At 27.9% G+C, this 72,089-nt stretch overlaps 5 protein-coding genes and 1 pseudogene across 7 annotated transcripts; 2 read left to right on the forward strand and 4 right to left on the reverse strand.

The window, feature by feature from the left end:
* The first annotated feature begins 18,354 nt into the window (after positions 1-18,354).
* On the forward strand, positions 18,355-19,861 carry LOC114176528 (caffeoyl-CoA O-methyltransferase 5-like). Its single transcript, XM_028061598.1, has 5 exons — positions 18,355-18,552; positions 18,633-18,712; positions 18,835-18,979; positions 19,092-19,223; positions 19,361-19,861. Exons 1-5 carry the CDS (start codon positions 18,463-18,465, stop codon positions 19,652-19,654), a joined length of 741 nt encoding a protein of 246 aa, XP_027917399.1. The 5' UTR covers positions 18,355-18,462; the 3' UTR covers positions 19,655-19,861.
* A 4,934-nt stretch (positions 19,862-24,795) lies between these two features.
* Positions 24,796-26,741, forward strand: LOC114179485 (caffeoyl-CoA O-methyltransferase 5-like). The gene is made up of 5 exons (XM_028065840.2): positions 24,796-24,911; positions 25,009-25,088; positions 25,593-25,737; positions 25,844-25,975; positions 26,184-26,741. Exons 1-5 carry the CDS (start codon positions 24,825-24,827, stop codon positions 26,475-26,477), a joined length of 738 nt encoding a protein of 245 aa, XP_027921641.1. The 5' UTR covers positions 24,796-24,824; the 3' UTR covers positions 26,478-26,741.
* Positions 26,742-29,724: 2,983 nt separating this feature from the next.
* Positions 29,725-35,628, reverse strand: LOC114174906 (PI-PLC X domain-containing protein At5g67130-like). The gene is made up of 9 exons (XM_028059642.2): positions 35,430-35,628; positions 35,228-35,350; positions 35,013-35,150; positions 34,805-34,903; positions 34,234-34,537; positions 33,921-34,144; positions 33,727-33,813; positions 31,999-32,419; positions 29,725-29,995 (listed from the first exon to the last, which is right to left on the reverse strand). The coding sequence occupies exons 1-8, from the start codon at positions 35,529-35,531 to the stop codon at positions 32,219-32,221; spliced, it is 1,278 nt and encodes a 425-aa protein (XP_027915443.1). The 5' UTR covers positions 35,532-35,628; the 3' UTR covers positions 29,725-29,995; positions 31,999-32,218.
* A 1,525-nt stretch (positions 35,629-37,153) lies between these two features.
* Positions 37,154-40,383, reverse strand: LOC114175486 (putative acetyltransferase At3g50280; annotated as a pseudogene). Its single transcript, XR_014993313.1, has 3 exons — positions 40,364-40,383; positions 39,281-40,277; positions 37,154-38,491 (listed from the first exon to the last, which is right to left on the reverse strand). The product of XR_014993313.1 is annotated as a putative acetyltransferase At3g50280 (transcript).
* A 3,732-nt stretch (positions 40,384-44,115) lies between these two features.
* LOC114176017 (putative acetyltransferase At3g50280) lies at positions 44,116-45,656 on the reverse strand. Its single transcript, XM_028060910.2, has one exon. It carries the CDS (start codon positions 45,575-45,577, stop codon positions 44,255-44,257), a length of 1,323 nt encoding a protein of 440 aa, XP_027916711.2. The 5' UTR covers positions 45,578-45,656; the 3' UTR covers positions 44,116-44,254.
* Positions 45,657-47,376: 1,720 nt separating this feature from the next.
* On the reverse strand, positions 47,377-54,198 carry LOC114178220 (filament-like plant protein 7). Of its 2 annotated transcripts, none has more exons than XM_028064003.2 (6): positions 53,802-54,198; positions 53,027-53,150; positions 51,355-51,499; positions 48,652-51,214; positions 48,490-48,547; positions 47,377-48,175 (listed from the first exon to the last, which is right to left on the reverse strand). In XM_028064003.2, the coding sequence occupies exons 2-6, from the start codon at positions 53,120-53,122 to the stop codon at positions 47,681-47,683; spliced, it is 3,357 nt and encodes a 1,118-aa protein (XP_027919804.2). In that variant the 5' UTR covers positions 53,123-53,150; positions 53,802-54,198; the 3' UTR covers positions 47,377-47,680. The 2 variants fall into 2 exon arrangements, with proteins under 2 accessions (XP_027919804.2, XP_027919805.2); XM_028064004.2 differs by having other exon boundaries at positions 53,027-53,218.
* Positions 54,199-72,089: the final 17,891 nt, after the last annotated feature.

Genomic DNA, 72,089 nt, shown 5'->3' on the forward strand with positions numbered 1-72,089 from the left:
GAGTTCAATTTACTCTAACCAAATCCAAATAATTTTTGTTAATATAGTTCAACTATCCTTACTTAAAATAGTTGCTCTAACCAAGAGAAAACTAAAAACTCTCAAAACTTCCTTAAACTCTTAGCTATAACTCCTAAATAACAATTCAATGATCAAGAACTAGACCAACTCACGGGACTATTCTCACTATAATTAAATTTTTGAAACCCTGGAATGATCATAAATAGAACCAAAGAGAAATGGTAGGAAAGAATTCGAGTAAGCAAAAACTTACTCCAAAGCATATTCTAATTGCATAAAATTGGTATAAATAAAGCAACCTGCTAGTTGGTGCAATTTGATTGAACAATGATAAAAATAGACTTTAGAAACGTAGAGAGGGTAAAAAGAAGAAAAACAAATTTAGTTAAGATAGTGAGTTTTGAAAATGAATAAATAAATAGTTAAACATTTTAATTTATATACTTAAAAGTATTTCCCCTCATTTCCTAATCTCTTTATTGCCTTTTGTCATCCCATGTTTTCAGTTGGATTTTTCTTTATTACTTCTTGTTTTCTCTCTATTCTTGAACTTGAAACTTGAATTGGTTAATTTAATTTAAGCGAATTTAAATACTACTAGACCCACATCATCAATAGAGAGACTCTTGTATTTCTACCACAAAAAATTTCATACGATACGATTTCATACCAATATTAAAATGATAATTATTGTTATATATAAATTTCACCAAAAGTAGAATTTCATCAACTGATCTAAAACACATTTTCAACAAATTTTAATAATAAAATTGTTCTCTTTTGTTATCTTCAAGGATGGGTCTATTTAATTTTCAACATAAAAGAAGTTAATGTAATGCTCACATCACTTTAAAAGATTATATGTAATTTACTTTAGAAGAAGTTTAATATTCTAAGGATAATGATATTTTAATCCATTTTTTTTAACCAATTTTTAACTCATCACTCTTATCACCATTAGATCATCACATCACATCACTACAAAAAATTAAAATAGATTATTTAAACGATAACAAATGAGGAAATAACAATATAATACTCAATACTCACTAGGAAAGAAGATTATAGTGTGATGAAAAACTAAACATGCTTTACGGATAAAATATGGAATAGATATTATTTCGATAAGTATTTATGGATAAAATCTAGAATAGATATTGAATAGATATTTTGAATGAATACATGCAGATAATAAGTATAAATAGTTTAGTTATTTTATTGTTGACGGGGCATTTACTCTAATCATGGTATCTAACTAACATATATGCTTTTTTCATTAATCATTGTTAGTAAATTTTATTCAGATATTTATAAAAAATCAAGTGATTACAGTAAAATTAATGGTAAAAAGAATAATTATTAAATAATTGTTTATAATTTCAATTTATACATTTTTTTTATTTTTTTAAATTAAACCCATAAAAGTAAAGTTATTTTAAATAAATTATTTTTTTAAAACTTATACTTTGTAGTCTAATTCATTTAAAAAAAACAAATTTATTTACACTACTATTTTATGGCACAATTTTATTTAAACTATAATTTAAACTTAATTTTTATCTAAATTTTATATTTATTTTATATTTTAAAGTATTTAAAATTACAAGATATTCATATGTATAAAAAAACACAAATATTTTCTTTAAGAAAGTATACCCCTACCCTATCCGTTACATGCAAGGCGATGTTGGATTTTAGATGGATAGATCAGTTTTTGTGTGAATATAAAATATGTGCTTGCTGGGTCTTGGTTTGACTTGGTAATTGCGGGCTTATGATAACTCGGCGGTTAGAATTGGGCTGCTTATGTGGGTTGGGCGCCTTTTTACACTAGGCCTAATGAATATCGGAATAAGAAAAAAAACTAGACACTTTGGCAAAATTTGAAAGAGAATGGCATTTTTATGGATATTGCTACCAGTCGTGCTTTGATTATTTTAAGGGGGTTTTTCCCAGTTAGTGCCTCCAAAGAGTTCTACTGCACCCCCAAATATTAATTGTGCAGTCCATTTTACCCCTCTGACTTACCTCTGTCTTAAGTAGGTAAAAGTAATTAAAATAGTTGTTGCGTTAGGTGAACTAAGAGTTGAAAGTTGAGAGTTCTATTTGGTTCTTATGCTGCACCCCTCCCCCTCGAAATCCGGATTTAGAAATCCGGTTCAAAAATTAAACGGATTTAGAAATCTGGTTCAAAAATTAATTGGATTTTGACATCCGGTTTTCCAGAAAATGAATTTAGACAGAAAGGATACACCGGCTTTCGACGTTCGATTGTGTCCAAAAACGAATTTAGAAATCTGCTTCACAAATTAAACAAATTTCCACATCCGATTCTCATGAAAACAGATCTTTTCAATTGTTAAATTTTTAAGTTGTTTATATTTTTTGTGATTCATTATATATTTATTTAATTTTTTTTTTTCAAACTTTTAAAAATTAAATATTTTGTTAAATCTTTAATTCTTCATTTTGAAGTTGTTTTTAATACAAATCAGCTTTCAGTATAATGATAACCACGTATTTATTTTACACAAACCGAAAATCGAAATCCGATTTTTATTATACTTTACTTATTTTTTGATTTTTTTTGAATTTTGAAATGCTTTTTAATTATTTCGAATATTTTGTTAGTATTACTGTATTTGTTTTATATATTTTTTTAATTTTATTAATTGGTTGAAAATTTAATTTCTTTTTAATTTAATGTTAAATAGTTTTTTAATATAAGAATAACATAAAATTAAAAATAATAATAACTAAAAAAATATATATAACTTAAAAATAAACAAATAAAAACGCATTCATCAAATACATAAAACTTTAAAAAGTGTAGAAAATAATTAATACAAAAAATTGAAAATTACAAAAATTATAAAACAATAAATAATAAAATGAATAAAAAATTAAAACAAAAATAATAAAAATAAATACATAAAAGTTCAAGTTCAGAATTAAAAAAATAATAAATATTAATAAAATATATTTTAAAAACAATTAAACAGCAACTTAATAATATTAATCAAATTGAAATTAAATTTATATATAAAATAAATAAAAAAATTAAAGTAACGGAATTGGAATGTGGATATACAAATATCAACGTTAAATAAAAAATCTGTTTATCAAGCGGACTTCCATTGTATATAACTTTATTTAATATAATTATATATAATATAAATAATCTAAAATTAAATAATTAATATATAAATATAAAAAATTTAAATTAAATCTCATAAATAAATAAAAATATTAAAAGCTAACAAATAATAAATAAGTAAAAATAACTTTAAAATAATTAAATATAATTAATCTAAACATTATAAAGACAAATATTTTAAATAAAAATTTATCGTTATTAATTAAAAATTAAAAAAGTAAAAATAACTATAAAATATATAATTAAAAAAATATGAGAAATAAAATTAAAAATAAAGTAATAAAATGAATAAAAAAATAACAAATTAAAACAAAAATAATAAAAATAAATACATAAAAACTCAAGTTCAGAATTAAAAAAATAATAAATATTAATAAAATATATTCTAAAAACAATTAAACATTAATTTAATAATATTAATCAACTTAAAATTAAATTTTAAATGTAAAATAAATAAAAAAATTAAACTAACGGAAAGCCGATATACAAATATCAATTTTAAATAAAAAATAGTTTACCAAACAGATTTCAATTGCCGATATATAATTTTATTTAATGTAGAATCTAAAATTAAATAATTAATATATCAATATAAAAAATTGAAATTAAATCTTATAAATAAAATTAAATAAATAAATAAAAATATTAAAACTAACAAATAATAAATAAGTAAAAATAACTCAAAAATAATTAAATATAATTAATCTAGATATTATAAAGGAAAATATTTTAAATAAAAAATTATTATTATTAATTAAAAATTAACAAAGTAAAAATAACTACAAAACTTAAAATAATAAAATTTTATTTAATGTACTTATATAAAATATAAATAATCAAAAATTAAATAATTAATACATAAATTATAAAATAATTGAAATTAAATCTTATAAACAAATCAAATAATAAAATAATAAAATTGAAATCATCAATCGGATTACCAATCTTGGTTAAAGAAAAGAAGCTAATTTTGAATTTCGTAACCGAGTTTCGAATGCCGGTAAACAATTCATCCGGACTTCAAATGACGGAATTTGAATTCTGTTAAATTACTTTATCGGATTTCAAATGACGGTTCATAATTTCAAATCTGTTCATCGGGTTTCTCAGAGCAGAGGCGAAGATTTGTTTTTTTTTTTTTTTAACTTTTTACCGCTGAATAGTCAAAGGTTCAGAGGGATGCTATTGGAAATTTGAAATTTTTGAGGGTGCAGTAGAACTCTTTGGAGGTGTAGGGAGAAACCCCCTTATTTTAAAAGCAGTACAGAGTTTGCTTGCTGATCTATGTTGATAATAGTCCCACACAATCATTATTTATTAACTGTATAAATAATGATATTTTAACACTCTTTTTGACCAACTTTTAACCAACCACTCTCATTATCCTTAGATTATCACATCATATCACACAGTGGCGGATCTTGATCAAAATTTATGGGGGAGCCAAAATAATATACTTAAAATTTATATATTTAATATTACTGCTACTAATTCAATAAAATGAATATATAATTTAGTATAACTATAACTATAAAAGAAATTTCACATATCTAAAGATTATCCATCATTTTTTCATATTCTAGAACTTATCAAATAATTCAATTATAAGTATATTTTTCAGCTATTTTTTTTCCAATATAAATAACCATATTATCTACAAAATATTCATTTTTCCTTTTACTAATATGCACGTATCGATTCAAAAGTCATCACAAGCATTCCATTTCATTGTTATGCAATGAGTAACGATATTGTCCTGTTTTGATCTTCACTTTTCTTTTATCAATTTAAAAAAATGAATTTATTCTTTTATTTTTCATCAATATACATATTTTAAAAACAAATTTAATATTAACTTCTTCTTTATCATAATCTAATCAAACATTAAGAGACATAACTACTACAAAAAATTATGATAATCAAATTCACTTAAAAATTGTCTAGAAAAAATCACATAATACATTACTTACTTTTCTATATTCATAAAAAATAAATAATATACAAAATGTCATAAGATAAAAATTAATACTAAATATTAAACAGGTATTTCATTACCAAGTTAGACAAGATAAAGTTATCTTCTTTTTTTTTTAAAGATGGAAGAAAAGATTAAAAAATGAGGATAAAAATAATGAGTTTTTGTTTAACTTATTTTTTTTTCTTCGGTAACAAAAAGTTAGATAAAAATGAGAGATAAGTACAACATATAAAAAACTTAGTAAACAATGAAAAGAGAAAATGAAAATTATCTTAATAATTTTTATTATTATATTTGATTTTATATTTTACTATTTATTAACATTAAATATTATACTTTAAAAAAAATATCTAACTTAACTTTTATTAATTTTTTAATATATTATTACCTAATTTAAAAATATAGACATAATTTAAAAAATTTAATAATATACATAATTTTAAAAAAATTAAACAAATAATTTTAAAAAATTGAAAAAAAATTGGGGGGGCCGTGGCCCCCGCCAGCTCCTAAAGAGCTCCGCCACTGATATCACATCACTAAAAAAAAATCAAAATAGATAATTTAAGGGTGATGAGAGTGGTAGGTTAAAAGTGAGTCAAAAAAGTGGGTTAAAATATTGTAATTAATTTTATTTAATATTTATTTGCAATAAACAATAAAACTAATATGTTTAATTTTTGTTGAGATATTGTTCATTCTTGATAATACAATGTTGATTAATTTATCATTTTCTAATCCTATAATTTCTTTTAAGATATTTAATTATCAAAGTAAATTCAATCCATCTAGATCTAACAAATTATCATGTTTAGAGAATTTTGCAAGGTTCAAGCCTTTTTTCTTTCAATACTATACAATCTAGCGACTTCAATTTCTTAATACTAAATCAAAAATCAAAAATATCTTCAGATATTTTAAATTGTTCAAATCTATTTTGAAGAGTGGTAATTGTTTTATCTACAATGTACAAAAAATAGTCAATTTTATATGATTATGGAAGAGACTATACAATTTCATTCTTAACATTCTCATCAAATTGTTTATTTCTAAAACTAATACGTTTTTTTCACAAAACTTAGACTATATAACCATTTCAAACCCAATTTTCTTGGTATAAATCAACCCATTTTCAAATTTATTTTCTATGTACTTTTTTAAAAATGAATGAAGATATTTTAATTGTTCAATAGCTTCAATAATGCATATATACTTTTCTAATTCTTTAGTAAGTGCTTAAATTTAATTTGCAAATTTTAACTTTTTCATCAACTTTCGTAGTTTATTTTGAGATTAATCATTAAAAAACAATTAAAAAATGTTATTTTGTAGATCAATATATATATATATAGCTTATTTATACAATAAAAACTATCATTATAATAAATTTAAAATTATTGAATGAACACTTTTTAAATAGAAAAGACAATTATAATTTGATAAAGGAACCTACAACTAAAGTTGACTTAAGGCCCAAGCAGCTAAAGTAAGTAAATAAAGGTACAACAAGTTTTAATTTTTGAATTTTAGCCTTTTAGTTGATACAATATTATCGTACTGAAAATGAAGAAATATCAATTAGTTCATTCTACAACTTGAAATAGAGATAATGAGATACATGCACAACATATAAGGAATGCGAGTCAACTAATAGATATTGACTAATGTGTCAAAGTGAATTAAGAAGCAATGTTCAAGAAGAGAGCAAGGAGCCAATGAGTCAAGGAGTAGAACCAATAAATGAGAAGTCATAGAGAGGGAAAATAAGATAAAAATCAAAATTTATTAGAATGAGTAGTTAAAACCAAGATTATGAGAAGTTTGGATTTTCTACTGATTTTTTGGTTTTTTATTGTTGTTCTTCTGCTATATCTTTAAAATACATTGATGGCCATTAATTTTAAAATTAAAATTTTAAAATGTATTAAAATTCTCTTTAAAGTACCAAAATAGTGTGTTTTTAAAGCTTAGTAGAGGACAATACAAAAAAACTCAGCAAAGAACCCAGATTCGATTATGAGTAAGATTGTAATGGCTTCATATATTCAAAAATTTCACATTTTATAATATATATATATATATATATATATATATATATATATATATATATATATATATAATTATTCGATTTTATAAGAAATAGAAATTAATCCAATTTTATCTTTTGAAATTTTAAATAACATATATAAAAATAAATAATGTAATAAAATATAAAAAAAATATGAAAAGAATTAAAAATAAAATAATAGAGAGAAAATAAATAAAAACAAGAATTTTTTATCGGTCTTCATAAATAACATGAATATAATTTTTTTATACAAGAAATAATAAACAGTAACGTTATAATTAATAAATACAAGAAGTAATAAATACTAATGTCATAATTAATAAATATTAAACACTACTAATGTTATAATTAATAAATATTAAACACTACTAATGTTATAATTAATAAATATTAAACACTACTAACATTATAATTAATAAATACTAAACAAATACTAACGTTATAATTAATAAATACTAAACATTATTATCCTTTGAGTCTATACAAAATTGTGAGTGCAAAATTGAAAAATTATAATTCTATTAAATTTTAATTAAAAAGTGTTATGGTGTATTGCAACTGAATTTTAATTGTATTAATTTTTTATTAAGAAATTAATTTTAATTGTATTAATATTTAATTTAATTGGGTAAAAAGTAGTTATGTGACTGAGAAGACATATAACGATGTAAATTTAATTATCGTCAAATAATATGAACAGGTAGTCCAACAAAAAATTTAAAGAAAAAAAAGATGATTTACATAACTCTACAATTTTGTTTGACAATCTTGCCACTATGTATCTAACTCGTAAATACTATAATCTAACATGTTACTATTTTATGATTTAAATCTTGATTTTGACAAACTTAAGAAAGAAAATATAAATATCTAATCAATCTATTCTTCCAAGACAAAATTATATTTTATTGGAAAGAATTATTCGTTCATCAAATATCACTTTAATACCCACAAAATTAACTATCATTCATAATATTTTAATTAAATTTTATTTAGAAACATAATTTTATAATTAATTTAATAGAGAATTAATATTAAATTTTTTGTTTGAATATTTTTTAAGAAACAAAAAACATGAGCTTTACCCGTTTGGACGTTGAACCTCTAAGAAGTTCATGATATTCATCTTTTATATGATTTTTTCTTCGTCAAAGTTGAAGTGACAATTCATTCAAAGTGTGCTAGACGAGTTTCATTCAACACTTATTATTAGCAATATCATTTTACTCTTCAATGACATCTTAACGATAACATTTGCAATGGAAAAATACTATGACCGAACACAACATGGTTTGATTTTAATAAAAATATTTTGGTTGGCATCAAATTATTGTACTTATAGATTTTAAAATGCGGAAATGAAGTAAAAGATATTCATGTTGCCGGCGGATCTTGACAAAAATATACCGGAGGAATCAAAATAATATAATTTTGAGATTATTAAATTCGATAATTAGTATAATATTTTAAGAAATGAATTCTCTAACTGAATCGATAATTAGTCTAATGTTTTGAAATATGTGAAGAAATAGAATTTATCTTCTTTTCATCAATAGTTTCTTTTTATCACTTTTAAAAAATAAATTTATTCTTTTATTCTTTATCAATATAATCTTCTTTTGTAAATAACATTAAAAAATAATTTATTATAGTATTTTTTTTTATAATTGAGACACATAATTATTAAAAGAAAAATATATTATAATCAAGTCATGATTAAAAATTGGTTATGAAAAAACACATAATACATTATTTATTTTTCTTCTATATTCATAAAAAAATGAATATACAAAAAAGCTCATGAGATAAAACATAATGTTTTTCATTATTGAGACAAGAGACAAAAAATGATGCGATAAATGAAAAATGAGAGCAAAAATAATGAGTTTGTTTCTAACTATATTTTTTCTTCAAGAACAGAAAGAAAATATATGAAAGTAAGAAATGATTACAAGATTAGAGTGAGAAATTATTACAATTTGTGAATAACTAAAAAGATAATGAGAAAAAAAAAGTTATCTTAAAAAATATTTGGTTTAATTACTCTTTTATTCATGTTTTGGTTTAAAAATGTTAAATTGGTCTTATAGTCTTTTTAGTTTCAATTTGATCTCAATTATTGAAAAATTTATACAATTTAATCTTTTACAATAAATTTTGTTAAAATTTTTAAAACAGATCAATGACTTTTTTTATTAAAATTGAAACTCTTAATATGGATGGTTTGCTTTGTTTGTGTAATTAACATTATTGTAAGATCAATTTTTAACAAAAAGAGAGATAAAAAAATTAAACCTAAATAATTTTATTCTTTATTATATTTAATTTTATGTTTTATTATCTATTAACACTGAATATTGTGTTTTATAAAAAAAATGGAAAATTACACAATTTAATTTTCATCAATTTCTAAAATATACTACCTACAATTAATAAATTTTAAATATATATATATATATATATATATATTATAAATTTAAAAATAAAATAAAATTTTGGGAGGCCAGTCCCTCCCTACCTCCATTAAAATCTACTGCTGCATGTTGCAAAGTACTTACATAGGTAAGGATTAAAATGTGAAAACTTTGAATAGGAGAATCAAAAGAAGGAATATCATCAAATATTATAGGAGTAAAAACATATTTAAGACTTTAATAATTTTTTTTTTAAATTATGTCACTAAATTAAATTCTTGTAACAAATGTTAAATGTACTTTAAAACTTCTGATTTAATTTTTTTTTATTACTTCAACACTTAAAAGTAAGCAAAGTAATATTGTAAACAAAATTTAAATACTAAATATTAAACAAAATATGAAAAAAAAATCAAATTAAATGGAATTATTGAAAAAAATGTCATAAAAAGGAAAATAGGTAAAAAGAAAAAAGAAAAGTGAGGAATATATATAGATGTATTTATCATATTACATAAAATAGTAATATTTATGATAATTAAAATTGTAAATTAATTTTAACAGTTAAACACTGTCGCAGACCATGAGAATAAACTGTGATGTTCTGAATTTTCGTTTTTGTGATTTTTCCTTGTCTCTTTATATAAGATTATATTGGACTTATATTTAATTTGTCCCTTGTTGAAATGTTTTATTTTTATGTAATATCTTTCAAATAATTAATACTTTTTATTAATTTTAAAAGTATTTGACAGATATTTTTATTGATATTTTAAAATATAATTAAATTAATTATTTAAAATATCTTATAAATAATCATTTTTAACCAATTTTTCCAATCCGATCCCATGCTTGTTTGACCATTTAACATTGATGCTTTGGCTGTCCAATGGGAGACTGCCATGTGGCAGCTCCTCTTCCGTCTCATAATTAAGGTTTCCTTGTTCTACACTTTAGGGTTGTCGTCGCGGCAAGGACTGCAATGTCAGGAGAGTTTCGCGTGGCGGCGTCGACCTGACCTGTTGGTGATCGAGGCACGGACCTGGTGCGTTGGAGATGTGCGCTGCGGTTTCTCGTTTAAGCGCGGCGATAATGGTTACTGCGTTTTGGCTTGATTCGCGATGGTTTAACGTTCCGATCTGCTTCACGAATTTTGTGGTGTGCGATTTAGGTTCAAAGTGCAGGTGGCTTCGTTCTGCTCCAATGGTTCCGATTTGCTTCGCATCTTCGTGTGCCTGGTGGCAGCGTGATGGAGACGTGAAGACGCGGGTGGACGCAGATGCTGGCAGCGTTGAGGGTTTGGGATTGATGAGATGGTCATGGCAGCGTGATTGCAAGTGGTTGACGTGAGAGGAGCATGCTGCACCGTCATGATGTGGTGGCCGACGGTGGTGTTCGTCAATGGTGCAGGTGCTGCCTAAAGTTTCTGGTTTGAGGGAAAAGGATGGAAGGTTGAAGGTTAAAAAAAGATGATGTGACAGCATAAGATAAGATTGTGAATTAGGTGTTGTGACGTGTTAACCTATGATTGGATATATTTGAAGATGGTGGATTATCACATACATGATGACATGATGTGTTTAACTTGAAATACTGAGCAGCAGGAGAGGTGAAAATAAAAGATATAATTATTTAGTTTTTTTTTTTGTTCATTTTGAATATTCTATTATTTTTTATTTGGTTCATTTTGATTTTTTTATTATTTTTTATTTAAAAATTTTGATTTTTAAAATTTATTGTTTTTAAAAATTATATAAACAATCACGGATCAAAAGTCATTGTTGTATTACGTGTCAGTGTCACGTGGTTGGTTATTGTAGTTACAGCGGTAGTGATTGTTTTCAATTTGGTTTTATCTAAATTTTTGATTCAATACAAACAATCCAAATTTGTCCTACCCAATTTGAAATCAAATTAGTAAATTAATTTAATTACAATTTATATATGCATGTTAAAATAATTTTTTAGAATTTATACATCAAATCGCTACAACTAAATATTCAAAAATTTTCTTTATAAGTGTAAAAAATTTCAAATATAAAAAATTACAAGTGTAAGAATGTAAAAAATAAAATAATTTAAGTATTTAGGTAAAGTGATTTGATGTATAAATTTTAAAAAATTATTTTGACATGTATACATAGCTTATAATTAAACTTAATTATTGATCTCAAATATGAGAAGACAAAATTGTATCGTTTTACATAATAGACGGACTAAATTGAATAAAAAATTTAAATAAAAGACTAAATTGAAAACAACCACTATTACTACTACCACGTGGCAACCTAACATGTGACCGTTTATATATTTAACGAGAAAGACCAACTTGAACCTTTATAAATAATTGAAAGATTCAATTAAAGCAACAAAAAAATATTAAGGGATCAAAATGAACGAAACCAAAAAATTAGAGAACTAAATCAATAATTATACCAAAATAAAAAATATTATGGGTGCATATAATAGGTTATTGGATGACCCATTTTGAAAAGGGGAGTGTATTAATAAATTAGGGGGTGTAAAACATAAGTTTCCAGAACTTGTTGATTTTGGCCTTATTTGAAGGCGTTATGTAACTTTGATCAATTTATTTTTATATCTTAAATGAACTTAATCTTAACTTCAACTGCATGAACAAATATTAGAATATTTAAAAATAATTTATGTAATTAAAAAGTACTTTTTAAGACTTTTTCATCTCACAAGCTCAAAAAACTTAATTATAAAAAATCACTATTAAATTAATGTTTTAATAAATAAATTCAAAATTAAACATTAAATGAGGACAAAAATATGCATTCATCAGCTGTGGTGATGACATATGCAAAAAAAGTGAAGTTGTGTCCCATAGTCACACGTTCTTCAATGAAGTTGTGGGCATTGGACATAATTTCATTTTTTTTACATCATAAGAAGTTGTGTTGTGATTTATACTATAAAAAAATGATTTGTACTATAAAAAGATGTTAAAAAAGTGTGGGTGTTTTATAATGTTTTATACTATTAGTTATGATGAAATCATGAGAACTGGATAATTAACTTTAGTATTTAGATCATTTCTTTTTATTATTTTTATTTTAAAAAATAATTAAAGATAAATAGAAATACATATGTTAAAAAATAATTTATTGAAATAGTGTGATGATTTAAAAAATTGTTTTAAGATTGTTTTATAAATAATACTAAAATATTTTATTATTAAAAATTTTAAATATAAATAGAGTTAGTATTATACGGGTTCATTTTATAAAAATGACCATCTCTCTATAATTATTTTCTCTAAATCTCTCTCTGTCATTTCTAAGAGTTTATAACCTTATCTTCATCTCTTTGAAGATTTAAACTCATCATAGGACTCCTAGTGTTGAAAGTAACATTTTATCCGGTCAGATTTGTGATTAGAATAAGTTTTCTTTCTGCTCTTTTTCTTGAGTTTATGTTACGATAGGTTGAATGTGGACATTGTGAGGATGCATGTGGCATTAGGTAGCTCAATTTGAATCTCTACTCTCTCTTTTTTGTCATAAGAGTGTGTCAGATTATTGATATGTGTTTTATTTATGTAGTTAGAGTTACTTGTGAGTGTTGAGTTGAATGACATCAAACAATTGTGGTGTGTGAAATTTGTTTTTGAAGTAAGGGAAGTTAGAAAATTATTATTGTATGAATTTGTGATTATTGTTTCGATGAGAATAGATTAGCTATAATGTTCATTTTGGGATAGATCAAGTTGGACAAAAAAAATGCTTCTAGTTTCTTAATTCATTGAAATGTGATATATGAATTGAATGGATGACGAGGGTATGACTTCTAAGGAAGGGAGTATTATACTAAGTTGTGTTTAAGGTGTATTGAATTGTGATTTGTTGAGATTATCCTATCTCTACTAGTATCCAATTCACATAGAGAAAAATATCTAGTTGTGAGAGTTAGAAAATGTTCATAGAATTTGGTGCTTCGATATGAAACAAGGTTGAATAACAAAGGTATAAGAAATTCACTTGTTCATACTTGAGGGAGACATTACTCTTAGTTTATTGTTGTGTGAGATCATGTTCCTTGGAGAGTGAGATAGTATTATATGTGCACAATTTATGGGTCTATTTAATATACATGTCTTCCAAAAGTAGAGTAAAGTGCTTAAGTCTTGTGAGCTATGAGAGTTGTGCACAACAAAAAACACTTTAGACAACGACATAAAATTGTGATTTAAATTATAAAAACCGTGGTCTAAAAATTAGACTACAATTTTTTAGGCGTGTTATAAGTGAGTGTAGCTATAGGTAAAAGACAATGTTTTTAGTATGAAAATACTTTTAAAACCGTTGCTTAAAATCTTCACAATAGACAATCATTTTTCAAGTTGATTTTAGACTTCACATATATTTTTAGACCACATTTTTTCTAGTTTTGTCCACATAGTTTAAAGCAACAATTATATAATCACGGATTTTCATGATATTTATACAACATTTATAAAAATGTTGTTTATTATATGTTTATGTCACATTTATTTAGTTGTTGTCTAATTTAGTGTGAAATAAACTACAAAATGTTGTAATGGTGATTATATTTTGTTATGCGATGATAATTGCATTACAAATGATACCATCTTATCTAATTTTTTATTGGTTTTTGTGTTTTATCCACCTACTATAATTGTATTATACATGAATAAATGATCGTGCAAGTAGAATTAGCGGTAAATAATGAGTTGCTAATGTGATTTGTGTCTAACTCTATTTGTATGGTTATATTTTGTATAATCCTCCGGTTGTTGGATTAGTTTTATATTTTGAAAAGTAGTTCATTATATATTTTGAAAAACTTAGATGATTGTAAATATAAACTATATTAATGCTTAATACTCAAATCTATAATAGTCTAATTAGTAATGTAATCATGTTAATTCGATGTTACACATAATATTTTAGGAGTTCAATAATAATATGTAAAATATAAACATTTACGATGTATACTAAAAATATCAAATACTAGTTATCAATATGTAAAAAAAAAGTCCAGAAAGCATAAACTTTTTAGTAATTTTTTTTTTACTTTCGTGATTTAAAAGCATGTTTTAATATTGATAAAGTTGGTGTCTAAAATATTAAAACATATTTATCTTTTAATTATTATTTAACAAAGTTTGCATACATTACTCAATTATAAATATATTTAAAAAAGTGGGACAAAATGTTTAATGATAAGGTGAATGCACTAGAATAGAACCTTCCTTGATTAGTGGTGGAGATTCCCACGAGATAATTGATAAGAAAATGTGAGGTGGACGCAAAGATTTTAGAACAAAAAAAGTAGAAAAGCGGAAGACCCACTACTTTTATGTCGTCTGACATAATTTATTTATTGGTTGGTTGATATAACTTTCTAATCATAGAGAAAAGATTCCATAAGTTGTATCCAATAATCAAGATCTCAATAAATTTCACAAAAATAATTTTGTATGCATATATTGATATCTTTATTTCCACTCTGAGCATACTCTTAGCCCTTACATTAAATATTCTGTTAATCTTTATGAAATATTAGAATACATGAAAATGTCTATTTTTGTTTGTACACATGCCATCATCAATTAATTATTAATTTTATATTTTACAACATATAATTGGTTAATTGTTTAAAGTTTTGTATATTAACATGTTTCTCAAGTTTCATTTATTTGGGCTATTAAATTTGAATTTATCATCATTATCTATATTTGAACTAATTTTAATTATTTAAATTAATTATGCAATTTTTTTATACTCAACATATAATGTACTATATATTTAATAGATTGAAATTAAAATAGACATAATTTAACAAAAATAATGTTTTTTTTGCTGATAAGAATGATATGTTTTAGAAAGTTTCACATCGTCTAGGATAAGTTAGAAAGTGAGTCTTAATGATTATATAATGACTTTAAGTCCATGGTATTTCTTATTCCAGTCAAAAATATTTTAGGTTTGTATTTGACTTCTCTTATACTTTTGTAATAGAGTATTGTGAAGTTTATGTTAAATTTTTGCTTTTAAAGTATGAGTGTACTTTGATCAAAGGGCAGGAAAGGATAATTTATGTGTTGTACAAATTTTTACGTAGTATTTTTTTTTTGTCACTAAACCACGATCAGTTTTGGGGTTTCATATATTTTTGTATTTCTTGTTTTTTTTTTTTATCTTATTATCTTATTTCTTTATTAATAGGGTGAGTCTTAGGAGTAAAGATGATAATATTCTTAATTGATTATGCGTTTTTTTTTTCAATACTTTTGAATAATCAATTAATATTATTCTATAATTCATTTTCTTAATCAATTTTTAATTTTATTTTCCCCGTGTTTTTCATTTTTTAATATACCACTCATAAAATATAATTCTTCCTTTCTCTTGTGCTATTTTGTTTTAGTTTTGTAAATAATTTTTATCTTTTTAGATACATGATATTTTAAAATTGTTTTCTTTTTAATCTCTACTGTTGAATTTATTGTCTGTAAATAATAGAACACCAACATCAATTTATAATTAAATTCATAGTGTTTAGGTAACTTCTTCTTGTACCATCCATCATGTGTACTTGCTCAGACTTTTTTGTGGAACCATATGTGTTCATTCCCTATTTATATGCAAAATGTTTAATGGTTATTGAATTTGTGGGTTTGAGTCTGGGTGTGGGACTAATTGCTAGTTTTATAGTTGTTCAATAAATTTTAATTTTGTAGGGATGCGTTTCATAATATTTTTTGCCATAATAAACTCAAATGAATATATAAAGAGGGTGAATTTGATATAAAGTACATGAAAGAAGAATTCTTCATATGGAGATAATTCATGATAAAAAAAAACTATTGCATTGTGTTTATCTCAAAAAAAAAAAACTATATTAAAAAACATCTAGAGAAATTTGAAATGAACAATGCAAAACCAATTAGTACACTTTTTGCAACCCATTTCAAGTATTTGCAAATTGTCACTTCAATGAAATGAAAGAGGAAGAAGAATTTTTCTCTGAGTACCTTCAATGAAGATGAAAATGATTTATACTAAATTAGATACTACACATATAACGAGTATTGTTATATGACTAATCCCAAAAAGGCTTGTTCACAATCTATAAAGTGAATTATTAAATACTAGAAAAACTAAAGTAATATTAGATTGATATTTAGGAGAGGAACTAACAAAGTTATTGAATATCAAACAAATGTATTTTATAGATATTTATGGGTAAATGAATATAAGTATTTTAATCACTCATGAAATAATAGACTAATATGAATAGTATTATATTTAAGTCATAAATATTCATTCATGTGATAATAGACTAATTTATGTTTTTCTATTTATAGGTAGAAAATTAATTTTATTTTTAAGGAATTTAATTTTATTCAAACTTATATCACTACAATTTATTTAAATTCATTTCTTCTGATATAATATTCTATTATAATATATTTTAAAGTCAAATTTTTGTTCAAATTTATATTTTAAATAATCTTATTTTTCAATAAAAATTATAAATATGCATATATAACGTAAGTATAAAAAAGTTTCAGATATTTTTTATTTCAAACTAGTGTAAACACAGGCGCTATCGTGCCTGTGTGTACGTATTTTTTGAATTATATTAATAATTGATGATATTGTAATGTGATTAAGTTAATAAACAAAATAAAAATATATTTATAAAAAATAAAGTAAAATGTATGGAGAAAATATGAGAAAAATAACTGTTGATGAATAGTAAGAGAAAAAAAGAAAAAGGAGATAAGTAAATAATTTTATAAAAACTTGTAAAAGTAACCGTTAATTTTTTAAAATTTAATAAATAATTAAATTATAAAGGGTAAAGTTGGAATTATGAAATGTGGACACAAAAGAGGAAATCCCCTTTATATATAGTTATATTTTATATATAGTTATAGATAAATATTCATTCATGTGATAATAGACTAATTTATGTTTTTCTATTTATAGGTAGAAAATTAATTTTATTTTTAAGGAATTTCATTTTATTCAAACTTATATCACTACAACTTATTTAAATTCATTTCTTAGAAAGACTGATATAATATTTTATTATAATATATTTTAAAGTCAAATTTTTGTTCGAATTTATATTTTAAATAATCTTATTTTTCAATAAAAATTATAAATATGCATATATAACAACGTAAGTATAAAAAGTTTCAGACATTTTTATTTCAAATAAGAAAAAAAATACTTTGACGTTTGATTTGACGGACTTTTTACCTAAAGGTCCCGATCATAGGCAGAGCGGGAGAGTGACAAGATTAATGAATAATATGAATTATAAATAAACATGAAAATAAAATGCGAACCACATCAGTGTCAAATAAATTCCGTCCATGGGAGACATTATTGGTTGTCCCCCAGTAGCCCGTCTGAGGACAAAAAATATAAGGACAATCATATTTTTTTTATTATTAAATTTTGATAATTTTTTTTTATAAAATAAAATGTTATTTTTTAAGTAGTTTTTGAATATTAAAAATAAATAAAAAAAAAGAAAAAATAGAAAATCATTTAAGAAATGACAACTAATATTAGAAAAGGAAGTTGTGAAAGTAGTGAAAGAATCATTTTCTAAAATATAAATACCATAATAATTAATAAAAACAAAGACAAAGGTGATTTGAAATAAAATATTTTTTTTCTTGATTTGCTAAAACGTGCAGAACATGGGTAGGTATAGTAGTATACTACCACTTGTCCAAAGAGAAGAAACTTTCCTACTAATAAGAACAACGGTGAAGGAAGCTTGAGCTTGAGCTAGCAAGAGATTCAGCACAGACATGGCTAATGACGATGAACCCAAAAGTCATCTCTTCGGCATCAAAAATCTCTCTCATAAGACACTCCTTCAGAGCGATGCACTCTATCAGGTCAATTCAGCAACTCTTTCATTCTCTCTTTCAAATCGTAACCATATTTTCGCTCGAAACCAACATATTTACTATTGCAGTACATACTTGAAACCAGTGTTTATCCAAGAGAGCACGAGTGCTTGAAGGAGCTCCGCGAGATGACAGAAAAACACCCTCGGTAAAATCATTCTCATTTTGTATTTCCTAATAAAAGATATGCACTGTCTAAAACAAACTATGCTTGTTCCAAATTCTTGGGATAAACTTCTTCAATAGTTTACTGATGATATTTAAAACCAGGAACATCATGGCTACACCACCAGACGAAGGCCAACTTCTGAGCATGCTTATTAAGCTCATTAATGCCAAGAACACCTTGGAAATTGGTGTATACACTGGTTATTCTCTTCTCTCCAGTGCCCTCGCTCTTCCCTCTGATGGAAAGGTTCTCTCTTTCTGCATGATTCAACTTTAGTTTATACCCATCATCAACAAAGTAGTGAGTTTTATTTCACATAATATATAATTTCGAGCTTATGTTCTTTTATTTGTGTTAGATCTTGGCTTTGGACGTGAACCGCGAATACTATGAATTGGGTTTGCCCATCATTGAAAAAGCTGGTGTGGCTCACAAGATCGACTTCAGAGAGGGACCTGCTCTTCCTTTTCTTGACGAGCTGCTTAAAGATGTGCGTGCACTGTTTCACACCATCTCAATTTGTATATTAATTTAGAAAAAGAAAAAAAAAAGAAAGAAGAAGGAACTGTTTTGGTTTCATGAATTAGTCTATCCTTGATAGTTAAATCAACCGTGTCAATTATGCAGGAGAATAAGAAGGGAACGTTCGATTTCGTTTTCGTTGATGCTGATAAGAACAATTACTTGAACTATCACAAGAGAGTAATTGATCTGGTGAAAGTGGGAGGTCTGATCGGATACGACAACACCCTATGGGCTGGATCTGTGGCCGCGCCTCCTGATGCACCGTTGATGGATTACGTTAAGCCTCTTCGCATCTATGTGTTGGAGCTGAACAAGTACCTGGCACAAGATTCAAGGATCGAGATTTGCCAGCTCTCCGTGGGTGATGGGATTACCCTGTGCCGCCGCATCATCTGATCATTTATTTTTTCTCTGCCCATTCATTACTTAAATAAGTAGCGTGAAGATTACAGAATCCGGATTAGGTTGTTTGGGTGTGTCTATGCTTGTTTCTTGTCATCTGCGGAAACGACACAAATAGATCGAGCAACATGGAACATGAACATGTAAGTTTGGAACAGTTGTGCAATAAAGATTTTAATAATGGGCTACATTTTTAAGTTATATGATTGCTTTTTTTTTTTTTAATATTTAATAATTTTTTAAGATCAAATATGTAATAAGTTATACGTTTTTGGTTTAAGATAGTAAAAAAATATTTATTTATATTTTATTTTCAATATTATATTATTTTTTAAGTAATTTTAGCATATTTTAATTTTTTTACTTTATTTTATTATAACTTGCTTTTTATTATAATAAATAATATATTTTTCACCTCACAGTGTTATGGTATTACTGCAAAAATAAAGTAAGAACTTTAACATATATATCATTTTGTAATTTTTCAAATATTGTGATGCGTATTTTAAATTTTCGAATATGTAGAAGTAGAACTAATGAAGTTAGATGTTTTAATAGATTAAAATATAATTTGAAGAAAAAATGTATTAAATACTCAAAAAAAATAATTATATATTAAAACTTAGCTTTTGATAAATTTTAAAAAAAATGTTGAATGCATATTCTTAATTATAAAATGGTAAAAAATAATTTTGTTACTCCAAATATAATGGGTCTTTGTATGTGATTTCGGATTATTATTATCATTATTTTAATTGTTTAAATCTATCTAATTTCGTACAAATAATACCATCTATAATACAACGATGTAATAAGAATTTCAAAAACTTTTGTTCCATTTTAAATTAATACTATCATGTCATCTTCGTTTTAAATAATTTCAAACTATATCTTTATACATGTTATTTTAATAATAAACTTGTATAAAAACTCTTTATACTTTTCTATTTATACTTAAATCTTATAACTTCAAAATTAGTTTAATTACTAAAATTTGTATTTTGATAGTAAGATTCATGACTTAAACAAAACTAATTTTTTTTGTTTTTAAGAATATGGTAATATATATATATATATATATATATATATATGTGTGTGTGTGTGTATCATTATTAATTATAATAATTGGATATCTGATATGATATTTCTATTCTACTAAATTTAATCTTCTGGCGCATTCCTATTTATTGAGTAAAGTGTCCAATCATTATTTTGAAAAAAGAGAAGGAATCAAAAGTGCACTGAAAAATTGCTCACTTTCGACATCCAGATTCCATGGTGTTGGGCTTGGATTATTTATTCGATACGTTGACCTTTACACGCATGACAAGCTCCATTATTGTAGTATAAAACAAACATTTTAAATTCCCGTTTAAAAGCGTAGTTTATCGCTTCTAATAGGCTATCATTTTTATACACCACGTGTTTCTCAAAAGCATAATATATTATATATTCCTATCCAAAAATAATAATAAATTATAATTTTTTTCACTTAACTATTTATTTGATCCTATTTTAGTTGTTTTTATTTAATTTGATCCTCATTTTTTTTATCTAATTTAATTTTTATTTTCGTTAATTTTTTGTTAATTTAGTCATTTTTATTAACGGTGTTTAAATAGTTAATATTTTTTAACAGTATATGTAAGTGTGAGCTCCTGGTTTCTTTAATTTTTTTAAAATTTTTTTAATTTAAAAAAATTGTCCACGTGCAAGTAAAAATTGTGCCACGTGTCAATATTAGTGTCACATGTCAATTTGTGGTTGTATTTTTTTTGTTCAAATTAGTCCCTATATCCGTTATTTTTATTTAATTGAGTCCTAATTTTTATTAAAATAAATTAGTTTTGTCCATTTCAAATTGACACCAAACTTAAATATCTTTTATACAAATTATATTAATATTTTTTCTAAAATTGATATTTTTATTAATTATATTTTAAATTCAATTATAAATGATTAAATTTAATTATAAATTGAATAAAATTCTTATATTTAATTGATAAAAAGAATATAATCTTAAAATATTATAAGAATATAATTATTAAATATTTTTTTCTAATATTTATATTCTAAAATACTTTTAAAATTGATATTTAAAGATATTTTAAATATTCAAAAATATTTTAGAAAAGTAAACTAATATTTGTAAATTAACATTTAAATATAAAATATTTTAGATTTTAATACCTAAAATGTAATAAAAATATTAAATATTTTAGATTTAAATGTCAATTTTACAAATGTTAATATATATTTTAAAAATTTTAATAATTATATTTTAATAGTATTTTAAATAATTATATTCTATTTAATAATTTAATCTAAGAATTATATTCAATTTATAATTAAATATAATAATTTATAATTGAATTTCAAAATTAACTAATAATAATGTCAATTTTAAAAATTAAATTGTTCCATTTTAACAAAATTGGGACTAAATTAAACAAAAATAACAAATATAAGGACTGAATTGAAAAAAATAACGAATTTTGGGATTAAATTAAACAAAAAGAAATAATACAATTACAAAGTGACACATAACACTAGCATTGAAACATGGCACAATTATGACTTGACACATGTATAATTTTTTTGAAATTTAAAAAAAAAAATTAAAAATAAAAAAAACCAGGAACTGACACGTGACATGTAGTGTTAAAAAACGTTAACTATTTAAATACCATTAGTCAAAAGGACCAAATCGACAAAAATTTGACGGAAATGAAAACCTAATTGAATACAAAATGAAAATGAAGACCAAATTGAATAAAAAAAAAGGACCAAATATATATTTAAGCCTAATTTTTTTAGTAATCATAACTCATTACCATTTAAAAAATAAAAAATTAGAAAGATAATTGCCTATGATTCTTATATAAATCGTAGTCTATTATCATTAAAAGAAAATTAAACTAAAATTAGAGAGGAATATACTATGATTTTTGTATAAATTTTATTCCATATAATAGTTTTCTTAAAACTTTTTTTTTTAATTTCGCTACATATAATGAAGAAACTTATACAACAATCATAAGCACAAATACATTTAGAAATGGCCAGAACAGTGAACAATTATATATAATAGTAAAAAATATATTTAAATAAAAAAGATAATTATAAGTTTGTGGAAATTTTTTAAAGATGTAACATGTAAGATAATATGATATATTCACATAATCAATTATTTTCATAGATTTAGTTCATTTGTCAATCAATTTTATAATTGTTATATAAACTTTGATATTGTAATCTCATATAATTGACAACAATTTATTGTGACATAGACATAGAACTCTACAAAGCTCACACATGTGCTCTATGCTTTGAATCATCAAATATGTTTTCTTTTACCTATACTATCAAAGTTGAGAGTGAGGGTTTAAGACGAAAAAGCATATTAAAGGATTTTCATGATAATGATAATGACGAAAGGTTAGTCCTTATTTCTTTTACCGCATTAGTTTTACATTTAGTACCAAAACAAGGTTAAATACATTTTACTTTGTTTTGAATCTGTCGTGGTTATTTTTTTGAATTTTTTTTATTGTGTTTTTTCTTGTGTTTGATGTCGAACCTAATATTATCGTCATTGGAGGTGTCACCATGAGGTGCTTCTAACACACTGTTGGACATTATTGTTATGGGTACAAAAGATCCCATGGTATCGACATTGCGATCCTTCGAGACTTTGCAGTATAAGGAATTTCAGATTTGTTTTGTGTACCCATGTAGTGCGTAACACTGCCACTTGCTTATGACAAATGACACCATCTTTTTGGACAGTGGGTGAACCAATTATTTTGAAATTGAAGATGAATTAAAATTACACTTTTTATTTTGTCAAAATAAAATAATGAGGATTATATACTTTGTTTTATATCTATACTTTAAGGTTAAACATTACATACATGGTGTGATGTCAAATAATCTTTTTTTATTTTCATAATTAAATATCTCTTAAAGGAAATTAGAGGAGTGAAAAATGATAAATCAATTGATATTCTTAATTATATAAAAAAAAGAATATACTACTTTTCAAATGAATATATAACTTATAAAATAATATTAATAATTATAGTATTAGTTGCTTGAGTCGAATGAAGTTTTTCAAAACTAAAGATAATAGAAATTTGTTTAAGATCAACAATGTCTTAGGAAAGATTAAACAAATTAATCATTATTTATTGAAAGAAAATGTGTTAAATAAAATTAATTATGATAATTTAATAGATAATTTTACATAAAAAAATTAAAAAAATAAATTTTAAACAATATTATTATATATTTTAGTATAAATTATTTTGTTAGTAAATAAAAAGATTTCATTTTTAAGTTTATTTTAGACCTTGTAAATTAATGAGGTTTCAATGAGGTGAAGATTTTTTTTTCAATGTCACTTTATCAATAAAATCTTTCTATTTATTTATTCTTTAATCAGTGTTCAAAGGGAATTAAATTAATTTATGGCAAAAATAATACAAATAGTAGAGATAATTATAATTTATTAATTAGATGAATAAACATATTTTTATGAAGTTATTGAATAATGCAAATATAATAAATCTGACACCTGATATAAATTAATCAAATCTGAGTACACGTGTCTATGAATATTTTTATATAAATGAGATCAGTAATTTTCATATCAAATTATATATATATATATATATATATATATATATATATATATATATATATATATATATATATATATCGTGATAGAATCATACACAATTATTCATATTTAATAAGTATACGACTGATGAAAAAATTAGGCAACTTCTTTAAAAACATGTGATTCCTGTTTTATAATCTCAACCTTTGACATTAAATATTAGAGATTAATACGTTTTAAATTTATTTTAATATGAAAAATCATCGTATCTTATAATTTACATGATAAATTTATCTTAATTTAAAAAGTCGTCTTATATGTTTTGAACACGTCCACATAAACTAAAGTATAACACAAGAAAAAATTGCGCACATGCAATAATGTTAGGTATCGCATCTTTAAAGTATTATCAATGCATACCGAAACCAAAGGGTACATGCGACACCTACCCCCCACTTTATAAATTGGAGAGCGATTCGGAGCATTCTTCTCATCCAAAAATTGTTCTGAATATACCAAAAGCAAGACCAACAAAAAATAGTTATGGCTGTCACACAGGAACAAGAACAAACCCTCGGCCACAAAGATCTAGCTCACAAGACCCTCCTTCAGAGCGATGCACTCTACCAGGTATATTCAACAACTTCGTCTTTTATCTCATACCACCATTCACTTTTTCTTACTCACTATAATTTAATTTCACACACTCATGCACGTATATATGCAGTATATACTTGACACCAGTGTACACCCAAGAGAACATGAAAGCCTCAAGGAGCTCAGACAGATGACAAAAAACCACCCTTGGTAACGTCGTACCTCTTCTTATTCATCATCAATACATATATGAACATACTATTTTAAGGCTGTAATGGCATTTTTTGTTTCTACAAAATTGTCATTGCTGTTACGACATGTATATTTGTATGATTCGCTTCCTAAATTACTTTATGATTCTGAAAGTGTCATATCATGACCTGATATCTAAATTATCTCATACTTAAGACCATTAATCCACCATATCACGAAGAAAATCCTTATAATACACTCACATAAAAATGATAGATTGCGCACTTGAATACTTAAAAGATTTAAGAATGAAACACAAGGGTTTTCAACGAGGAAAAAGGAAAAGACAAAAAGAATCCAATAGTTCCGTTTGTTTGTAGAACGTAGGTTTACATCAACGTGGGCAAGATTATTACAAACTTTGTTTTACTGTTTGCAAACAACTTTTGAGCTGGTTCTTTTTTTCGGAATTCTTCTATGTTATGGAATTACTTTACAAATTACAAATATATGTTAAAACAGGAACCTCCTGGCTATACCACCAGACGAAGGACAATTTCTGAGCATGCTTGTTAAGCTCATGAATGCCAAGAACACAATGGAAATTGGTGTATACACCGGTTACTCTCTTCTTTCCACTGCCCTGGCTCTTCCCACTGATGGAAAGGTTCTCTCTTTCTGCATAATTAAACTTTTAAATTCATAAAACTACTGAATTTTATTTCACATATATAATATATAGTTTACAGCTTATGTAATTTTATTTTTTTTAGATTTTGGCTTTGGACGTGAAACGCGAATACTATGATATGGGTTTACCCTTCATTGAAAAAGCTGGTGTGGCTCACAAGATCGACTTCAGAGAAGGACCTGCTCTTCCTTTTCTTGACGAGCTGCTTAAAGATGTGCGTGCATCATTAATGTGTCAACAACTTAAATTTCATCCATGCTTTGAATATTGGTTAGGTTAACTTCTGATGATTAATTGAAATAATAATGTAATTATAATGATTAAAATGTTGAAAAAGTGTAATTATTATAATGTGAAAGCATTGCACTGTTGCATTGCTAGAGTGAGTTTGTAATTCCGTTATGAGGGCGAAACTTTTGCAGGAAAGTAAGAAGGGAAGCTTGGATTTCGTTTTCGTGGACGCTGACAAGGATAACTACTTGAACTATCATAAGAGGGTGATTGAGCTAGTGAAGATCGGGGGGCTGATTGGGTACGACAACACCCTATGGCATGGATCTGTGGCTGCACCACCTGATGCACCTATGGATGATTTCGTCAAGACTCATCGCGCTCATATGATTGAGCTCAACAAGTATCTGGCTCAAGATTCTAGGATTGAGATTTGCCAGCTCCCTGTGGGTGATGGCCTTACCCTGTGCCGCCGCATGATCTGATCTTTTCTTCCCATCCCATGACCACCTTTCATGGATTTTAATTTTACAGGAGTTATGGGCACCGGGATTAAGACACTTAGTGGGATAATTTACTTTTTAAATTAATAATAATTATCATCATATATATATATATATATATATATAACAGATTTAAATATATAAAATTAGGAAGTAAAATTTTCTTTTTTAAATACTTAATAATAATTATAACAAAATCATACAGTAGTATACATGTACACTCTCGTGTATAGATAGTTATACGACTACCAGAATAAATTAAGAAATTTTCTGCTTCAAAAGCTTTACTATTCTTCTCATGGAAAGGTTTTGCTTTCCCATTCTAATGACGAGGGTTGCACAGTAGTTTGGAAGAATTTAATATTTCATCTAGTAATTTTACATCTATCCAATTTCATAAGCTCATGTGTTTTAAATAAGATTTTGCATCATAGAAATTAAAAAAAAAACATATTCTTTTTTTAAAAAATACAAATAATTAAATAAAATATTTATTAAAGTACGGATTTCTTTTTATTAGAATAAAAATTCCTACAAAGTATTAAAAGTGGTGAAACGATAAAAACTAGTTAAAATTCGGAATTCAACAAAATTAATTCTTTTCAAAAATAATGTTATTTAATTTATTTCTTTTTCTTCTTTAAAAAGTGAAAATATCAAACTTCTATTGTTTTATTTTTAAAATTTTTTATTTTAAATGATATTATACACTTATTGAGGAATAATATAAATATTAATATATATTTAACTTTTATATATTTTTAATATTAAAATCTTATAAAAGATATTACTTTTAATTTCTAACACAATAAATGATTTGATATTATATTTTTCTAATGTTATATTATTTATTTTAGTTTATTAATACCAGTTGAATCACCCGTTCGAAGAATGCATCTTGGTGTCCAATAGATAAACCTGTTCTTGAAAACATATAGTATAACCATAGATCCTTCAAATTCAATTCAATTATATATTATGATTTTGGGCAACTTGCGTAGTGTGAGTGTGATACTTCTCTTTATCACAAGTTTAGAAATGCTATTGTCACACTTTTGAATACATAAATTTATTGAATTTACAAAAAATTGTTAACCCCTTTTATTGATTAATCAACTCCCTTCATTATTTATAAGTGCATTATATTATAATAAAATTTTGAGATATAATTCTATCAGGCTTAATTTTAATAAATTTGAAATCTTTCGGTTGACTTTCTATTAAATTCTGTGGTACATTGATTGTTCAAAATTTTAAAAATTTTTAATTGATTTTTACATTTAGATGTTCCATTTAATATATAACATGCTCAAAATTTTATAACTTTTTCAATTGAGTCCCCACATGTTTATGTTAATTATATGACATGACAATTATCTTATATTATTATGTTGCTTAAATGTCAGCATATAATATTTTGTTATAAAAGATTATGATAACAACATCTTCTTTAAGATCTAATGTAGTGAATGAAATTATTTTTAAATTAAATTAAAATTATAAAATACAAAATAATAAAAAAAAAATTAACTATGAAATTATAAAATCATAAAAATACAATTAATAAATTCAAAAATTAAGAGGTTATAAAATTATAAAATTAATAAATTACAAAATAAACAAATACAAAAATTATAAAGTAATATAATTATAAAATTATATAATTATAAAACTATAAAATTAAAACTATGAAATTATAAAAGTATAAAAGTATCAAATTATAAAATTGTAAAATTATAAAATTATAAAAATATAGAATTATATTATTACCTAATTATAAAACTATAAATTATTCAATTGTTAAATTGTAATTTATAATTTTACAGTTATATAATTATCTAATTTCATGATTTTATGTTTTTACATTTTATAATTTCATAATTATATAGTTTCATTATTTTTAAATTTTTAAATTTTATATTCTTATAATTTTATAATTTTGTAATTTGTTAATTTTATAATTTTTAGTTTTATAATATTATAATTTTATGTTTCATAATTTATAGTTATATATTTTATGTTTTTAGAATTTTTTTATTTTACAACTTATAGTTTTAATTAATATGAATAAAATTTTATGCTATCTATAAATCTTTGATGCATGGTCTGTAATAAAATATTATGTGCTGACATTTAAACATGGTGACAATGTAAGATACGGTCACATAGTTAATAGAAAGTTTAATTATGTCTTAAGTCCATGATAATTCAAAAACTTTGAATTATTGTTAATTATTATCCTGTTATATCACTTACTCTTCAATGGCTGACGTGTTATTATCCTGTCATGTCACCTTGTTCAATTGTCGTCACATGTAATTTTATTATATTAAAATTTTATAATTTATAATTTTATAAATATGAAAATATGAAAATACGATAATATGATGATAAACAATATGATGATAATACAATATAATGAATATAATGATAACATAATATAATATAACATAATATAATGATAAGATTATATAACATACGATACAACAATGTGATAATATACCAATTTAACAATACAAAGATACAACCATATATTACCAATATGATAATATAACGATAACACAATATAACAATAAAACGATATATGATATGTCAGTACAACAATATAACAATATAACAATAAAAATGATAAAATCAAATATTAATTATAGAATAACCCGTGAGCACCGGATAACATTTTCCTTTAAATATTAATTTAATACAATGATTTGAGTGCATCTATAATTACATTTATTTGTCAAATTAATTATATAAAATATGAAATAATATACAGATTTTTATGAAATTAATTTTGTTGTAAAATCTTGTTTATACCAATTAATTGATGTAAGATATCATTAATTGATTGTGAAGATCATTGTGCAGATTCATAGTTTATTTCTTTTTGACTGTAAATTTAAAATATGTAAGAGAATAATTCTAAATCTCATTATTATATGTCATGAATCCTCCTATTCACAAGCATTTATATACTTTTCTATGCTTTCAAGGCATTACGTGTAATTACCTTATTATTTAATATTTTTGTAAAATATTGAAAACATTTGTACGAACATATAATATTACTCAATGTAAAAATACTTGGACACAACTGTTCCTGTCCGACAACCCACATGGCTACAATTAATTGAACTGTCAAACAGACGACTTTTAAGATGAACTTAATACGCGCATTTTTCAACAGTGCTGGGCATTTTTCCACTGGATACAGTAAACCATGGACAAGAGCAACAACAACAAAAAAACTCGTCATTAAAAATAATGCATATCACATGCAAATTCCTCTATCAAACTAATTGTTCGTGTTCCATTTCTGTTATAGACATAGTAATTTGGAAAAATATCTATAACATCAATGCAAGAGTGAAGACCGTGTAGTGGGAAGGAAATACAGGACACCAATAATTGGATACACTTATAAATACAAACCTCAAGGATCAGGAGCTTCCATTCATTCTATCCTAACTCTGTTGTTGACTAATGATTTCTTAATACAAAGCCTGAAAATTAAAGCAAAAAAATGCTATAAACATTAGCTAAGACAATAATGAAGTCTCATGTATTTACCAATATGCACATACAGATAATACAAAAAGTTAGATTTTAATAGATTATTAAAAGTTAACGCAATGCCAACAACGTTAATCATAACTCTCTCAGAAGCATATAAAAACATTTGAAGAATAACAATTGATCAAAGCAAATGAACCATCAGAGATAAATAAACAAATAAAATAAAATCTACACTAGCATTAAATTTGTTTAAAACTACAGAGTGAAAGTTTTGTTATAATTTTGTCCTTAAAAAGACATATCAGAAAATAAAGAAAAAAGAATATTTAAATTGTCATTGACATAATTCCTAAACGATGTAAATCTTGTTAAGTATACCAGAACAATAGGTATTGAGGAAATCGACACCTACATCATCATCACTATCCATTACTAAGAAGTGGGATTTTCCACATATGGGAGTTATGCATGCAATGTTCAACTATACTTCCAAGGACTTTTGAGCAAAATAGTTCACAATGTTTAATCATGAAAAGATATTCTATTTCTTTTCTTTCGATATTTAAAAGGATTAAGTTTAAATTATATGTTCTACAATACAATATATGTTCAACTTGCTTCAGAACGGTATCAAGAAACCCAAACTGAATATTTCAATGGTAAGAGTGAAAAAGTATATTCAAAAGTATTTCAACAAACTTCTACACATGAATCTATACAACAATAAAAATAAGAAAAGAAAAACTTTCATAAGCTAGAACTAACTTCTATTAAATAAGTAAAAAATCATCTTTTTGAAAAGCTGATATAAAAAAATAAAAAAAAATTCTACCACATAGTTTATTCACAAGTTAATTTTAACTTCTAAAAAAAAAAATATTTCATTTTTCCTTTTATTTTCTGGTCTATTTAAGAAAAAGGTTTATTTAAACATACCGTTATTATCATTACAAGGTAATACCGGAGACAAAAATGATATCATATATATATTTACAAATAAAAATTACTGGCACTATACAATTCATCAAAAGGAAAATCTTCAGGGTAAAAAGATTCCTAAAAGAACTCTTTATAAAAAGAGATGCAATTATTTGGTCCAAGTTTCTAGCAATGAGAGTGACAAGACAACATCTTGCTAGAGCATATTTTCTTACTCAAAGGACAGTTTTCCTTAAATTCTTGACTGTTGTTTTTCATAGTAACATTTTCCATCTTGACCAAATGCATTATTATGCGTGTTCACTCGACCAATATACACACCAAATGCATTTACTATGCGTGCTCACTAAACCAATATACACGAGCAGGAAAAAAGGAAAAAAGGGAAAAACGGCGTAATTGCACAATTTCATGCATAACAATGGTCCGTCACCTTGTGCACAATCATGAAAACATACAACCAGTGCTCCCACTATCCATTAAAAGACTTACCAGGCTAGGGTTTAAAATCAACTCAAGTAAGCCACAACGACAATGATTGTAATGGATTAATACATACTTCATATATGCCATAAAACAACTCTTCCACTAAGCTTCCAAATCAGTAAGAAAAAAGTTCCCCAAACATTTGGAAACATAAACTACTCGCCCTCAAATTTCAAGCTTATGAAGCACACAAACTCAATCAGAGATAAAGCTATCAACTTATACAGCAGACGGAATCACAATCAGTAAAGAATGATTGTCCAAACAAACTTGAATGTGAAGTTTGGTGGCATTGTTTATGTTAGATGCTCTTTAATTTGAACATTTTGTAGCATCTTTAACACTCAAATGAATTAAATTTCATAAAACTAAACATCCAATCAGAGCATGGTCAGTTGCTTCACTCCAATACCTTATTAACATCAGTATCTGGAAAGTAATTTTGCCAACTACAATTATTGCAGATTTGAAAACAGATATGTGCAATGAGAGAAAAAAGAGATAGTGTATGCATCCAGAGTTCCAACATCTAGAATTGAATTTGTGCATCCAAGAAATAACATACCTGAACGAACTACTAATAGCTCCGGAAATATTCTTGGTCTCTCATGACTATCAACTCAAATGATTTCACTGATCCTTGAAGGTAGCCTCAGCAAGAAATTTGTCTATATCTATTTTTTTCTAACCTAGCAATAGTTCCATGACACTTCATAGCTCAAGATAATACTGCCGTGTACATGCCAAGATACTAGAGATCCTCTTGAAAGACTAGCTTAAATATGTCATACACAGTGCTTAGTCATCACAGCTGCAACAAGACTTTGTAGGAAGTAAAAGACGACAAGAAATAAACAATTTGGACGATGGACAGATGCAGCTGATTTAGAGAACTGAACAGATCCAGTAAAGCTTCCAGCAGTATTAGTCGCCGGACTTGTACTAGGAACAGAAATATTCTTGCAAGATCCAAAGGGTGCACCGGCCTGCCAAATTGAAGTAAGAAAGTAATTGTCGTTACCAGAAATTGCTTTTTCATCAAACTGTACAGGTAGAGGCTGTGCCGAGATAGAAATTCATCCGAGCTATGTATTCATCAACTTCATTTAAATACAACACAAGTACACAACTAAACTTCCAAGAGGTGAGTACTCATGATGACTATATCTTAATCCACTCTGGCCAATATACTGTTACATGATTTCACATAAATTGACATAAAGTAGAAGTATACAGTTAAGAACAAATGGTTCAGATAATTGAGAAGAATAAGTCAAGGGAAAGGGACAAGGGGATGTTATTACTCGTGTAGATCTGTTTATTTTAATTTTATACTGACTTTTACAAATCAATAATTAGTTTGCAACAAAGATTTGAATTAGATATAGCATTTTTAGGACACAGAGTGAACATGGGAATTTACCTAGTTTTCTCATTGTGAAATACTCCAATAACTTGGAAAAAATTTGACATAATTAAATTCAACCATTTTTTTCTACCATAAAACCTTCAACACGAGTGACTGAACCATTCTTTTCATCATGCAAGTCAAGATCAATTGGTCTACTACACAATTATTGTCGCTTTTGACATATTACAGAAAAAAACATGGTTATATTTGAAAAAATGCAGAGAAATCTTAAATATGGTCACTAATTGACCATTAGTCTAATTCTATATTCAGAAGGAAAACCTGAATCAATCTGACGTCCATCAGATACATATTCAGGCTTCAAAGAGTATAATCTCAAAGCCTCGTATAATGTTCATGTGGTCTCGTATACTGTTCATGTGGTGAACATTTTAAAATAAATAAATTGAAATTTGTAACTTAGATGAAATTCCAGAGACTTTCTATAGAAAGATAGATGTAAAATTATACTCAATTAGCTTTCTAACTCACTAGTGTGGCAATGAACACTCCTAAAATATATGAAAATATGTTATCATATCGTAGATTGTCTCTCCAGGAACAGTTACCCTGTTTCCACATTATATCTTAGGATTGGTAGCCCTAATTCCTTATCATAACATATTTTTCTAATCAATTAGGATTAGGACTGGTATAAATAGGAGTTGGTGTTTTAAGTTTTGTGAACATACCAAACATCAATACAGTGCAATACATGTTAATTAATATGAATTAGTGATTCATTCTCTTTTCATCGCTCTGTATGCAAAATTACATGATTAAAACAGACATATGCAGGAACAAAGAATATCAGTATACATAAGATTCAGGAACAAGTGGCATAAAATAAAATACATGTAGAGACAAGAAAAGCAGACAAACCTGGCAGGCTGCGATTGTACTACATCCACACAATGATTGGCCATTCATTTTATCCACAATATCAAAAACACCACCTCCATCACTCCTCTACATGAAGTTTCAGTCAGAATGCTAAAGTGGAATTGCTAGATATATGATGTATACAGATTAATAATTAAGTTCCAATTAACAGCCCAGAACAGAATAAGGAATACCATGTAAAAATTAACAGCTATAAAGTTGGGCAGCAAATTCCCTGCAGCTTTGTAACAAGTGTTGACCATCTCAGCAAGTGGAGCTGAATGCTCTTTGCATGAGTCAGCTTCAACTGGATAGGTTGGAAAGTAATTCATCAGGAAAAGTGATTGACTTCTAGAATTTAATGCCTTTGATTCTTTTCTGTGTGGACAAGAACCCTGTTCCACTCCAGGATCTCCAGCTGACGGCAAGTGAATTCAGTTAGTCGAAACAAATCATGTACAAAGAAGATACACACATGTTTAAATAAATAAATGATATAGTGCTTACGCTCATTTTCGACCATATGCCTCCACTCGTAAGCTATTCCTTCACCTGCTTCCTTTGAAGCATCTGAAGTGAAAACAACAAGTCGGTGATTTGCTTGAACCATCTCCGTCACAGTGGGCCAATCGTTACCCTTTTTCGGCATCTTGGAGACTGGAAACCAATATTTGTCCAGTCCAGCACTTGTGAACAGATTAGTCAACCCCTTTGGAGTGTGCACATAGTCTTCAATTATGATGGTAACAATCTCAGTTGGATTTTCTGTCAAGAACGCCTCCACTTCTTTCAAAGTATTGACAGCTGGTTGCTGAGAACATTTTAATAGGAATATTAAGCCATGTCCCATCATAATGCAACCACAGAAAGCGCGATTAAGGTTTTAAAAAAACGGTCTGTAAGTACATCCTGGGCTACAACATAAAGGTTTTTGGATTGTTTGCAATTGCAATGCAACCAAATTGTAGCCCCATTTGTTAGCAATTTCCCTCAATATAAAGAATCGTGACACAACCATGACCACAATTAAAACCTTAAAGTAGAATCAATAGATAAGTAAGAAAGAGGATTAAATTACAAATGCAGTGAAGTTGTAGCATTGCCCACGAAATGAATGACAGAGCCAGATATCGTTCTGGAAGTCGTACATATCCAACATCAGTCCCCTCACTCCATTCTAAACCATCAACAAAACAGACGTATAAGAAACATAACAAAGCAATTAAACTACCGAAACCAAACAAAAAATGAAGAAGAAAAGCAAGCAAACTCTCCACTTGACATACCCTCAACTGGTTAGTGACAGAGTCTTCTTGATTGTAAAAGGTCATCCTCTGAACACCGGGCAGAGGCGGTGCATCGACGATGCTGAAGGAATTGTGGGTCACAATCCAAGTGTACTTGTTGAAGGGCAACCCATTGACCTGCAGCGTGCCCCAGAGGGGAAAGTCACATAAAAATTGGGGTTGGGGAAGCTCGAAGGGAAAAGGAAGAAGCTTACGATGGGTGTTGGAAGAGTGGGTTGGCCTCTGGTGCAGATGGGTTGTTTCAAGCCCAAAGCGGGGCAATTTCCACAGAAGAGACCTGCCCCACAATCCGTAGCGGCCGAACATGCTTCTGAAACCTGCAAAATTCAGTTCAATTCAGAGTGAATTCGCACGGATCTCTTCGTTTGAAAGGAAAATGAAAGCGAGAAAGGGAACCTGGGAATTGACGTTAGTGAAGGAGAGGGAACAGATGAGGAAGATGATGGCAGGTGCAGGAGCTCTGCATTTTGAACGGTAGTTCGGGGAATGCGAGCACATAGCAGAACCTAAGACGAAGCCTGCGTAGCCACAAGGTTCGAACTTCAAAGCGAAAATGGAGTTCCACTGTGCAATGATCCTAACTGTGGATTCAAAATCTTACTCAGTGCTCAACCAACCCCACTCACAGTTAAAAGAGTGTGGATCTTCTCGAGTTATACCACTTTTATCTGATTCGGATTGGTTTTCACTCGGAATCGTTCTAAGTATTCCACAAATATAATACTCTGTTTAAATTAAACATTTATATAATACTTTTTGAAATGTTACATTTTTCTATTGTGATACATAGTTTAGCATGTTTATTTTGAATCGGTATCTTCAATTCTTCTCTTCATTGTACTCTGAACGTGTAACGAAAATTTGAATTGAAGTTTTCCTTTTTTTTCTGTTTGAAAAATAGATAAAATGGAATTATTTATTTTCTCAACTTCAAATATTTTTTTTAGTACTATAATCAAAATTAACTTATTTCACTCCATATTACTATAAAAAAATTAAAATACCTATATAAAAAAAATTCAAACTATTTATTGAATAATGTTTTAATATTTTAATAATTTTCGTAATTGAGTCGGACAATAGTTTTACTTACCATACTCACATTTAATTTTTATTTTCATTTCTTCATACGAAACAAATTTGTAGTAAACAAGAAAAAACCAAAAAGTGGTTGAATTGTATTTTAACCATTTTCGTAATGGAGTCAGACAATAGTTCTACTTGACATTCAAGTTTGATATGCGGACTATCTAAAAAGTTTTTTAGAACTTTGCTTTTGAAAATACTGTTTTTCTTATATTAGTTTCATATAAATAACATGCAGAGAACAAAAATAAAGGAAATAGAGATTTAATTTTTAGCTTAATTATGCCTATTGTTCCCACTTTAATATGAATATATTAATTTTCTAATTTCTTTTTATTTACTTTTTTTGTAAAAAAATTGTTGTTACGTGTTATATATCTGATGTGACAGGTGACACCGACATTGTTACATGAAAAAACAATGTCATATGTGTTATTTTTAAGTGTTATTATCTTGATTTCAATTTAATTTCTATATATATCTCTTTTATTTTATTTAGTGCCTATTTATGTATCTTTGATTTAATTTTATTCCTTTTTTTTTTCAAAATAGAACAATATTATCTTTTCCTAATTTGAGTCTAAATTTATTATTTGTATAAATGTTATATTAATATTTTTATTAAAAATAATATTTTAACATATTACAATACTATATATTATTAGCTCATGTTTTATTAATCATTATTTTTTCTTCAAAATAGAATCATGTTATCCCTCTCTAATTTAATACCAAATTTATTATATATATATATATATATATATATATATATATATAAATAAATACTAATATTAAAAATGACTTTTTAACATATTTATTATTATATAGTATTAAACATATTTTGTTAAACATTTAATTTAGTACTATAATTTAAGATAAATATCTTGATTTTGTAAAAATGTTTCTACTTAATTAATTTTAATTTTATAAAAAAGCATTGGATTAAAAAAATACTTTTTAATTACAAAATTGAATAAAAAAATACCAGGAAACTAAATTGAATGAAAAAAAATATATATAAAAATTAAATTGAAATCATAGCATTGGTCTTGACAAAAAACTAACACATGACAACAAATTTTTTTTGTAAAAGAAGTTTAAAGAAACTGAAAAGAAAATTAAAAAAATCACATGTTAACACGTAACACACAATTAACTATGTTTTCGCATAATTTTTTTCTAAAAAAAATAATTTGAAACAATTTTAAAAAAATTGAAACCCAATTAAAACTTTTTAAAAATATATGCTCTACGTCCTCATCGATTTTTTCGGTGGAAATTCGAGTACCCCTATACACAATGTATATTTAACGTGGTTTTAAAGAATGAACTCTACAGAAAAAAAAAACGTTGTAAGATTAAAATCCTAGAAAATAATTATGTAAGAATGCATATTGAAATATGTAATGAAATACATACTTGCGGTATGATATTTTCAAACACGTTTGTTGTCTTCGTAATGTATCTGTTAAATCATGTTATTTGAGCGACCGAAGACGAGGAATGAATGATTATACAGATCTTTGGTATTTCTTAAGCAACACACGTCACTCAACAGATATCCAACTCAAAAACAATAAAAACACAGCATCTCAAAAGTTTTATCAACACCATCAACAATCATATACATCTAATCCCAACAAAACAACATTTCAATTCTTTTAAGGACAAACTATACAACCCAACTTCGTACTCTATCACATGATTAACATATTATCACCTTTCATTAAATCTATGCTTCCCCAATCAACTATAGAAGTTATCATAAATGTTATTAATTTCTCTTATTGGGATCGAAGTGTACGTCTTGGTACAACAATTTGTAGATAAAACTCGTAACGGATAGAAAATAAATATCGTAAATAGATATTCGAAGATAACAGAGTATTTTTTTTATACATCCATGTTAACAGAGTGGGTTCATGTAGTATAGTATATGTGGATACCCCATACCCGCAATATTCTAATTTAAATTAAAAAAAAACATGATTAAAATATTAACACATTGATTTTAAATGAGTTATCTTTTATTAATTAATTTTTTTTAAATTATTTCTTTATAAACTGTCATTCAACGTTATTTAAATAAGTTATTTGAACTTTGTTTGAAATTTATGAATGTTATGTATTCTATTTTTTTTTTTGTAAATACTTGCAAGTACATGTAGATATCTATTTATATTAAAAAAAATATGCAGATACCAACATAATGAATATGAAACATGTACGTGACATATATTTATCTAACAGATAAAACAAGAAAGAACTATTATCCGTACCTTACCTGTCCCGTTGACATGCTTAAATTTGACAATCCAAATAAATCTTCATACATTCACTCTCCACTGACGACATCTCCTCTAAAATATATGCTTAATTAGAAAAAAAAAAAGCTTATTAACTGGGATAAAAATATATGCTTAATTAGAAAAAAAAAAAGCTTATTAACTGGGATAAAAACTAGTTATGTCAATTCAAAATAATCTTCATTTTAACCGGCTCCTGAAGATCTCAATTATGTTAGAGAATGTAGAAAGAAAAAAAAAATCTAATAGAGATTTTAAAATAAACTAAAAAATGAATGTCTATTTCTTATTTATAAATATAGTAACAACTAATGTATTTTACAAAGAGAGTTAAAAAATAATAACTAAAGATCATCATCATTCAAAATTTACCTAATAAATAATATTATTAATATTTTAATTACAACTTTTTTAACTTAAAATACACTAATGTATATTATTATATTATTGAAATAAATTATAAATAGTAATTTTGGGGAGTGTTAAAATGATCATAAATTGCAAGGTAAAATACAATTATTGGTTAGAACGTTGAAGCTTTGACATTTTTTAAGAAAATTAGAATCAGTTTATAACTATTTAAATATTATCTCATTAACTCCAAATAATATAATTATAAAATTATCCTTCACTTATTTTACATCTACTTTTAATAGATAATGTTATCTATTTTTAACTAATTATTCTAATTATTTTCGATTATTTACTTTAATTTATTTTAGTAATGTGTTATGACAAACTAAAAATAATTAAAATGATTAAAATAAGTCATGATTATTGTTACCTAATTTGCTTATGCAACTTACAATCATGGGATCTGACTAAAAGTGGACTTGTAAGGATCTTGTGTTGTACCTAGAATAGCTAGCTGGAAACGGCGTCCATGAAGTCAGGGTGATTTCCCATTGCCTCCAAAATCTCAAAAGGAAGGCACATTTCAATGTCGATAGAACCTTCTTCAGCGCCTCCAAACACACTAATCTTTCCGCGAATCTTATTTGCGCTGCCACTTCTTACCGCCAAGGGCTTTCCCCACCCAAAATCGTTACCGTAAAGGTTGAACCTCGGAGAGCTGCTGGTGACCAGTGAACCACTGAATAACGAGCCAAACAGCCTTGGATTTCTCACCCAAGACTCATAGTAGTTCTTTACCCTCTCATGAGAGTGCAAAGCAACCATCTTGTTCATCTCCAGAGCACCCTTCCCAAGACCACCCTCCAATAGTTCCCCGGCTTTCATGCTCACAACACTAGCTACCATAACTGAGTTTCCAAAATAACCCTCTGCCAGTGGTGGAACCATCCTCGGCCCAACGCCAACCAGAAGTACGTAACCCACCTCTTCTTCAGGCTCCACTTGTCGGCAACGAATCACACAGCGCCAAAGTAGAGTTAAAAGCGCTTGCAGAGAAGATATCTTGTCTGTGTTGGCCTCTGCCGTCAAGTAGCTCCGTCACCTGCACTGCCAGCAATGGCTGTGACGTGCCCTCGTAGTTTTTAACGCCGTTGAGTGGAAAGAAGGAGCGAATGATGGGAGGATTGTATTTGGGTTGAAGGATGTGAGCGATAGTGGTGTTGGGTGAAACGGCGTGGACGAAGAGGACTCCAGCGTTGTTGCATACGATGTGGGTTGAGACAATGTTGTCGTGATGTTGGAGTATGACGAGACAACCAGTGATGGGAGGAAAGAAGGCAAGAGTGGAGGAAAGTGAGTGTTGAAGATGATTTATTTGGAAACTTTTGTCTTTGGGTTGCGAAAAAGAAGACCTTTTTGGATGGGTTCAACTGTGAGAAATGGAAGATCAAATGCAGTTAAATGGATTTGATTGTGGTGGTGGTGATGACTTCCACAGCTTCCATAATTTTATGATTGTTTTGATGTTTCTCGAAAGTTTTGTGTGTGAAGCTACTCAGTTATGGTTGGTCTTATCTGATACACCGAACTGATATCACTCCCATTATCCCACCCACAAAAACGTTTGTGGCCAAAAGATAATTTCTCACCACTGCATTTTAGTGGATGACATTTCCTGACCAGTTTAAATCCGTGAATAATTAATATCTCAATTCAAAATTAATTTCAAGTACTATTGAAAGCCAATCATAATTTTACCTTCATATATTCTTTATTAGAGAAAGATATTTTATACATCTTTCAAAAATACAAAATACAAAAGAAAAAAATAATAATTTAATTTAAAGATAAAACTTTATTTTTTAAAATAATTTGAGAATAAAAAACATATTTAATTTTTTATTATATAATTTTAAATGCTTGTATTTACCGAATTTGAGTTTAAAAATAAATTGTTTATACAATTGTTTATAAGTTGCTTTTTAAATGGTTGTATTTACAAAAATTGAGGTTAAAAATAGCTTTCATGGATATACTCTTCGGAATACAATATCCAAAAAAAAAACATATACTTGATAACCTATTTTAGTAATGTATAGTATTACTCTACAATAAAATTTAATTTGTTTATTAAAATATTAATATATATCATTAAAAAATTAAGGCTATGAGAAACGAAAATAATCTATAATATAATTATATGACCATTAGAGAAAATATATATTATTATTCATTATATTAAAAGTTCATAAATATAATGAAATATTAATTATACAATTATTTTAAAATATATAATTAATTATATTTATAAATATTTAGTTATTATTTTTAATTATATAATTAATTAGTTCTTAATTTTACTCTTGACCGTCTTTTAAATTTAATTATTTTTCAAAACTAAGCCATTTTCATAAACTAAAATAATTGTCTATATAACATTCCATTTTAGTAAATTAAAACTAATAAAATAGAACATTTCATTATAGTATTTAAAACAAGTAATGCAGTGCACAAAGTATATTGATATAGACTTACAAAATATAGGACTATAAAAATATAAATTTATACACTCAAATTAAACCAACAAGCTAAATACAAAAACTAACGAGAACGAAAGCTCTTCAAGACCTTAACCGATGATTTCTCATCCTCTAGATGTGTCTTTAAATCCGTAACATCAATTGTTTCCATCAAATATGTGATCATTGCAAAAGAAAAAGACGAATAAACATAAGAAAACATAAAGCACATAAAAAGGTATACTAGTGTACGAAAGAGTTATCCTTAAACAATTAAATCAGATTAAATCTAGATTTTGCTTGGATAAAAATATAATGAAAATACATATGCACAAATAGTTAACACTAAACTCAATTATCTAGATACATTCTATTGACGTAGAGATTCATTGGAGGCGTGCATTTATAGTATTATTTATGCTTTGTAGAGTCCTATGCAAAGGGGTTATCACCCTACTAGTCACAAGGTTAATCTCCTTCGCGTCTAAAACCAAATAGGTCCAGTAATTAGGATCTCTTGCGGCTCTCACTACATAACTCATTCTAATCTACATGAATGTGAATGGTTATTATAGTTCACAATACCCCTCTACTGAATCTCATACTTCATTGCATACATTAAAGTTACCACCACCAAGAATTTTTCCTTGAAATTTCTTAAATACCACCATCATACATGTCTACAACCATATTTTCACCTCAATTAATAATAAACAACATCATAAACATACATTAGCTCCATCAAAGATCTATATTCAATATAGTCAAAGAAGAAAACAAGGCCAACACAACGCCACACACGTCGCGAAAAGATGACACTCAACGACGGTTTTAACACTCAACGACATTCTTCTCACAATCTCACAAAAGGTAGAGCTCAACGACACTTTCTGGCACTCAACTGTCTAGAACTAGAATGATCCAAACCTACAGTACAAATATGGCGTTCAACAATGTCATGTTGCCGCTCACCGCCAAAAAATTCGCAAACCTCGACACTCTATTATATGCGACTTGGAACTAAAATACTCCTAAATGCATAACGAGACTGGCGTTCAGTGTAGGTTGCAATGAGAACATGGTTTAAAAACTCATAAACAGTAACATAATATTTAATGTTATTTCATTACATAATATCTACTATTTCACATTTATAATAGGAAAGTAAATGAAAATCATAAAGACATAACATAAACTATAATTTATTTGTATAATAAGTGCATATTAAAGTTGGAATCCAAATTTTTAAATTTTTCAAAAACAAATTAAAATAAAGATAACACTCTAATAAAATTTTATTAAAATTTAATAGGTTAAATGCATGAATGACTATTTTAATATTTACATAGTTTTTTTTTTTTTAATTTTATGTAACTTTTTGAGGAAGGTTTATACATCTTTCAAAACTTTCATTTTTACATACATACTTTTCATCTTCCCATAAATCAATTATGTTGACAAAAGTAAAAGTAACTTTTCCAAAATTTATTCTTATCATAAATGTGAACTTTTATAAATATGTGAAAATTGTTAAAAGGCATTAAAAGGTCCATTAAAAAGTATATCTAATGAACAGTATATTTATATTATCAAAATTTATTATATTATTATAATTATTTATATATATATATATATATATAATATTTTTTATTTAAATTGTTGATATATCAATTTAGTCTATTTTATATATATTTTTAAATTATCTATAGGACACTTTTTTACTACTAAATAGAAAAAAAAAACATATAAGTTACGTTTGTATAACGATTTTAAGAAATATGTTACAATTTGAAATTTACACATTACAAAAATAAATAACGAAAATTTACTTTTTTAAATAAAGACTTATATTATCAACAATAAAAGAATATATAAAATTTGAAATATATGCTAACAAATTTTGAATTTAAAATTCAAAATGAAAAAAACTGGTTAAAATTTTGTATCTTTGCAGAGTCCATTCTTTATTATTTAATTTTATAAAATAAAAACTTATATTAAATTTAATTGTACTTTTATAATTTTAAATTAATTTAATAAATATACTGTAATTTTAAAAAGTATTAATATAAAAACAAAGTTGTATTCATGTAATTTTGACATCAACCTAGAAGTTGTGTTAAACAAAATAATATTTAAAGAATATAACTTCTCCAAAAGTCGTGAGGCATAATTTATCTATATGAATAATTTTTTTAAAGTATACCTAATTTAATAAAATCTAATTTAACTTTGTGTTTGGATGAAACATTTCAACAATGCTCAGAAATTAAAATATTTTGTATTTAAATTGCTTGTAATTAAAATTTCTTCATTTTATAAATAACTTGTTTAGATAAAAAAATTAAAATACCTTACTTTTCCATTTCTTGTTTGGAAAAAATGAATTTCTTGTGAGATAAAATTTAATTTTTACAATATTTACTTTAGACCTGATTATGTTTTGAGTTCATGATAAATTTGAAAACGGGTTCGACGACCCAGATGGACCGAGCTGACCCACCCGACTACCCAACCGAATTGGTCTGACCCGACGACCTAGACGGGCTGGGCTGACCGGAAAACCCGGACAGGCTGGGTCGATCCGATGATCCAGACATCTGGGTTGTTGGTCCAGCTCAACCCGTTTGTGTTGTCAAGTCAGTCGATCCGTCTGGATCGTATGGCCAGTCCAGCCTGTCATGATTGTGAGGTTGAGTAAGAAAAATTTCAAATTTCACCTTCTATAGGATATTTGAATTTCCTCTAATTTAACTAATTGAAATACTTCATAAAAATGCATGCATTTTAAATGCTTTTTAATCTCTCTATCGATACAAAATATTTCATTACAAAGAATCTCAAATTCTTCAAATAAATGAATCTTCCTTTTAGATTTCCTCGTCCAAATTGCTCTAGTTTAGTAAATTTTCCTATGTGGACTGAACTGAACCAAGGTTGTGCTCTGTCCTGTCCATTAGTTGGACACAACATCCATGAACTCTGCGTCATTTCCCATGGCTTCCAAAATCAAATAAGGAAGGCTCGCTGCAATGTCAATGGACCCTTCTTCAGCGCCGCCAAACACAGTAATCATGCCGTTACGTTTATGTTGTCCACCTCCAATTCGAACTGCTTCAGCCTTTCCCCAACCAAAATCGTTATCTAATATCTTAAACCTTGGGGAACTGCTAGTGATCAAGTAATTACTACCACCCACGCCACTCGGTAATGTTAAAAGCCTTGGCCTTCTCACCCAACATTCATAGTGCTTCTTTACCTTCTCACCAGAGTGCAAAGAAATCACCTTGTTCATCTCTAAAGCCCCCTTTCCAAGCCCACCCTCCAATAATTTCCCGGCTTTCATGCTCACAACAGTGGCTATAACTGAGTTTCCAAAATAACCCTCTGCCAGTGGTGGATCCATCCTCGACCAAACGCCAATGAACAACACATAATGCACGTTTTCTTGCGGCTCCACGCGCTTGCAACGTGTCACAGAACGCCAAACGAGAGTTAGAAGCGCTTGCAGAGAAGATATTCTGTCGCTGTTGGCCTCTGCATTAGCTTTTGATTTGAGTTCCGCGATTTTTTCCTTCGTGAAATGGAATACCCTCTCATGTGGAGCTAGTGGTTTGGGGTTTGGGGAGTGTTGGTTTTCTTCTTCCTCTGTGAAGGGAAAGTGTATGGGGTGGTCAATGCCATCGGGGAAGTAACGGTAGAGAGAAGGGAGTTTGGATATTTGAAGGGAGCCACGTGAGATTTCAGCCCAGGAATTCACGAAATGCCACAAAGACTTGCCGTCAGCAACGACGTGGTTCACTGTTAGGGCGATGAAGACGCCGTCGACTAGCTCCGTCACTTGCACTGCCAGCAATGGCTGCGACGTGCCCTCGTAGTTTTTAACTCCATTGATTGAGAAGAAGGAGGAAACAATGAGAGGAACGTATTTTGGTTGCAGGATGTGAGCAACGGTGGTGTTGGGTGCAGCCGCGTGGACAAAGAGTGCTCCAGCGTTGTTGCATACGATGTGGGATGAGACAATGGTGTGATGATGTCGGAGTATGGCGAGACGACCTGCGAGGAGTGGAAAGAATGCTAGAGTGGAGGAAAGGGAGTGTTGGAGGTGGTGGATTTGGAATGGGGTGTGTTTTACGTTGCGAAAAAGAAGGCCTTTTTGGATGGTTTCAGTAGGGAGGAATTGGAGATCCCAGGGAGTTAAATCGAGTTTATGAGGGTTAGCGTTATTGGGAACGGTTGCTTTGATTGTGGTGGTGGAGATGACTCGAACGTTTTCCATGTGTTAATCTCGGTTGAGTTATGTGAGGGAGAGAAGAGTAGTTTGGGTTATTTATACGAAAGCAAGGTCTCTGATTGAGGCGCCGTCAAAGCGTGTTAGAGAAACAAAAGTGGAACAAAACTCCTGGGTTATGTGGATAGCGGAAGAACGATTAACAGATAACCATCAAATCTTCAAATCTTACGGAGAATCGGTACCTGATTACGAATCTGCATTCATACCATATTACATATACTCATGCTCTTCTCTCGGATGTTCCACAACCTCAGCACTTAAATCTGAATTCAAGTTCGACATCGTGTTGGCAAGTTCAGTGATATATAACTGAAAAAGAACATATACTAAATAACTAATTTCTAAAATTTTAATTAGACTAAAATTAGTTTCATATTAGTTAGTTCGTGATCCATTTATAAGATCTTTTTTTTTTTCTTTTTAAATTTCTCATATTGACATCCAAGGCATGCATGAATTCTTGCTGTGATCGCAAAATAGCCTTTTGAAACACATTTTTATATATTAAATCTTATTTTAGTTTGTTAAAAGTACTAATAATTTTAATCAAAAGATCATTTTGATTTAACTAGCGAGAAAGAAAATTATAATCTATATGTTCTTTATTACAAGTGCGGTCTCTTGATGATAATAAATGACTTTTAATTCATTAAAATTACATTATTCATTTAAAATTTGGTTAAAATACTTCAAAATAATTTGTTGGGTTAAATATGTTTTTACTTCCTTAATTTATTAGAATTATTTATTTTTCACAAATTTGGACCAATTTAGTCTCTTATTTTTATAAATGCGTGAATTTATTATTTTAAACTAAATTTTGTTAAGTTTTTAAATAAACATTGAAACGATAATATGTCAAACAATAATATGTCAAATAGTGTAAAAAAAAACTAAAAATTCAAATGTTATCATAAAACGCTTTTGAAACATAAAATAAATTTAACAAAATTTAGTTAAAATGACTAAATTCATCATGTCTAAAGTTAGAAAACCAACTTGGGTCAAAATTTCAAAAAATGAATAATTTCAATTTTAACTCCAAAGTTGAAGGACAAAAACATATTTAATTCTAACTTTTTTACATATATTTGTTCAAAGATATTTTAACCCACTACTTCAGTCACCCTTACATTATCACATCACATCACTCACCAACATTAAAATAAATCATTCAAGTTGTTGGTGAAAAATGATAAAAAAAATAGATCAAAATGTCATTATTTATTGAAAAATTACTTCCACATCATTTAACACAAATTAAAACCCAGATTCAAAATCAAGCTTAAAAAATAAAACCATCATTCTATTCCATTATCTCGGAGAGAGTAGTGTAGTAGAGCATCACATATTTGAATTTGAAGTTTTTATATCAAACAGTTAACAAAATGTAATAATCTTGACTTCTTCCAACTAAAACAAATTTGAAAACTTCCGAAAAAAAACATTTTCAACTAGAGCAGGCGTGAACATTTTCGACCTGTTAATCCCATGACATCAAAATGCTCACTGCAGATACTAGAAAACCAATTCCAACATGAAGTTAGAAAAACACGAGCAGGGGATGCGTCTTTTTTCGTGGTTCCCAGACATTCTCTGCTTTATTCAAAAGTAAGAAAAAGTTAATTAATTATTGTTCCTTCCAAAGAATTAAACTCCGGTGTCAATTTTGACTTTATATTGTACAAATTAACCTCTTCTTTAATGATAATTTATATTAATATTTTATATGAGTGCAAACTCCTTTTGACGTTGAATTGAAGCAGTTCAAAAAGGAAAATAGATGAACTACAGACGAACATGTTTCACTGATAATCAATTTACAGTAAGGACAATGTCACAAAACTTGTAACTGTCATTTAAAGGGAATTCTCACAACACCGTAGCAACGTGTGTGGTGGGTGCTTCTCACAGCAAGAACAACTTCAGGTTGTCAGTTTTCATGCGTGTAATCAAAAGCAAAACACACAAACACCAATCAACTCCCTTTAATAAAATATCAAAACGAAATATTATTTCCTTCTTATGGCAGAGTACAGTACTGAACAACTCTACAATCTATCATGTATCAACATTTCATGTGTTCAACTAGAACGATGTTTTCATGCTGGCACTTCTCTTCTTTCTCCTCAATAACTTCCTCCACAAGCTTCCACTTCCTGGTTTCTTGGCAGGTACAATGGCCAAAGAATTATTAATACTTCTGTCTTCATGGCCTTTAACACCGTTCAAAACTAAAATCTTTTCTAGGGGTTCTATAACGCCAGGAATGATGAGGTTGGAGTTGCCATCACTTGCTTTAGGAATCTGGGCTTTAGAATCATCAGCTAGCATCTGATCAAGTAGAGAACGAGTTTTCACTTTTATGACCTTTGGATGAGTAGGACTTGGATCTACATTATTTGTGGTGGTGACGGTGGTGGCGGCGGCATTATCAGTAACTGTATTAAATTGGGTTGCGACAACACTGTCAAAAAGGGATGCATCTTTTGGTGCAGCCATTGCTTTCAACTGTTTTCCAAGATTAAGGATAGTTTCTTGACACTCTGCCAGCTTTTCTGAAGCAGCTGTTATCTCCCAATCCTGTGAGATTGATGCGACTCCTCAACTCAATACCAACACAAGCACAACAGAATTGAATTCGCACAGGTAATAAATTCATAATACACAGAATAAGACCCACCTTGGATAAAGTTTTCAACAAACGCTGGTTGGAGAAGCAAAAAGATGTAAAATGAATGAAATTTCTCTCGTAAATTAAAGTTGAACTTGAAGTGCTAACTTTGTTCTTTGAGGAATCATGGTTTCTCTTGATTAAATATTCTTAAAAATTACACAGGAACCAGTAATGTGACTATGAATCAACAAGAAAAAGGACTGGAATGAGATGAACTTACATTACGCAGTGGCTTATCTTTGTCAACAATATCATGTTTTGAGCACTCCTTTGACATGCTGAGAACATTAATTCGATACGTGACAATCCACAATTATAAATTAAAAACCATACGTTCAAAAAGCATATTGAACAGAAACAAATATATGAGGGCAATTCATACCTTTCAAGCTGGAGCTGCAATTCAAGACATTTGGCCTCTAATTCTTCACAATTGCTGTTCTTATTCTCCAGTTCCAATTCTAAAGCAAAAACCTTGTTATGAGCCGCTTTTAATTCTGCTTCTGTATGCTGTGAATCAAGATTTGAACTTATCAGTTTCTGATCTTTTATTTCATTCTCAAGTTTTCCATTGGATTCTTTAAAGGATTGTATCTCCAATCTCAAGCTGTCAACAGTTTTCTCTGATTCCTGGATTTGATTCATTAAGGATTCAATCCTATCGGTAGCTGATTGAAGCTTCCTTTCCAAGACTTCCTTTTGAGATTCAGCACTGATTAATTTATCTTTAATATCTGTAAATTCTTTCTCATTATAACATATCTCTCCTTTCTGAAGATCATGACCACATGAAGTAGTCACTTGAGGCAGTGATGACAAGTTTTCTCTAGGAAGATGCAACTTGTCTTTCTCTGCCAAATGACTTGTCAGCTCATTCTCTGTTTCACCTTCACTACGTGTTTCATCCCAATCAAATTGTTTCTTGATAGCATCCCTCATACTAGAAACATCCTGAAGTGAAAAGCAGTGGTTCATGATCCAATCCAATGATGTTGTTAGTTCTTTTGCAAAATTTCCACAATCGATCTTGCCACCGAGTAAATCATAACACACATGTAGAAATTGCTCTATGACTTTACTGAGTTCAGATGTTTTCCACTGGAAAACACGGACCATGTAGCCTGTTGGCATTCCTAGATTCTTGTAGGAAAGGATATCCCTGTCTCCTTTCTGCAAGGAATCTGAACTATCATAATCCACAGCTGGCAGGATTCTTTCAACAATTTCAATTATCTTTCCAATTGATTTACTCAGATCTTCCTGAGAATGTGGTTCGATTCTCTTTATTGACAAGATGTCAGCATTATTTTCACCACCGGATGGATTAACCACCAAAGTATTGGAACAAGAGATGCAATGAATACATTGGGGAGGATTCATTGTGTCAATATGAACCGAGCCTCTGCTTGAATCAAAGTCACACAGATCGAATTCGTTCACATGCCTCAAAGCTACTCTAATATCATGAAGTATATCATCAGGGCCTTTGTGAGTAACATGGTTTTGTTCCAGGACCATTTTTACTACATCCTGAAGCCAACCAGGAACAATGCCCTTAAATATGTCAATGGAGCAACTGTTCTTATTTGACTTTGAGAGGTCTGAAATGAGATCAGACACTGGAATGATCTCCATACCTACTACTTCTGAGGTGGTCTCGGTTGTCCCAGACAAAATGTGATCAGGCACTGGAATGATCTCCTTACCTTCTTCAGAAGTGCTCTCCTTTGTCCCAGTCTCTGAGAAGCTATTGATCTCAGTAACAGCTTTCAAAGAAGCGGATGGACTTTGAGTGGCTTTTTCAACAGAGACCACTGCTAATTTTTCCATTTCAACAAAGTCATCCATAAGATTTATGTCTGAAGCTCCGACACTTTTGCATGACAACGGTTCCTTCTGCTTTCCACTTCTAAAGTGATCCAATTCTGAAATCAATGCAGAAGCCCAGGACTCCGCACAACTAGCCTTGTCATCACTGCCAGCATCAGAGAATGATGTAACAGAGAACTCCTGTGATGCAAGGTTACTTCTATGATGTTCCACACTTACAAGTCCTTTAGATAATTCTTCAGTCTGCGATTCAAGATGCAAAAGTTTGGAAGCTGTGCGAGAAAGCATTACTCTTGAGAATTGAAGCTCATTCATTTTCCTATTTAGGGATTCTTTTAAAACCTTGTTTTCTTCTTCCACAGCACATAATTGCTCTGTCAGAGTATTGATTCTTCTAATGGGAGTCTCAGGAGAAGTGTCAACTGAAGATTCAACCATCAAACTGTTTGTGCTCAATTTGCTCCTCCTTATTTCAAATGAATCCCGTCCCAACATTTCAACCTCATTTTTCATTTTTGCCAGGGCAGCAGGACCTGGTAACCGTTTCCGAACCAGAAGGCGCAGCCTCTGACATTCTAATTCTAACTTGGCAATTTTTTTTGTACTCTCTAATTGCTGCTTATGAGAAGCCTCAGCTGTCCGACGACTAAATTCCCTCTCCTCATTCCGGATCTCAAGTTCCTTCTCAAGCACACGAACCTCATATGTCAGAGAGGTATTATCTTTCTCCATGGACTCTAATCTACTCATGAGTGCACCATGATCTGCCTCAGCTTGAGTCAATTGTCTTTTCAGTTCTTGAATCAAATTTTCTCTTGCAAATATGGATTTATTAAGATGAGAATTATCGATCTCAGCTTTTGCAAGCCTTTTACTTGTCTCGGATAACTGCTCCTCCAAAACCATGCGCTCCTTTTCAAATTCTCTTGAAGCCTTCATCACAGCATCATGAATCCTTTGCTCTTGTTCTTCTCGAACAAATCGTAACTGCTGCATACATTCCTTCAGAGCTCCATCCAAATGAGCTACTCTCTCTTCATAAACTATACGCTGCTGCAAAGCTTCATCCAGATCTTGCTTCATAGACAACACTTCAGTTTCTGCCTTCTTCAAACCTTCAAAAGCAAGAAGTTATTAGAGATTCATAAAATTACACTAAAACAATTTAAATATGCAGCTATTTATCTGCTTTTCAAATCCCACATTTCAAGCTAATGATACTGAATACACACACAAAGATATTAAAGAATGCTACCTGCCATTGCTTCTTGTGCAACTTTTGTTTGTTTCTTCACCAGTTCATTTTTTGCATTACAGTCAGAAAGTGCTGAATCAAGCTTGTTATTTAATCTTTTCAAGTCCTTCTCTAATTCTTCTTTATCAGCTACAAGTGCCTGTACCTAAAATAAAATTAAAAAAAAAAGGTTAAATATGATAAACTACCATTCATATCAATAAATAAAGCAAAAACTTTGCAGAAACTTCCTCTGGCATAAAGACAGTGTACATAGCGGTTGGAATTCAGTTTGTTGGAAGGAGATCATTGAGCCAAAAATTCATGATGGCTAAGAGATGAGGGGAATCCCTCTTGGTCAGTATTTCTCATCTAGGAAAACTCATTACGCAACTTATTAATTTGGAGGATAAGCCTTGGATCAAAGTAATAGTCATATCATCAGATGATATGAGATCTCCAATACATCATGCCAAGGATATTGAACGTCCTTAAGAACAGAGGGGGTCATAATAACGAGTGATACAATAGGCTCAATAAATCTCGCTAGAATAAACACTTACAAGCTCTACTACTATTTTAAGAGAATGGAATTTAAGCTTAACTTAATTTTATAAAAACAACTTAATACGGTAAAGTTTATACTCACTTATATATTATTATTACTATTTTGTTATATTACTATAAAAGTGAAAAATATGCTACACTTCTATTCTTTCCATGGAGGAATGTCTCTTATATCTCGCTGAATATTCTAAAGGCTGTTTGTTATCTGCGTCAGGGATTCATTCCCAAACTGGGGTCTGGGACCTCGGCTTTGTTCTTTGATGACTTGACAGGGATGGGCCCATTAGCTCACCAAGTCCATTTTGTTCACATTGCTGATATTTGGAAGGAAAGAAATTGGGACTTCAGAGGAGTTCATACTTTGCCTCCTAACTCTACTATTCAAATTATTGCCAACATTACAATTACAATTAATCCTCAAAGAACGGATCATTTAGCCTCGATTGGACATGCTTCTGACATATATTCATCACCATCAACCTATTTGTGCTTATAGATCCTTTTTTTGCCACTTCCTACTAATGCTAAAAGGCTTCAATGTAACTTAGCTATCTCTGCTGGCTGTCCCAGATGTCCTGACCTATTGAAGACATTCTTTAATCGCTTGTGACTGCCCTCATACAAAAGAACTTTGGCTTAGATCAGGAATAGATTCAATAAATATCCTTAAAATTTACAACTAATAGTGTCAATTTGTGGATTATCCAAATCCTCTCGTTTAGTGAGTTGTCTTTAGTCCCTACAGTTATGTGGTGGGCTTTGCGTTGGAGAAATAATTTCATTTTCTCTCGGGATAAATGGTCCTTCTTTTTTTTCCCCTTGTTTACTTTTCCTTATGTGCCAAAAAAGGCAAAAACTAAAGTTCAAATAGTCCTCAAAGTCTGATGAGTAGATACAACCAGAATTATATTGCCAATTTTATAATCATAATATTTCAGAACAAAATGCACAGGAAAAAAAAACTAGATTATTATTCTTATTAATAAGGATAAAAGGTTAATTAATGAAAATACTCGTAAATAGGAGTAAGACAAGTGACGAATAGACAAGGTTGCAAATTGCAAGAAGCCAGCTTAATCATGATATTGAACATAACGAATAATTAATGCTGACAAAGTTAAATCACCTCCTCATTTTCTTTTGAAGTGAGATCCGTGTTGTCAGCTGCTATAATTGTCTTTTCTGAGGATTTTTTTCTCCAAAGCCACGTTTTTTGATCCATAATACTAAAAGCTTTAGCAGGGAGGAACCTACACCAAGTCAAGGCCAGTGGAAAGGAAGTGTGCTACTGTAAGTCTATCTTGAAGGATAAGTTCATCTTAAAACAGAACAAGGATCCCAGTTAACAAAAATTAAGTATAAAATTCAGTACAAAATAATCAAGATTTTTTAAGTACTTTTATTATGAATAGATTTATGATCTCCACAGAGACACACTGTATATCAAGATTATTCCCAAAAGAAATTAAATTAAACTTGCGAGTATATTGTCACAACATGACTGCAGAGTATAAAACTTAATCACCATGGAAATATTTTTAGTAACCTCGATATGTACTAGCCTAGTGTTCAGCCAGAAACTTACAATCACAACATACAAATTCGTACATTCCATAAGACATAAATCCATCACAGTTTTCTGTTTATACAAACATGACAAAACATAAGACATAAACCATATCAGCCGACAAAAAATTCGCATGCAGCAGAAAATCACGAGAAAAATGCTGTTTCCCCCTTTCCCACTGAGAGAACAAACCAGACAAGATATACAAACTCATTTTGCTGTAAACAAAAAAGTTTAGGAAAATAAGAACAAAAACAGATATTTTGTGCCATATGTGTGTGTATCTATATTTATATTGCCATGTCTAAGAAAGGTGTGTTAGGAGGTTTCTGACCTCTATGGACAAAGTTTGAGGATGTGCATGGAATGGATGATCCAAAAAGTTAAAAGGGGGATAACTGAACTGCAATACAGTGTGGTGGAGTGGAATCAGAAGCGTGGAAATAAGAATGAGTTAGGATAGTTGAGGAGTGTTTGAAGGTTGAGACATCAAGAGTTGGAAGGGAAATGCGCATGATGTGTGATCTCTCACCAGCGGAGAGTGGAGGAGTGAGAGTGTGAAGCGACCATAACACCCACAACCAGCTCAGCTTTCTTTGTAGAGTGAGAGAAAGTGTTTGGTGAGGGAGAAAAAAGGGGAAGAAGTGAAAAGATAGGGGAGTGAAGAGAAAATGACAGAAAAAATAAGGAAGAAGGAGAAGAGAGAGAAAAGTGTCGGCTTGGTGCTTTTATTGGATCTGCCAACACGAGAATCGAGGACTGGGATACTTTTATATGTGGGGAAAATTAGTAACAAAAGACGAGAAGTCTCAGATACACGTGTACTACCAACACCCATTATTCAACTGGGGGTTATGCAGTTAATTTGGTTAAAATAAAATATCTTGCATTTGTAGAAATTATAAGTTTTGTGAAAATCAAATATTCTGTTACAATTAATATTAACTTGTAAACGATTTAAAATTTATTTTTTTGAATCTATAAATTAGTTTATATATTGAATAAATTAATTTTTAATAATTTTTAATATTTACATTTATTTTTTATAAAAATAAAAGAGCAATAAATATATATTAATTTTATATAATATATTTAACCAACTTAAATGATTTTTTTATGAAACAATTGATAAAGTAAATAAGTTAACCATTAGTTTATTTAATTAATTTATAAGTCAGTGTGATCACCATAATAATATATAATATATGAGTGTGTTTGACAATATTAGTATATTTTAGTTAATAAATTGGTGGTTCATTAATAAGCATATAATGTATAAGTTTTTAGATAAACTAATATACTAAACTATAACTATTTGGTAATTAGTTAATCTATTAGTCCGTACCTGGTAAATGACATAAAAATGCATAATTATGTAAGTTTATTGTATAAATAAAATCTCTGTTTTCTAAACCAAAAAATGTTAATTTGTAATTAAAATTGTGGATTTTTTTTTCAAACAGTTAAATTCTTATTAAATATTTTAGTGATTTAATTTATTTTTTAAAAATTGTATGTATATTTTTTGTAACGTTCCTAGTAAAGAAAAAATAACAATAAAGAGAAAATTATAATAAAAGAATAATAAAGTAAATGAAAGAGGTATAAGGAAACACTTATAAATATGTTTAATCTCTCTTATGTAGGTTTCCTCTTGATCTCTTCTTTTTTCTCTTCCAATTTCTTCTTCATTTCTCATTTTTTCTCAAATCTATTCTTCATTTCTCATTTTTTTTCTCAAATCTAACTATATCATGTTGAAATTGAAGAGTTAAGAAACATTTAGACAAATTAATATCATCTTTTGAGTAAGTTCAATTTTTATCCCATTTTCCATTAAAGCTTCCTTACATGTTATTTTCTTTCAGTTAAATGTATTTTTTGTACTCTCTAGATGGATTTCTATTTGTTGTGATCATGAAACCATATGCTTATCATTGATCGGACTTTTGTTTGTGTAAATATAACAATTGTATATTTTGAAGTTGTGTAGGGAAAATGCAGTGAAAAATCTTTATAAAGGTAAGGGAAGTTAGCTTTTGTGTTGTTTGATTTTAATTGTTTGAAATTTATATATCTATTGATCTGAATACATGTTGAAATTGTAAGTGTTATGGAGATTTTATTTTGATTGTAACTGGTTGATTAAATAGAATGTTTGTGCTACCTTGATTGTGTGTGTTTCTATTGATTGGATATTTGGGAGAAGATTGAATTAGAAGATCAAATTTGCACAACTAATTATTAATGGTACCTTTGAAACCATTTGGAATTTATAAAAGAAAGTAAAGAGTACCAATTAAGAATTAATTGAATAAAGTAGATATTCATATTCTCTTTTGATGCATTGGCATTGGGTGTCCTTTTGATATCATCGAACGCCACTGTGTGCAATGTTTATTTTAGTGATTTTGATGTTTCCTTATGATTCTCTTGCTATATTGGTACTATTATGATAGATAAATATATATGAATTATGAAAATGATTGTGTATTCTTTGGTTGAGTAAGAATTGTTTCTTCAATTGTGGTATTAATAATTCATCATGCGAATGTAGTAGTTCCAAGGTTGGAATTCTATTGTTGATGGTTTATGTTTGTATTAATGTAAGAATTAGGTTAAGACTATTCTAACTTTACTAAGTATTAACTTCATAGAGAGGAAGATACTTATGCTGAGAGTTGAAGAATGTCCTTATCCATGGTTTTAGCAAATCATAACTAAATTTATAGTAAGTGATTTATCCTATTATTCGGGAATATGAGAAGTGGCCATGGGATGATGAAAACCCTTGAAAAGTGAGGGTGAATAGAACATGTGTATTGTCTTGGATTTTAGTCAATAATCGAGTCCTTTTGAAATTGTATCTAATGTATGATGACTTTGAAAACCTCTGAAAGTGATATGAAACTGTTGTGATTGTTTGAGATAAATATAGTTGTTAAAATAATAAATAAATTTAATTGTATGATAAATTCCTTATTATGGTCATGGTCCCTAACTTTTAATATGTATATACATATATGTGTGTGATATTTTATTATGACCATGATGCATAATTGTACTCTAGATTTGATTTGATAAATGTGAACTACTTGCATTTTTTTTAATGATTTATATAATTAATTTCTTGTTGAATGAGTTGTAGGATTGAAATATGTGGAGGGATGATAAAAGTTGAGCTAAGGGTTGATTGTATCTTAGGTAAAAGTATTTAATTATTTTAATGTGTATACACTTTTAAAACACTTTATGCTTGTTTTTTTTTTCTTACGTAATTATCATTTGATAATACCTGAGTAGAGGAAAACACAAGTAGTAATTGTAACACGAGAGCTAAGGAAGGTCAATAAAGGTTTGAAGTAGTGGTTATCAAAGGTGATCATGTATATAATCTTTTGAAGAAATTATCAATTATGGTCACTAAAAATTGGAGCATTTTAAAATTTCTTTTATACTGTCTTTTTGAAATACAATTTGAATGGACCGTAATTTGTACTAAAATCGTGTTATAAGTATATTATGAACAATGTTTACTACTACGTAATGCTATAACAACGTAATATATTTAGAATGTTTATACCTTTTATAAATAAAAATATCTTATTTCTTTCAAATCATACCTTCACTTATTTTTCCTTTTTCTTCTGTGTTGAGTTCGATATTAAGAGTATAAATAACTTTAAAATAAATTAAAGCACTTCAAAAATTTAATAAAAATTAATTATTTAAAAAAAAATATTATTATAATTATGGAATAATAATTTTGTTTAGAGAATATAAAATGTATTTATATGACAAAACTAATTTATTTATATTTTTTTAAGTATGTTTATTATTAACAAATATTTTACGAGTTATTAATTACATTAATAAAATATAAGTAACAAAATATAATGTTTGCACAACTTCAATATGTATAAAATAAATGTTTATATATATATATATATATATATATATATATATATATATATATATATATATATATATATATATATATGACTTCTAAAAAGTAAAGTCATATATTCATACATTACTTCTTTACTTCTTTACTTCTTCACTTCTTCATTAAAACAACACGATTTCCTTTTATTTCTTTAAGTTAATTTTCAAACATTATTTATCCATCTAAAAAATATTTTTTAAATATATAATTTAAAAGATAATAATCATTGTGCTTTTAATACACGTGTTAGATAAAATCAATATTACGTGTACTATACAATTAATGACATGGTAAGTGTAACGGTGTAAAAGGACCACAACCTCTCACCAATCCACAACATGCCCCTCATAAATCATAATTGATTTGGACTCATTTATGCTTCGTACCCTTTCATATATCCGGTTATTTGTAATGTAGTGTTAACATATATTTTTAATATTTATATATTTATAAAAAAAAATTTAAAAATTATCAATATATTTTAATTATAAATTTAAATAAAATATAATACATATCATTCATGAATTTCACACATATTTAAATAATTGTATGAATGATGATTTACAAATAAATATTTTTTTTTAAATTAATTGATATATGTAATCAAAACCAATATATTAATATTTTAATTATATTTTTTTAATTTAAATTAAAGTATAGTGAGTATGAGTATCTATAAATACAAATATTATGATACATGTATCCATTTTATTAACATCATGCGAATATAAAGAATACTCGTACCCATTAACTACAAATGTTCATTTACAATATCTTACGAGTTGCACAATTTATCCGTAAAAATCTCTAATTATAAGTGGAAATATATGCATTCATATTTGTTTATTTTTATCTTACAATTATAGAAAGATAAAAAATTATTTATTCTAAATATTATTAAATATTTTTTTTATTAAATTTATAAAAATAATATATTATTAAAATATAATTGTAAAAATTTAGATACAAAATTTAGAGGATAATATATTTAATAAAGTAATTAATAAAATAATTTATATTAATAAGGATTAGATCGACCGTGAAACATGTACACTAAAAACGGTTATTAAGAGGTCATTTATAACTATATATAAAGGGGATTCCCTCTTTTGTGCCCACATTTCATAATTTCAATTTTACCCTTTACAATTTAATTATTTATTAAATTTTTAAAAATTAACGGTTACTTTTACAAGTTTTTATAAAACTATTTACTTATCTCTTTCTTATTTTTTTTCTCATACTATTTATCAACAATTATTTTTCTCATATTTCTTCCATACATTTTATTTTATTTTTATTTTGTTTATTAACTTAATAACATTACAATATCATCAATTATTAATATAATTCAAAAAAATGCGTATATACATGCGCGATAACGCCTGTGTTTAAGTTAGTTAGAAATAATATTCTTTATATATGGATGTAAATATATTTTGTATATAGTTTTTTGTTTAAAAGATATTTTTGCTTTAATTTTTTATACCTTCACTTCTTATGTATGTTTAAATAATGTGATATTGGAGAATAAATTAAAAATATTTGACAATAAATTTAAAAAATAATATATATAATTATTTTAATTTAATTGTATTACATTTTGTTGATATGTCGTTACTTATATTTTTTTCTTGACATATCTAATATCTAAGTTCTAAGTTCAAAGTTCAAATATCAATCCAAACACAATTTAATAAGTCTATCAGAAAAATTAATAGTTTTAGGTTAAAAAAGAAGTATATACATTTACATTTTAAACTTAATAATCAAAATATATTGAAATTTAAAATAAAAATAAAAATAAATTTTATTTAAAAAATAAAAATATATTTAACTCTTAAAGTTATAAACTACATCTAAAATGTTAAATATATAAAAGGTAAAATAAATAATAAATAAAAGATATGTTAATGAGAAATAAAAGATTACATGTAATAATAATTATTTGGCATTATATATGGATCCCTCACTGACACTGTTTCTGAGAATCTCGAGCTCTGCAGGCTTCTGCGTGGGCAAGATTCGTGGGTCATTGGTTGCCAATGAGTTCATGAGATTTTCTTGGGTTTAGTACCACATTTTTATATGCAGAATCAAATTATACAAAATTTTAAAATAAATAATAAATAGTATTCATAATACATCACAACATTTTTATTGATCAATAAAATTTTAAATATAATAAGTTTATTCTTTGTTATAATCTTTACTTAAAAACTACACTACCAATAATTTTGAATTGATCCTGTGTGTAAAACATTGTCAGCACAGAGATAAAATAAAACTCCATTGCATTAGGTGATCTTATTTTGCTTTCATCCAACGGACTGGAAGATAGCAGGTCGTTGTCTCTTTTAACACTGTCTCAGTCATGATGTAAGTGAGGCTAACATTATCATTAACAGAAAACTTTATTTGAAATATGCAAATTATGGTAAATTAGATCATTACTATTTTGAGATATAAGATCGATTTAGTGATAAAATAAAAAAAATAAGATAAAAGAAAATTGAGGGTTTAATTCCTTGACTAACTACTAGTAACAATTAACATTATGGATAAAAAAAATCAATAATATTTGTTATAAAAAAGGATAACTTTCATTTTATTAGCTAGTATCATAAAACGTTTGCTAAATGAAATGATTATGAGGAAGAAGAAAAGGAGTGGTTATTAATTAATGGTGCATGAAGATTCAACTAATTAATTAAGGATAGAATGCATTGCTTTATATAACCAAAGACTTTGGCTTTACTCTTAGCATTCTTCTGTCCGAACTTTATTATTCTTAGCTTTAACATTAATGGCGATTTTGATAATAATTGAGTGATAATGTGGACTTGTGGACCCTAATCTGCCTCATGTATTGAGTGGTTAGAGTTTACCTACAACCAACAAAAGGATGTGAGTCCAGGTTGTTTCCACTCTAATAACTTCTTGGTATTCATTAAGAAATTCACAAATAAATTTTTTTTATTAGGGATGTTAGAGGTGCACCATGTAAGAAAGAGAGATGTTTTTGAGTGTGTATCTTATTATACATTGAAAATGAATATTTATATACAACAGAATGATCTACAAAAGAGACGTAATCATGCTATGCATAATTTGCAGAGATTTTGACTAATATAATTATAGGAGAATCATATTTCATCAGTTTAATTAGTAAAGAATAATATATTTTCTATAAAAAAAAAAGGAAAAGTTATGCTTCTGGTCTTACATTTTCTATCAAAACTTAATCTTAGGCTATGTTTTCTAAACTGATGAAATTAGTCTTCTAATTAATTTTTTAAAATATAAGATTTTGTATCCTTATAAGGCTTTTCCATTAACAAAATTAGTGAAAGAGAAGAAATGATTCGTTAAACTGAAATAATAGGTTTAAAATTAGTTTTGACAAAAAAACAAATACAGTAATAAAAAGCATATCTTTTTTTTTTTTAAAAAAAAATCTGTTGTTAATCGTATTTCTAATACCCTACAAATAATGGTTATTATTTATAAAAATAAATTACTCTGATTTCTTTTGGAAAGACATTTGATTTATACCAAAATTAAATTCAAGACCATATGACTTAATGTAACACAGTAAAAATTAAATTATCAACTATATTATAACTTCATCAAAAGATTTATACAAAATTTTGTAATAATACAAATTACAATATATATATATATATATATATATATATATATATATATATATATATATATATATATATATATATATATATATATATATATATACGAATATGTATGTAAGGAGAGAAAAAAAAACTGTAAAATTTACAAAATTTATTTGTCTTACTTATTTAAGTGAAATATAATTGTGTGCCAAAGAAACATATTATTGAAAATATGATAGCAAATAGGAAAAGATAAAAAAGAAAGACTATTATGACTTTCGCATATCCACATAATGCAAATTTTCAAATTGCACCACCAACTCATTTTAATTGGATTGGACTGAAGATTCTTTAAGAGTGGTTTTTCACTTTCAATATATAGATACTTTTTTTTATGTCGAGATATTATTATATTGGTTGAAAAAATATGTCGAAAAATTAAAATATGGTTGTAACGTTCCATTTAACTATTAAACAAAATTAAATGAAACATTACACAAAAATAGTACTGTAGCGTAGTCCTGGGATCCTTAAGACAACTCCTACAACCTGGACACACCATGATGCCAACGGGAAACCAGATACAAGTTTAACAAAAGAGAGTAGAGTATTAAAGCATAAAACAATACATGGACCATAGCCCTAAAGAAACCATGAAGAAAATAAAATCCAGCCCAGATGGCTAAGCAGCGGAATTGCCATTTCCTTGCTGATCACGAGAACCTCGCCTATCTGCTCCCATCAATCAAATTGATGATCATCGCAAGAAAGAAGAGCCACATACAAGACAACCATACAACAAACCGAGTAAGCTAGAGCCAACAACATTTTTATCATACAATCGAATATATTTTCACCATTCAATATCCATACAACAACCAAGCATATTATGACTCTCAATCAATACACTACGACTCGACTCATCCGGATACGTATAACCTGGTCGGATTCAGCAGTTGCTTGCACTTGTGGTGGATACCTCTGCTCACCCCCGAGTTGCTCACCCCCGAGTTATGTGTCACAAGTGTTACAATGAATCCGTTTTCCCTCACCACATGGTTAGCCCTTAATGAATTTCAGGCCTCATGCTACTTTCACCACAAGAGTCAGTCCGCTCTAGATGAGACTAACCGACCCCTTAGAGCGTCAGGATACAACCTTACCTTGAAACCTTACCTAGTTATACAGATGGGGCACCACCATAGACACCCACTAGCAAGGGCCATGGAATTACGTCCCGACCACTGAAGCGCAACCCCAGAAGTCTCACCTAGAGGCTCCAAGGAATTACACACTGACACGAACCCAACAATCATAAATCCACAATGAGAGAATACCAATCATGCTTACAAATTCCATGTCAACCTCTAAAAATATAATACCTCATTCGTACCACATGTTGAATCCATACCACTGATCATTACCACCCCATGAGTATAAGGCCTCATCTCATATCATTACCATGTCTCGTAAATTCCAACTCACTCATTAATTTCACATGCCAAGTTTCCATGATATCCATCATACATTTCATGAATTTTGTCACACATACATGGCAGTCCATTATATATATATATATATATATATATATATATATATATATATATGTATGTATGTATGTATATGTATATCTCAACCTAGCAAGCATACCCAAACCATTACCAATCATACAAAGGCAACCAAGTAACCAAACCACATATTGTCTCGCCCAGCCCCTCGCTCAGGCGAGACAGTCTCGCTTAAGCGAGTCCCCCTTTCGCCTAGGCGAGGGCTCAAAACAGGAACAGAAAACAACGTGGGATCTCGCTTAGGCGAGACCCCTTTCGCCTGGGCGAGTTGTTTGCTCGCTCAAAATAATGAGTTGGCCGCCTGGGTGACCTTTGGCGAAAAAGGCTTGGGCGAGCCTCCGCTAGACTCGCTTAGGCGAGTCCGACTCGCCTGGGCGAGATTATCAGTTTTTGCCATAGCCTCACCTGTAACAGATGTATCATTCAACCCAGCCAATCACACAAAGCATCTCACATACCAAGAACAATGATTATTCCATACAAACAATTCACAAGCTCAAGAACAGGCATAAAAACACAACTTAGACTCAAACCCTAACTTCCCGTTCCTCGAAAAAGCTTAGTAGAGATCTTGGCGACACGACCACGGGCACAACAGCTCTAAGGACGAACTATAGGGGTGGAGTAGCAAGCTCTCTTAGCTCAACGTGGCAGTGAAACAAACCCTGGCAGAGGGGTTGACGGCTGCAGTCCTAAGTTCTGCGAAAATGAGTGAAAAGTGAGGCTTAGGGCAACGGTTTTATCTACTGGGTCAGCCTTTAGGCCCACTTACAAGAACAGCCCCTTAAAATATAGGGCAGGGAGAAATGGAAATATTTTTAATGGGCCTTATAGTGGTGGTATAATTAAAATTTATAAAAAAGATATTACATTGGTTAGAAAAATAATAAATCTAAAATATAAACTCAATTATATATTACATTATATATTGATCGATGCAATATGTAATAAAGATTACATAATGTGATATAATCAATTGTTTCAAACTCTCGTTTTTCATTCTTCCTAAAGTGTCACATATAAGAGAAATATATATGAAATGAAAATATTAATAAATGTTTCAAATTTGGAAAGACATAAATAAACAAACTTAATATCAATCTTTTAATCCATATTGCAAAAATGAAAAAAAGAAACAAATTAAACACGAAGGGTGGAAATGAAGACAAAGTGAGGTCGAAACAAAAACAAAAATAGAAGAGTTGAGATTTATAATTTTTACACTGCACAAATAGAAAGCGAACGTGCATGAAGATTTACTGATGACCAAGAAATGCTGCAAAGGCTCCAACAGTAATGAAACATAACTATAATCTTAAAATGGTTTATTATACTACTTAAAATATTTGATAATAGTTTATCAGGTATTACAAATATATTGTAACCTTAAAGTACTCGTTAAAGAATTAAAAAAATAACAAAATTATTTTTTCACACGTTTATTTATAATATTTATTATATTTAAATATCTAGAGTGGAAAATATTAATCAATATCCTTTCCCCAAAAAAAAATTAGGGTTTATAAAGTAGGAGAAGAAGGTGTTGGAAATTTCTAGGAAATATGTGGGATCATATAATATATTTACATTATCAATTATTCTCGTTGATCGAGTCTATTTGTCAATCAATTTTATAATTGTTGCATAAATTTTGATACTGTAATCTCATATAATTGACAATGACAACTATCCTATAATAGAGAAAGAATTTTATAAATTTTATAGTGTTATGTGTTTTTGGTAATCAAATTTGTTCTCTTCTACAGTATACTATACATGAAAGTTTAGAGGATGAGAGTTTAAAACGAAAAGCACATAAAAGGATTCTCGTGATATGGCAATGCTCGAAGGTTAGTCTTTATTCCTTTCTCCGCATTAGTTTTACATATGGTATCAAAGAAAAGTTAAATAGCTTTGTCTGGCTTGTTTTTTGAATATGTCGTCTTTTGGATTCTTTACTTGTGTTCTTCTTGTGTTTGATGTCAAACATAATATTATTGACTGACGTTGGAAGTGTCACTATTGATGAGTAAGGTTAACCCACTGATTGACTTTGTGGTTATGAGTACAAAAAATCTCGGAGCATCATCTTACAACTCTATGAGGCTTTGGCATTTGATACAATTTTATTTTTGGATAGTGGATGTGCGAGAGAGGTTGACGATGAATTAAGAATGCGTCCTTGACGTTGTTAAAATAATGAGGAGTATATAATTTTATTTTATATCTATATTTTAACATAAAATATTTTATGGTGTGATGGTTAAGTAATGTTTTCTGTTTGAATTACTATATAAGCTCATTAAGGATTGACATATGTAATGATAGATCTTGATCATAAATTTTGAAGGGCCAAAATAATATACTCAAATTTTATATATTTAATTATTGTTACTAATATAACAAAAATATATATAATATTAATTTAGTATTAAAATCTCCTTGTATGTTTTTTCTTCAAAAAATAATAGTTGAAGTTGTATTTGATATGAAACCATTTTAAATAAGCTTTTCTAATTTCTTCTTTATCCATGGATATTCCCATATTTGAGAAATTTTTCTTATATTAAATTCCAAAAAATTAATATAAAACTTTCCGCTTGTAATGTAAAATAATTAATATGAAACTTTTCGCTTAATGTTAAATAATCTTAAGGAATGGTTCTCTAATTCAACAATTGAATTCTTAGTATCATGCTTGAAGATGAGAAGAAGTAAATTTGTATTGTTTTCATCTCCAAATACATCTTCCCTTTGATCATTTAAAAAAAAATGAATCTATTATTTTATTTTTTATCAATATACCTATTTTTAAAAAATTAAGATGGAAAGTTAATTTATCAAAATCTTAAAAAAAAAATCAAGAGACGTAATTATTAAAAAATTATGATAATAATGGTTATGAAAAAACATATAGTACATAACTTTTTTTTATATTCATAAAAAAATAAATATACACAAAACTCATAAGATGGAAAAAAAAACTAAATATTAAACTAATATTTTCCTATTAAGATGAGAAAGAGTTACCTTCAGTTACCTTTTTTTTATCTTAAAAGAGAACGAATGAGAACGAAAAGTCAAGAGAATGAATTTATGTCTAACTTTCTATTTCTTTTCTAAAATAAAATACAGAAGAAGAGATGCAAGAGTGTAAATGTATACAATACTGGATAACTTAAAATGAGAGAACAAAAATCCCAATAAATTTTATTATTCTTTGTTATATTTAATTTTTTATTTTACTATTTATTAACATTAAATATTATATTTTATGAAAATAATAAAAATAAATCTAAAAAATTTTATTTTATTTTTTTAAAAATTTAAAATTCTTGGGGGCCATGGCCCCTCTACAGACCTCATCAATCACAACACCTTCAACGCCGATTATATTAGGTTCGACATCAAACACAGGAAAAACAAGGCAAAAGTATTTAACTTTGTTCTTGTTCTGATATCAAATGTAAAACTAATGCGAAAAAAAAAGACTAATCTTTCGTCATTACCACTATCACGAGAATTCTTTAATGTATTTTTTTTTTTTTGTTTCAAAGCCCTCTCTAAACTTGTTGATGGTATAATAAATTGTTGTTAATTATATGAGATTATAGTATCAAAATTTATGCTACAATTATAAAATTGATTGACAAATTGTTGGAATAATAAGTGTGAGTTAAAATTCTCATATTGGATAAGATAGACAAAGTTAAACACTATATAAGATTAGAAGTTCATAACCCATTGTCTTAATTTGTACGTTTAATATTTTTAAATAATAAGACCAATTTAATTGATAAAATTATTTATTCTATTATATATTATTATAAACACTTGTTAAAAAAATAAAAAGTAATCCATAATATTTACAAATAAATAAATAAAAACATATTTTGGGGTTGCATTGGATCCTACTACAACGGCCATAGGAAGATGGTGTACGTGGTTGCATCATTTAACGCAAAACGTAATAACTGCCACCATATTTCAGTTCTGCTCTCTGCAGTGAGGACTCGGACTCAGACGACTCAGAAGCTTAGGGCCCATGTTCCCACGGAAGAGTGGCCCAGAAGCTTAGGAAAAAATTTGTTCTGTTTAAAAGATAAGTAAAATTACTATTTTTATCTTTTAATTATAATTTTATTTATTTACAATTCTTTATATCTTATAATTAAATATATGAACGACTATATAAATTTCTTAAAAAATATTACTGAAAAGATTTAGAAAATTATTGATACTCTTTACATGAAGTAATTTGTTTTCTTTTTCAAGACACAAACACCTAAAGATAGAAAATAGATAAGTACAATAATGTTTGTTTTCGATATAGACACGAATGTGTCCTTTATTGGCAAAATCATTTCAATATGTGGTTACTTAACATGTCTCTCCTTATTAATGCTCTTGACTTCAATGTCTTGGTATCTCTTAGAGCTAGGTTGACAAATAATTGACCTTCAAAATTCTCAAGTTTCGTTTTTAGAGGATTAAACATATTATGCAAAGATATCCTTCAATTTTTTACGCATTCTTCAAACTACAATTTTGCACCTTTAAGCTGAGATGTTCAAAGTACTCGTCTCCTCAAGGTCGAGAGGGGAGTGTGCGTAAAGAAGACACTTTAACACTCAAATAAACCAAGTGTGTCAGATAATATTAAATGCATAATAATGGAACGAAATTAAGTTACCTCATGCATTGTGCTCTTTATACCATGTTTATTGTAACATCCAAAGATAAAGTAAAATTATATATATTTCTACTTTTAAACCTGTTTATTTAAAAAAAAAAAGAAAAAAAAAACAACTGACAGTAAGGTTTTTAAATCTGCAAAATTCTATGGGAGCTAAATTACTATGTTGATTTTGAAATTCTTGTAGCACAAGCACAAGTAAAGAATATTTAGTTATGTCGCATTCACAGTGCCCGTAACATCTAAAGATAAAGAAAAAAATTATATATATATATATATATATATATATATATTATTATGAATAATAATATATCTATAATTATAAGTAAATAAAGCAATTATAATTATAGATGATTAATTAACTAATACTATATATATATACTACACGTCTAATAATAGGCACCAATTATTTTAAAGTTTCTACTGATTATCAAGAATTAACATTCTATATGTATATATATAAAATTTTACATAATTATTAATTGGTACTGTTATTAAAAAAGAAAAAAAACAAATGAGCGATAAGGTTGCACAACAACTCTTATCTGTTCTGATGTAGCATTTAATGCAGAAAAAAAAATCAGTAACCAAGCATTCAAAGGCAATCAAACGGGAATAGTATTTACAAACCTAGTTAAAACTAAACTATATGTAATCATTACATTGAGACATATAAATAGGGGTGAGAGGTAAATGGGTGAAAGTGTGAAAGTAGTGAAACGTGATAAAGGAAACAGAGAGTGTTAGTGAGGTGAATCAAGGTTATTAAGAAATAGGAGGTGGAAGTGCGACAGAGAAAAAAATAATATATATATATCATCAAAGCTTCAGTACAACCTTGGTATATTTTCCACAATAATTAAGGTAAGGGAAGGAGACATCTATCATTTTATCTTTTTACTATGATTATTTTTAGTTGTTCATAATTATTTTTATCTTTGGTGAGGTGTCCCTAACCTCATTCTAATTTATATTTAGTTCCCAATCCTATTTATTTATTTATATTCATCGCCAGTTATGCACTGGTCCTATTTATTCAATTTATATTTACTTTCATTTACTTATTTATATTTATCTCTAGTTACGTATTGACCCTTTTTATTCATTTATATCGATTTTAATTATTCATAGATCCTATCTATTTATTTATATAATTATATGATTTAATATTGAAATAAAATTTATTATAAATAAAGATTTGATTATTGTAGTTGGAGGTATGACCTTGGGGATTTAAACGAGTTAGTATTACTCAAGATGATATGTTCTTGAGTTACTTTGTTGGCCATGAGCTCATTTATCCTGACTAGTCACTACAAAATTAATCAATATCTTTATAAAAGTATAATAAAAATTCAGTTTCATGGATTTGGGAGAATTTTTATTTCATTTTATTTTATTATGATATGTTTTTTTTTGTGATATTTGTCTCACTTCCCTATTTCTTTTTGATTGTGTGCGAAAAACAAAATTTTATCATTATCATAGATGGCTGCTCCGAACATGCCTGATCCCTTCTTCGCCGACATTGTGGCTGTTTTTCCGGGAAATGCATGGCAAACCAATGTAGTGAATAATTTTGTAACATTTCAGGGAACGGGAAACTCTACCATTACTTTTCTCTCTGCTCCGAATGCACCGATTGTCATCGAAGGACAAATCGGAGTTACCTTTTATTTACCCCCAACAGTCCAAGTGAATCCTATCCATAACCTTTTCCCTCCACCTGTTTGATAAACCGTATATGAGGGGGAAACTGTAAATAAATAATCCTTCTTCCTCTTCTAGTGTAGGAAATATAAAATGTACTAAACAATGTGGATATAGGAAGTATATAGCATTGTAAATATATATATAAATGTGAATATTTTAAATGTAATTATATATTAGTGTATAAATTATTGCCTCTAAATTCTTATAAGTATACTGTAATAAATAAATAAATAGAATTTTTTTTTCGTCACATTTATGGTTTTTACTTGGATGAGCCTGGTCAACGAGACTAATTACTTGATTAATTTTGCCTAATATGTTTTGACTTTTGCATTAACTTAATCTTATTTTGTCTATGTTAAAGACTGGTAGGTATGATATCGTTTTAATCGGACATACTTAGGTCGAGTACATCTCAATTTGAGTGGCCAAGATGTTCCTAGACGTACATAGTATTGTAGTCCCTCAAACTTGACATGATATATGTTAGAGTCTTTATTTTACCGCCATGATTCCAGTCTTAAGTTGGTCGGTATGTGCAAAGAAAATTTATATTTTGTTCCTGCAGAGGGACAAATAAGATAAGTTAGGCACGAGCGTCACCTTACTATGTAGTCCGCTATCTCCTTAGTTGGCCTCTTCCCATTCGATACATGCCGGCTTGAACCCAGGAGGGGTTACCTACAGAAGAATCTCCGAAGCTCAAGTAAGTCAAAGCTCTCAAGAGTCAAATCAGCAATTAATGAATGCGTACCTTTAAATGATGGGGTCCACGTGTATTGACATTAATGACGTTTGACCATTTCATGGGCTGGGCCTTGACTTGGGCTCTAGCTTGGGCCCCAGCTTGGGCCATGAGTGGGCCTGGTCCTAAAGCAGTTTCCAGAGGTGTATTGAAGTGGGTTAGCCTTCTAGGCAAGTAGTCGGTTTTGGCCGGCTACCTGTCTAGATGGCTAGTGCTGGTTGTGTCCGGGTGCTGGATGGTATGTGGTTTTAACGTGTGTACTTATTTACTTGATTGAGCTTGGCTAGGTACAGTACATATTTCTTTAGCTATCTCACACTATAGGTATAAGGACATTGATAAGAAACAAAAGAACATTAGGTATATTAAAAAAGGATATGAAGGTTCACCTTAATCCCATGAATTTGAAACTTGTTGAATTCAACCATTAAACCAATTGAAAACTATTGTTGCATTTGTGAGGGTCCACAAAATGGTGAAGCAAGTAAAACATTCAATTTAGATCTCTAAAAAGAATGCCTCAAATTTTTTTTAGTATTAATATTACTGCATTAAATTCGTTATAAATTTATGTTTAAGAGAGAAAAAATTTAATTAAATTATTATCAGTGTCTATTAATTTTTATTGGTATTAAAAATAATATTTAATGAGTTAAAACCTTTTTTCAACAAATTATAATTTTGTTTAGGAAAAAGGGAATAATTATTTATCTTTATTCTCTCATAGTCCATTTTGATTTCTATTTTCTTATTTGATCTCTATGTGACTTCTCATTTCATTCTTTTTTTCTTACTTTCTTATATTTTAGAGTTTTTCTTTTGAGAGTTTTGGCAGATTTCGTTCATTGAATCTCATGTTGTCTGTGTGTATCACTGTTTTTATCCTTGTTAGTATGTTTTTCCAATGTGTTACTTTTTTATTTTATTTGACGAACTTGTATTAGGATCAAAAATGTATTTTTTTGATTGGTTTTTGTTTTTTGGTACTTTTCTATTTGTGAGTTTTAAAGAAGTTTTTTTTTTTCATATATGAATTGTTTAAACTAGAAGGAGTTTCTCAAAGTTAAAAATAATAATAAAAACTTATTGAAGATCAACAATATCTCCACAAATATTAAACATATTAACCTTATTATTTATTGAAAAATAAATATTAAACGAAATTATTTATAACAATTTAATTGATAATTTTACATGAAAAAAGCTTGAAAAATAAAGTTTAAATAGAAAGCTTCCTTCTTAAGTTTTCTTTACCCTTAAACTTCCTTTTAGATTGTTGAATATGGGTTTAAGAAGTTTAACCGTATTTTAAAATTTCCTCTCATGTGACCATTACTAAATGTTGCGTGCTTTCATTTAATAATGAAAATATGAAGTTAAAATTATTATTGTCTTGAAATAAACATATGTTTTATTTAGAATTGATTCATGGACATCAAATAAAAATGTGAATTATATGAGTGTGATAGTTCATTTTATTGATAAGTTGTGTTATGTTTTTATTTTTATCTATTGAATTAGTTTGAATAAACTTGTTATGATTTGATTTGTTGACTTATTTGAACTCTTGAATTTATATTTGTAAATATCGTATTTTTTAATTAGGTTGATGTTTCAAAATTAAAACTTTTTTAAAAAATTGAAAAGAGATAAAAATTTTCATATCTAAATTTAATTGGCATAACCCAATCAATTTGCTCAAAAGTGGATTAAGTTGAATTGAGTTTTACATTAAAAAAATTAAAATAAAAACACAACCTGACATGATATTTCTTTAGTGGATTGAGCAATAAAATTTCCTAAACCGCCCATAACTCAATTTATAAACAACCCAAGTATAATATTGAAAAGTAGTTGGTTGGGTTGATTATACTGGATTGGTACTAATATGTTGATATTAAGTTATGGGTAACTTAAGGATTTTTTTTTTCTTTTTACTTTGTTAACTTTCTCAACTACATAGTCCAAGCCCATGTTAGGGAGGTGATGTTCGAAAGAGTTTAAGTTTTATGTAGGTGAGGAGCCTCTCGATGGGTTGAGAGTTTAAAAATTTAAGAACACATTTTTCTCTTAAGTTGAAACACTGTATGCAAGTGAATTTCGCCATACATATCTCATATCTTCGTAACACAATAATCAATATCTTATAATGTCTTTATTAATCTTTTAATTATTTTTCTATTCTATTACTTCAAATACAAGAGTGTTCTAGCTAGTGGTTGATTACTAATATTGGATAGTTAGGAACAATCATCCCGCGTTTATGAGATAATGTTCATTTTAGAACGTGAAACTCTATTACGGTTTTGTTCTTAAAAGACG

The sequence above is a fragment of the Vigna unguiculata genome, chromosome 3 (assembly GCF_037176805.1).
Source record: "Vigna unguiculata cultivar grain cowpea cultivar isolate G323 ecotype 2 chromosome 3, ASM3717680v1, whole genome shotgun sequence".
Classification (NCBI taxonomy): Eukaryota; Viridiplantae; Streptophyta; class Magnoliopsida; order Fabales; family Fabaceae; genus Vigna; species Vigna unguiculata.

Bases quoted from the DNA above. Each gene is read 5' to 3' on its own strand.
- LOC114176017 (XM_028060910.2), bottom strand. From the start codon at position 45,577: ATGGAAAACGTTCGAGTCATCTCCACCACCACAATCAAAGCAACCGTT.
- LOC114178220 (XM_028064003.2), bottom strand. From the start codon at position 53,122: ATGGATCAAAAAACGTGGCTTTGGAGAAAAAAATCCTCAGAAAAGACA. The intron at 48,548-48,651 runs GTATGAATTGCC...TAATGTTCTCAG, and splicing joins TTGCAGCTCCAGCTTGAAAG to CATGTCAAAGGAGTGCTCAA. The intron at 48,176-48,489 runs GTAAGTTCATCT...TCAATCTCACAG, and splicing joins AAGATAAGCCACTGCGTAAT to GATTGGGAGATAACAGCTGC.
- LOC114174906 (XM_028059642.2), bottom strand. From the start codon at position 35,531: ATGTGCTCGCATTCCCCGAACTACCGTTCAAAATGCAGAGCTCCTGCA. The intron at 35,351-35,429 runs GTTCCCTTTCTC...TGAATTTTGCAG, and splicing joins TCACTAACGTCAATTCCCAG to GTTTCAGAAGCATGTTCGGC. The intron at 34,904-35,012 runs GTATGTCAAGTG...TTGATGGTTTAG, and splicing joins CTGTCACTAACCAGTTGAGG to AATGGAGTGAGGGGACTGAT.
- LOC114176528 (XM_028061598.1), top strand. From the start codon at position 18,463: ATGGCTAATGACGATGAACCCAAAAGTCATCTCTTCGGCATCAAAAAT. The intron at 18,553-18,632 runs GTCAATTCAGCA...TTACTATTGCAG, and splicing joins AGAGCGATGCACTCTATCAG to TACATACTTGAAACCAGTGT. The intron at 18,713-18,834 runs GTAAAATCATTC...ATTTAAAACCAG, and splicing joins ATGACAGAAAAACACCCTCG to GAACATCATGGCTACACCAC.
- LOC114179485 (XM_028065840.2), top strand. From the start codon at position 24,825: ATGGCTGTCACACAGGAACAAGAACAAACCCTCGGCCACAAAGATCTA. The intron at 25,738-25,843 runs GTTCTCTCTTTC...TATTTTTTTTAG, and splicing joins CTCTTCCCACTGATGGAAAG to ATTTTGGCTTTGGACGTGAA. The intron at 25,976-26,183 runs GTGCGTGCATCA...AAACTTTTGCAG, and splicing joins TTGACGAGCTGCTTAAAGAT to GAAAGTAAGAAGGGAAGCTT.